We start from the raw sequence: 72,089 nt of genomic DNA on the forward strand, positions 1-72,089 counted from the left end.
GCATATCGATTTCAGTCCCAACAGATAGCAAAAGGCTCTAAAATTGTTTAAGTAATGATTTTCTGTTAAAAGCTTATTCTCAATAAAGGACTTCTTCTGAGATAAAAATGCATCACTACCCAATATTCCAAGGACAAATCCTTCCCTAACTATCAAGTAAATATAATAAGGGGGAGAGAGGTGAATGAAATATCTGCCACAGCTGTTGTAGAAAATCACAGGTTCTAACTGGTCAAAGCAGCACCTGTCTAGTTCAGTCTATTACAGCAATGTTCTTACAAAAGTCTGCAAAGAGTTACAATACAATGCCTAAATCACAAAATATATTTATGTGTGCCACTTCTGGACAGTGCTGCAAGCTATTCAATAAAATAGGTATTGGAAGAGAAGTCAACAGATGAGCTCTGGTGTGTCAGGAATTAGGTCTGAGCAGTCAAATAATCTAAAAGCACAGTATCCAACACAGGGTCGGATACCCTTCTTTGGAAATGGATTCATTATTGAATACACCTGGATAACCACAAGTAAGTGTTCCAATATCTAGTAACTGATACCCACGTGTTTAACTGCTAAATGCTCTTCTTAATATTTCAAAGTACTCTATTCCTCAGGACTACTATATTAAAAAGACAAAGCTTACTGCCCTTTTTTCCTATACACCCCTTCAAGACTCAGCTCAGCATCTTTATTATTCCTCTCTCAATTGAGCCATTTGATAGGTTGAAACAAGAAAGAGCTATTTCTTTGGAAAGATTCTTCTTTCAATAAAACCCCAAAACCAAACAAAAAAACCCAACAGTTCCCTGTCTCATCTATTTATTTTATTCTTTTCAGAAGAATTTTGTTTTTCAATAGAGCTTTACAGCCCCCCTGCCGGTCTGGCTGATTCAGCCAGACATTTGCATCACTAGGTAATCCATTCAGATCCTGATAGCTGTTTATCTAAAACAAAAGGCCACCCTCTGATCTCCTTGCTGTTAGGATACTCAGCTTCTTAACCTTATTCCCTGAGTTTAGTGGGCCTATTACCCTGTCCCTCTCCCATTGTAGGGGTTTATACTCCATACTTGAGGGTTTAGACAGTCACAAGTACAAGGCAGGTCTTAAAATATCAGTGGTCACCATGCCATCTGTGTCTTTTTTATTTTCTTTTCCAAGAGAAGGCAGGAGATTTTACACAAAAAAATTGGGCAAAAAATAGGGTTTCCATGGGTGGCAGCAGCTGCTCCAGAGCAGAAAATCATTAATATGAGGACTTGATTCAATCTCACTACTAATCCATGATTCTGAGGACAGTGTACACAAGTCCTTAGCAGCAATACTGAGGGAACTGAAATAAACTTACTGCTACCAGATGGGTTTAGAGAAAAAAAGGGAAAAAATGCCTGTTGGTCAATATTGCCATGAAGTTATTCCTAACTGAACAAAGCCCAACAAAAGACCCCTCCCTAAGACCCTGGTTCAAGCTGTACAAGTCACCATCTGATGTGAGGTGTTCATGAACTCTTCAGGATTCTTTGTCAGGGTTCTTATGCCAGGGCAAACCTCTGCTGCCAAATTAATTTGGTTTCTGAGTGCGTATCTTGCTACTGCTTGGGTGTCTAAGGAGCCTCTGAGGGTGGAAGGGGAGCCTTCTCACCAGTTCATGAGCACTTTGTGATTTTCCTGACAGTGCTAAACTTAGTTCTCCCTATAGACAAGCAGCAGCCAATAATCATTTTGCCAAGTAAACAAGCAAAGGAATAACAGGTTTTTATCTCTAAGTGGGAGAAAGGAAAAAATACAAACCCCTGACAACACTCATCTTTGATTATCCTTAGGATAACTGGTGTAGACTTTTCACAAGCTTCTTTTATATAGGGAAGTCAGGGTTTTTTGGCTGGTTTTGTTGTTTTGGTGGGGGTTTTTGTGTTTGTTTGGGGTTTTTTATGGTTTTCGTTGTGGTTTTTTTTTTTTTGGTTTTGTTTTTTTAAGACTTTCTTCTGAAGCAGAAATTAGCAGCAACTGTAATCTAATAAATCTTCCTCTCCTCCAGGTAGCAAGTCCTACCACATAGATCCTTCTTAGTCACTCTCTTATGTATTCTGTAAAATGAAAGATTTCCTGAAGCTATATTTAAAAGGCCTTCTAGAAGCAGGTGACCAGAAAGTCTCCTAAAACTACTATCTTTAGCAGCAAATCATGGGTAGAAGTTGGGCAGCTGTCAGAGGGGATTGATTGATTTCATGAGCATATCATTTCACCAGTAAGTTAGCAATAGAAATTAAAGCCACAGGGTTATTGGGGTTGTTTTTGTTGGAGGTTTTTTGTTGTTCTGTTCTTTGTTTCCCCCCTCCCCCCTTAGTTTGTGATTTTTTATTTAGCCCTTATTTTTGCTGGCTAAAGTTACTATGCCTTCCAAAAAGTCATAATAACATTGAATTTCTATTTTTTAAATTAATTTTCTAGTTGTAATAAGCTTGGGAGGGTTTTAACATAATTTTCTTTAATATTAATATCAGATCATTTTCTAAATTCAGCACAGTTGATGAAATGAAGACTTAAAAACATTCCATTTTCACATGCTACGGAAATGACATTTACTGAACTTAGCAGGAAAAAAAAACCACAACTTACTTTAAATCCTGTCAGATTTTGTATCTGTTCTATCCCAGATCTGTAGGATCTCAGCAGGACTACCTCTCAAATTAAAAGAGACTGATGCTGTCACTTCTGCAACACCTGCAATGGAACTTAACAAGAAAGCCAACTCTGTTATTCTTCACATGTGCCTTTCCCCTCATTGAACTGCAGTGAAAAAGGAATAATCACCATCACATCTTTTAGAAACAGTCCCCTCCACAGAAGGAAGATGCAGAGTGTGGGTCACAAGAGAACATTCCCAGAGCAAGTTGGAACAAAACCCAAATTCTTGCATTTTATCATCTTCTTGGCACAAATGTTTTGTCAATAGGTTTCAGAGGTTTATCTTTCACCCTTATTACAGCTGCTGGTCCTCGCAAAGGCCTGAGTACTGCTATCATCAGTCTGTTGGAACATACAGTAGGTGACAGAAATAAATATCATTGGTTTCCACAGTTACAAAATTGCTGTTGACTTGTATCAGTAGCAATACGGTTCCACATAATAGAATTTCTAGGAGGGATTAGTTTGCTTTCCTAAGCAATGAAATAACACATATTTGAGTGTACAAAGAAAGTCTTGCACTTGGAGCTCAAAGCTATTTTTTCTCCTATATGTGCACTTGTCTGTCAAGATGGATATTTTTCGCCTTCTTTTAGCCACTGTTAAGAAACTGGGAAAAACTACAGACAACTTACACAAAGTTTCAATACTACATAAGATTAGTAACATATTTTTCTATATTCCTACCTGTAAGAAATTCTGCTACAAGGGTTACTACTGGCCAACTCCATGTAATCAACAATACAAAGTCAAGATGAAATTTTACAAATCAATTTTTATTTCTAGACTGCAGTCTTATTTGCCATACTGCTCAGCTTGCCAACAGATGAACATGAAATGATAAAATATCATCAGGTTCCTTAGCTGTTCCCCAAAATAAAGAAGACAGACACTACCAAAGCACCATAAAGTAACCATCCATGCTACAGACAAATGTCAGCAACCAAGAGCTGATAATCAGCCCTGTGATTTCCACATGCAAATGAAAATGAGGATTCACTCAGCGGAACAAAAGCTCCTCTTCTATTTCTTTCACATTTGGAAGCCAGAATGGTGAAATGTAGTACTTAAAGTAAAACTATAAAGATCCCGAAGATCTGCCCAAGTCCAACAAATTAGTCTGACTGATAAATCAGGGAACTTGATAGGCACAATCAGCAGTGCAACCATGACAAATTTCCATATACTCTACCATCATAAGGTGTCAAAACATTTGGCCCTTTTCTCACAGAAATGTTTATATGGAAGCCAGTTAGACAAAATTCCATTTATTTAATCATTTATAATTGACAATACTTGAAGTTAAGTAGACAGAAATAGCTGGGTTGTACCTCTCACAAATGAAATGGTTAGACATTATGACCAGTTCTTGGGGAAAAAAAAAACAAAAACAAACCTCACCAAACTCCTGACACCATATGCCATACTTCTTCTGCCAAGAGGAAAAACAACATTTCAGTTGGACATCAAAACAACATACACTGCACTACTGTAGTAGGGATTTGCCCCCTCAACTTTTATAATCCAATTCTATCCTTTTCTCTCTTTCCATTATATTTGACCAAGTTTTCAGTGTATTTTTTTATATTTAGAGCAAGTGAACAAGCAAAGCCAGCCAGAGAGCCTGCCCTTTGAAATGGACAGTGCTGTGTGCTGATTTGGATTAGTCATGCATCCATTCCAAAATAAAAGCAATGTTTATGCTCTCTTTTTTTTTTCATTACGGTTTGGCTCTTCAGCAAGTTCCATATTCATTAACACAAGCTGGCAGACAGGAATTTAGGCTGGTGTGGGATTTATTCAGGAAACAGACGCCATATGAGCATGAGAGAACATTTCTTTCTTATAAGTGTTGTGCACACCTTCTCATGTGGATTTGTGAGACATTTTATTTGCATAAACAGCTGTCTTCTTGCCTCATTTCTGCAGCAACAAATAGTACCATGCAAGAAAGCTGCCATAAGAGATCCTGTTCTTATTCTTCAAAGTACTCCCTCCACTTCTCTTTGCAGTTGGCTCCTCAAACTTAAAAAAACCCAACAAAACAAACAACCAACCCCCAAAACCAAAACAACAAAGAAAACAAAGACCAAAAAAAGCCCCCCAGCATTACATTATTTTTCAATTCTATTACAACTTGTATTGCAAGAATGAATTATCAGGATGTAATTCCAGTAGACATTTTGAAGCCAGACATCAACCTATTTTTAACTTTTGGCCCTGGCAAAGATTACTTGAACTGTAATTGGGAAACTAGAATAACTTTCTAACAATCATCAGGGAAAGATTCTATCAGTTAACAGGAGAATCCTGAAAGATCAAAATACTACAGAAGCCTTACAGAATTCAAAGAACTATAAAAATAGGAAGTACAGTTTAGTACTCCATCTCTACAAAGAATATTTCAGAGGAAAATAAAACAGATTAATGGTAGTATATATCAGAGAGTGGAACAAAACAGAAAAATATTTTAGGCCAATAAAAGGAAACAATAGTGGATTTACTCTGTTTCACTAAGATATTTTGCTTAATTTAACTCGCCAAATTCACTTTCATTTCCAGAACTAAGGTAAACAATCTTCATGAGAAGTATTGTTATAAAACTCACTTCTATAGAGCACAGATGAAATATTACTGGAAAAAAAAATCCTCATTCTTGTAGTGAGTATCTCAGTGTTTGATGGGAAACAGCCAATGGCATCTGACATTTCAGCTGACATGAACCATGGAATCCCAGAGTGGTTTATGTTCAAAGGGACATGAAAAGTTATCTAGTTCCAATGTCCCTGCCACAAGCAGATTTTAAATATTTTTTTGCACCATTCACTGCTGAGAACCCTTAAAAAGATAAAATAGTCTGTTTTAAATAAAACTAAAAATTCATTAAGGAGGAGAAGAAAGAAGAGCTTATTAATGCATTGATGAACTAACCAGCAAAGCACACATGCATCATAGAATACTGAAGGTGCCTTAAATTGGGACCAAGTTGAAAGGAATTTTTGAAAATATAGAACTTATTTTCCCACTTATAAAGTAAACTTCAAGTATTTTTCACATGAACGCAAAAATAAGTTTGTTATCTTTCCTTAATATTTTCTCATGACAGTTAATACTTTTTTCTATTTCTGATGCTAAAAAGATTACAGGAGCACCAAAGTGACTAAGGTACATTAACTCAAATGAAACTATTGAAGTGTTTAAACTTATTCTTTCCTTTTACAAACAAGAAAAACAATATTTAAAAATTTCATCAAAATCTTCCCTGAATGCAGGATAATCACAAATAACTTGCTTAGGCAGAGGCAAAATCTCAGAAAACATATAAAAGCAGGTTTGGGTGCTAGCATTCTGATGGAAAAAAAACCTCACAAAACAGCCTCCAAGATAAGCATCTATGTCAAATTTCTAAAACAGATTTGTGAAAGCCCTTCACTTAAAAAAAAAAAAAAAAAGCCAAACAAAAAAACCACCATAGCTTCCTATGAATTCTCTTGTACTCCTGATTCTGTGTTCAATCTTACATTCTCTTGTCATTGGCTGGAACTAATGATGACATTTTAAGTATCATCTGTATTCAGGACAAGCTCCATAGGACAGTTGCAGGTGGCAAAGGTGCTATAGCCATTTGAACCATTCCCTTTTGAGGCAAGGAGCTTGGACTTAGCCAGTTACCCTGGAACTTCCAGACTGATACTACACAACAAAGTTGAGCTATTTTGATTTGCTTTCAGTCACAAAAAGTTCTACCCCACATCATTTGTTAATGTTATTTCTTTGCCCCCAAACCATCTCTTAAGACTTGTTCAATTTCAGAGGAGCACCATTTGAGAATTATGCAACCTTGAAAGTTTCTCTGCCTCAATTCAAATTCACATTTCCTCTCTTGCAGCCAGTCCAACTTGCTGTGAACATCTCAAAGAGCAGGTAGTTACTGCATTCATTTTTAGCTGTGTTGGAAACCATCACATAATAGGCATGGCCAAGAAATCCAGGCAAGCCTGTCTCAGCCTGAAAGTCTCTTTCAGAAGTGCTCTGGCATTCAAGACATTGCTGAGGGCAAGCCAGTTGAACGTGCCATCCAAACAAGGTAATAAACAGATAATAACACACATTCTGTAGCAAGGGGGAGCTGCCAGGAAGCCTGCTGAAACCTCAGAGTTGCAGATCAGCCCCTCCTGACAGACCTCCTTGACTCTTGCAAAAGTAACAAAAAAAATCCACAGAAGCATTTTTTTAAAGTACCAATAGCATAACATTCACATAAGATCTTGGGAAATAACCCAGTACCTTTGATTCCGTTAGATCTTCTTTTGCATCCTCCCCTCTCTTCCAAAGATAAAGGAAGAAGCTCAAAGAAACAGGACTTACAGATGACAACCTTCATGCCTCACCAAGAAAATCTCTTATGCTTTATTTCACTGACATTCAGATTTCTCTGCCACCTGCCATACACTCTAATGACATTTTCAACAAAGATGGATGAATGATCTTTCATATTCTGAACAAAATGAGCACAAATGCTCTAAAAGTTACTCCCTGTCAAACTTTCTCTGATTTTCATATAATCAGGTGTTGGAATTACAGTGCTTACTGTTCCAATATTTCTTACTGTTATCAGCAATTTTTTCCCTACTTAGGTTACTGTTTAAGAACAGAGATCTGGTTATGACTAACTTCCAGAAGTAAAGACCTAATGTCACTTAACTATGACACTCTTTCCATCATCTCCTGCATTGTGAATCTTCACACTGATGTAAAATTATGACATGTGGTTTCAGCTTCCACAACTTTTCCATTCTTTCCCCTCATTATTTCTTTCCTCTCTCATTCAACATTTGTACACTACACTTGGGAGATAGATTTGATCTGGCTTCTCCTTTCACATTAGTATTTTTGCTCATTACTGTATCTGAATTGTTTGATAAACACATCAGTGGCACAGAGGTAATTGTAAATCAAGTCACTTCTTTGATCCTCACATTTGCTACGGCTTTTCTAAGTGCAGTACCTAATTCTAATTGAAACTGCTGATAAATGTGAGCCTCTTGTGCCAACAGCTATCCTCTTATTAGCTTTTCTTTCAACATTCTATATTTGCAATGCTCAGCAAAGCTGAACTGCAGCAATAAAGCCTCAGCTGCTTCCCCTTGTTCCCAAGAGCTATGAAATCCACTCCAGATTTCTGGAACATTCATCTATATATCTAACTGCATACATACAGATCTGCATATACAATGTTTTGTCTATGCTTGAGTATTAGAACTCAGTTTCATTTAAATCTTTTGGGCTTTTTTCCTACACAGTGAGGGAGAAGGAACACATTTCAACCTTTCATTTCCTCAAGTTCCTCTATATAACTTCAACACAAATGGACAGTTAAGAACCACTCCCAGTTTTCACAAGATTCAAACAACATAAAAAGAACCTAAAGGGATATCCGGGTGTAGTTCCTTTGGGTGAATTAGGTGCAATTTGAAGATTTGGAAGTAATTACTTTCACATTGTGGCTATAAGAAAAGAATATTCTCATCTCCATATTAGAAAGGGTAGCCCAAACAATTTGAAGGATCTGTCTGTATGTATATATGAACAGAGAAAAAAAATATATATACATAGGATGGCAGCTCTGCTCTATCAATTTAGTGGACTCTTTTTTTTCATGTTCTGAGTGACTCCATCTAGCAACGCATGAGAGAACTCCGTTAATCAAGGAGTTTCTCTTTTCTCAGTATTTTTTCGTCCTTGGAGGGCTGCAGCACAGAGAGCAGCACCACACAATCAAGTTGTGAATTGTTCTAGTAAAAAGGAGCTTTCAGAGCTAAATGGCTATTTTGTTAACATTTTAGACCAACACATTGACCTTGCAATATAAAAAGACTAAAACAGACAAATATTTTAAAGCATTTTGTTTTATGAGGTTCAGCACAGAAATAACCACCCTTCATAAAGCCCACATCTGAATGAGAGAGTCAGTATTCCCACAGTGCTTTCAAATTTGCTAGAATGTTACATTTCATACTGCTTAGTTTTTAATGCCTCATTCTGCTCCCAAGTCCAATGACAGAAGTCACTTGGAACCATGTAATGATTTTATTACAGGCACTTCTGTTCTTGCATTTCTCATCATTCCTCTTATTTGTTGGTTACAGTCGATTGTTACGCATAGTTTCAAATTAAATTGTAAGCAATTTGGGGAAGTAGCACAGTGGATATTCACAGAGTACATTAGCATAAGGAAACTAAACCCTCTATCTTTCCCCTGTTGTCAGTGAAAAGGTAAAAATGGTTTCAATTCCCTTGCCACTCTGGAAGTGACACCAAACTTCACCAGAGCTGTAGCCTCTCCTTTCACTGGCAACAGGAGAAGCTGATAGAAACTACTTCTCTCAGAGTGAGGTTACTAAAACACAAATAAGAAAATAAATACACACCAGATTAGCCATGAGGGTCAGTTCTTGAGCAGACACCTGTCTTTTCAAACCAAAACAGTAGCCTAACATGCATGACAAAAGAGTGTAAATAAAACAATGCAAATACAAACCAGTAATTTTGGTATTACTACAGCATTTTATCATGCTTAGTGATGGAAAACAACAGTACTCAAATGCTCCTGAAACTAGAAAAAAAGAAACAAGTTCCAAACTGCTGGCAATATTTTCTGATGCTGGTATAAGAGAGAGGGAGTGGGACAAAGACTCTAAGGAGTGGTACACAAAGGTGATCTGGAAAAATAAAGAAAAGCAGGTGTTCTAAAAAACTAATTATTACCAGTTTTTACTTCGTCATTTCTATCAGTCATATGAAGAAGGTAGTTTTATACTCTTTGTTCCTGAAACAAATGAGCACATAGACTAATGCTCATGGAACACTAGAATAGTGCTCTTTATTTCCAGTTACCAACGTACAGACAGAGAAATCTTTCCCAACCCAATGAAAATGTCTTTAAAACCTGAAGGACATCTAAAATGACACCAGCATAACGTGACTCAACCTAACAATTTCCTAGGAAAACCCTTAAATTTATGCAATTTCTTCTGTAAGGTTTTTTTTTCTGATTATGAGTAATTAGAAAAGGTCTGACAAGTTATTTCAAGAAAAGTTGAAGGCTCCTGAGCCTCCAAGCACTGTACATGTGCCCAACATCAGCATATCACCAATATCATGGTTTAAATTACAGACTAGAAAGACATATCTGCAAAGCAGAGCCTAAGTCTCTAAAAACTTGCTTCCTTTATACAGGCTCAATTTCCCAACTAATAGAAGAGACAAGAAAATTGTTAGGAACAGTGAACAAAGTTCACTATGGGTTTTGTTGGTTTTTTTTTTTTCAAACAGCAGCATCATAAAAGGGTCAATGCTGTAGCAAGGCAGCTGATGTGGGACTGAGAATAAAATAAAAGAAACCCCCCCCCCCAACTAAAAAAGAAAAAAAATAAAAGAGGCAAAGAAATAAAAAGTCAGCTTAAAGGGAATTCACAGACCAGAAGAAACCTCATGACAAACTGCCTGAGGAGGAAGTGGAGATACTTAAAGAGATGCTGATGTTTTCAGAGACAGAAGTAGGAAGAAGAAAAGACTGAAAGTTGTGAATCTGAATCCCTGAAGGGAACATTAAGCTAAAGAATTCTATTCAAGCACATTAAGGCAGAGCTTATTTGTACATTCTGCAGCTGAAGCAAATATTCAGAACCAAGGAAGATTACTACTATTTAAAAAGTTATAAAGACAATCTCATATAGACTTGTCAAGTAAGACAAGAAAAGACAAGACCGAGAAAATGAGGATTTTACTGTTCAAGATTTCAAGCTAATGTGCTAATCACACCAACTCCCCCTTTAATTCCTTCCTCTTCAGTAGAGCAAATGGCTAAGTGATAGAATGAGCCAAGTTTCCTAAGCGGTCACACTTTTACCTGAAGGAACATTTCATTTACTGTATGTTTTATGTTAAGTACAAGTAGTTTTATGTTAAAAGGATCCTCTAGGGCTTCTGTGATGAAAGACTCCAAGATTAGCTGCTGCTTCTCTCCCTCACCCCCGAGCGCTTATCTAAAAGTACTCAGAGACATACAGGTACATGAACTCCTGCCATACAGTGCACAGGAGAAGCAAAAAGGCAGAGAAAAAAAGAAAGAAAAACACCACTACATCCAAGTACCAATATCAAGCCTGCCCCAAAGAAATGTACTATGAAATTGCAAATTCACTCCCACCCCTACTCCTTACCCCATAATCAAATAAGTAGATAAGGCCCATATGCACTGTACTAAAAAGTAGGACACCCTGTTGGCAAGGGAGAAAGATGGGGGCCCAGGTGGTAATTTCTCAATCCTGTTGTTGAGCAAAAGCAGTCATTCAGTGCTCCAGATAAACACCAGGCTGATAATCAAGAATGAGGGGCAGATAAAGCCTTCCTGAGGCAGCTGGGAAAAGTCTCACTGTCACAGGAGCTGGGTCTCATGAGCCTCTGGTATCTGCTCGTCAATACAGTGGGTCAAAAGAAATCCAGATGCTCAAGATACCAAAAGGAATGAATAGAATCAACAGTATTGCAGCCCTGGAATGCAAAGAGAAGGTTCCAGCCTCTGCAGGGACCTGCTTGGAAGGATCCCATGGGAAAATGCCTGCCAGGGCAAAGGGACCCAGTTGGCTAAAGCTCAAGGGCAGCCTTATCAGAGCATGAGAACAGTTCATTCCACTTTGCAGAAATCCAGCAAGGCCAACACAGATAAAGAGAGCTCTTGGCTGAGTTCGGGCACAAAAGGACACAGAAACCAAAAGCAGGGATAGCTGCCTGGGAGAAACAGAGACTCTGGCTGCATAGGTGGGAGTAGAATCAGCAATGCATAGCTGGAGTTCAAACTAGCAAAGGGAAGATGGGCAGGAAGAAGGGTTTCTGCATGCACAATGCCAGCAAAAGGAAGCCTGAGCAGAGTGATGGCCCTGCTCAGAGAGGCAGTAATCCCAGTAACAAGCAACAATAGCACAGAACTCAGTGCCTTTTCTACAGCAGTTTTGACAAGTCTCAACTACAAGACAAACACTAATACATGAACCAATTCATTCTGGAGTTCCTCATAATGGAAATATTTTCATCCATTTGCTGTCATTTACCACAGGCCATCACATAGCACAGAGCCTGGTCACCAACCAACTTAAAAAAATAACCCCTCCTCATTCATGTTTCCAAATAAAATTTGTTTGCAAAATCATGGCCTCTGACATAGCACATACCTTCTGGTCACATCAAAGCATGCCCAGGGTCCTTTTCCATATTCAAAAACTTGCAAATTTGTTAAAAGCATTTTACAGTTCTAATTAGGTGGTCTGTATCTGCCAACCTATTGCTCAAGAGACAGAAGTAATTTAATAATACGAATAATTTCCTAAGCTGGTCTCCCACCACATAACCAGCAGAAGAGCCATGCTTGGACTGGCAATTCACCAGTGCAGTGGCCTGACCAAGTCACCCAGAAAGGCCAGACAAGACTGATAACAAAGGCATCCAGGGATCAGTTTCATTCCATCTTTTGATCATGTGGTGATAACATCTGGAGTGCCACTGCCACCTTTGGTCAACAAGGGCAAGTTAGTCCCAAACCCGTCAGCAGCCATTTGAATAATTGGGTATTGAAATTTTGGAATCATGTTCAATCCTGTTCCTTTACTGTTTCTATACTGATTATTTAGTATCACTGTAATCATTTGTTAATATATATATAACAAATATATTACCTATATTAACAAATATATATCTATATTTGGTTTTTTAGAAAGCATGTTTAAACCCAAAAGGTCCAAATCCTTCTGATTTTAATACACACTTGCTTGTTTTGTGTTCCAAATCTCAGTCTTAGCATCTGAAAAGCACACTGGCTGTTGCACCATTGGGTGTGACAGGAAGCACTGACAAAGACTAGCAAGATTTTCCAAGTTCATCCCATGTTCAATATCCCAGCTCCTGACATTTGTTTTCAGAACTAATACAGCAGATAAGCTATACAGATAGCAGAGAGAACTCATGCCAATAGAGCCAGATATGCAAATCAAAATTTTGTACCAACACACATTTCTGACACAGGATCAAAGACTTTCAGACATGGGGAGAAAGACAAAGGTTTTAACTTTTTGCTGATTCAGAAGTTAAAAACTAGCCAAATATATTCTCTCCCACTCACCTGTAGATCTAAGTAGTTTTTTTTTCCTTTGGTTGGGGTTTTTTATTAGTGCATTGTGATACTAATTCAAGTTTAGAAGAATGCTATGGAAAAAAAAGAACTGTGAAAGTGTCTCACGATTGCTGCCCTTCTTTTCTGAGAATAAAGCATTATATCACAGAACACTTAAAATGACAGAAGTCGAAGTTGAAATGGAGGAAAAATTACACATTGGCCTTTTGAACATGGATGGATTTCAACTCTACAATTTCCTTTAAGTGTTTTCATTCACACTTATGACTGATCCTTAGAGTATCAGTTCTGTTCTATAACTGGATGTCTTTGACCCATAGGAAGAGCACAAAGTCATACTTCCTGAAAATTACTGACACTGATAATATTTTTGCTGTGAATATAACCTTTAATGGGTGAGAAAGGTGTAGTGTGTTACTAAATGTAAAAAAATCAAAACAACCATTTCCCAAGGAAAGCAGAAGAAACCTTCACCATCAAAATAATGGTAATCCCTAGAATATTAACAAAAGAAGTTCATAGCCATGAGACCTAAAATATCCTGCAGCTCAGTTCTTTCCTTCTTCCTGTAGAGAGAGATCTCTATCCCAGACTGAGGTCTCCAAAACATCTGACAGGTGAATTAAACAAATGTTTACTGTTTCCCTTTCAGAAATGTTTATCACTATTAAGAATTAAGGTAATACTAGGTACATTTACAATCTCTTTGAATCCAAAAGTATTCTTGAATCAAGTTTGCACAAATGTTACACCACTGATCATAGGTGTACAGCACAGTCTTGCAGGTACAAGAAGTCCAGCATCAGATGTAGTCTGACACATGTACTTGAAGTAACCGTGATTTCCTGATTTCAGTGTAATTAAAACCTGAGGGCTTTTTATTGCTGAGTACCTGACTGCAGTATGACTCCCCATTTTTCATTTCACCAACCTACTCAGTGTTCTCTGCTTCATTGTTTCAGCATGTCCTCTTAAGAAAGGATTTTTTTACTTCTCTCAGCTGACAACGCCAAGCAAACCATAAACAGGAGGGCTGCAATTATTAGGTACCTGCTTCTTACACTTACTTTCTACTCATAGACAGTCCTCTACTTAGCACAATCCTCTAATTTACCAAGAAAAGCTTGGTGAAGCACAGTTTGTGGCACCAGTACTTTATTTGGTTTCTATTTGACATGAAGTAGCTGATGTTTAAGATCCAGGCACTCAAGAGATGGAGTAATATCCAGCTAAGCTCTGTAAATCCCATACTTTTACATTGGTAAACCCCAATATCTTCCTAGTCAAAGAAAAGAAAAATTAAATGCCTAAATAAATGATAGTATGTCTCTTCTGTGGTTTTAAAATGGTAGGGGATAAAATGAGAGCAATAATATCCATTTAACTTTACAAATGAAATAACTATACAGCATTAAGTGTCATTATTTTAATTAACTAGCAGAGTGATTAATCTTCCTCTAGATACCAGGTCCTGTGAGACAGATATTCCCTCCTAAACAAATATGATGCTATCACTGTGGACATACAAAACACTAGGTCTGGCAAGAAACAATAATGGATTATTTTGTAATTAATATATACCCTTAGATTTGATGTGTAAGAGCCAGAACTACTCAGTTGTTCCTCAAGCATCTCTCACAGGACCATCCTTTTGTACCACCCAAGTACGTCTTATGGTAAGCATTAATTTATATTGGCAGGAAATGCTGGAAAAGAGCCATGTGTCAGCTTTTCAAATGCAGGCTTGCACCTCTGATATTATAGCAGCAGGTACAAAAAAAGAGCAACTTGGGTGTTGGAATGAAGGGATATTTCTGGAGTCTTTGTCTCCTCATTCTAACAGACACCCAATGGCAACAATCATGACTGCTTAGGGATCTCATCAGCATTTAACCTAAATTCCCTGATAATTTAAGTTGTAACTATTTAGCATTAAGTTATATATTTTCTGATTGTGGAATGTAATTCCATGTAAATTTCTTTCTTGTGAAAGAAGGAATAAATCCATATAGGAAATACTCAAGAGCTGCTATTAAATCCAAGGAGAGGCATGAATTACCTTGTTTAGCAGAGCTCTAAATTTTTATTCTACAGATTGGCCTAAAGGCAACAATAAGTGTTATGTCTTGTTATGGAAGTATATTCATTTGTTAGTGTATGTGTATTCAGAACTTAGGAGACAATTACTTTAGAAATACCTGGCATTCCACTGTTAGGCATAGTTGCCAAATTCCTATTTAATCACCTTTGAATAGTGAGGTTTTTCTCTTGGCTTGCTTTATTTATGTCTTCTAAGGGTTTTCCTAGCTTAGAAAACACTACATTTTTGCTCAACAACCAAGAAGCCCAGAGGGTCCCACATTAAGACCCTAGCTGTGCCACAAAAATGAAAGATTTACTTAAGCAACTAACAATCATTCGTCTTTGGGACCCACAGAAACAAAATTCATGAGAAGGAAACAAAATTAAAAACATGAATTAGATCAACTGAGATGGAAGCATCACAGGGGTAGATTTAAGGCAGCGATATGCAAGGTACTATAGTGATGAGGGACCTTGTTCAAGAGGTCCCTAAATACAGATCAACTCCAATTCAGTTTGCCAGTAATTCCCCTAATTTAATTAGGGACCAATAAGAATTTTAAGTTCATGAAGATTTAATTGAGTGAAGCTTTTGAATAATGCTGGGCTTTTCATTTATACATAATGAATGTGAAATATAATTAACCCATTTTAGCTGTTCATAATTTTCCACATTTCTAGCCAATTCTTATTTAAGAAATCATGCTATGTGTTAATACACAGACTTGTACTTTTATAAAATAGCTAGTAACATTCTGTCTTTTAGACAATTGTGCTGCCAGCCTCTAGCAGGGATAAACATGTGTTTTGTGACTTGGGACTTACTACCCAGTCAGGCAATGGCACAGATTCAGATTCCCAGGCAGAATCAATCTTGCAGCCTGAAAGTTATTAGCTTATATATAGAGTATGGCCACTTCCACCACCTCATAGAAGGAAAATAATACATAGCAGAAGGTGTGCAAAAGAAAATACTTTGCTGTCCCTTGCAGCAAGAAAGCAAAAGCATCAATAAATCCAAAGATAACAGATCAAGATGAGCATTTTAAAATTACTTGCAATTCCTGATTATAATAACACATTCCCCTCTTTTCCTTCTCTTCCTTGTCCACACCTATAGAAGCAAAAGCAGTGGAGGTCTTTGGAAATTTAGGCTAATAGTAATTCCAGTGTTAGCCTCAAGATTCAGAGCTGTAGCACTAGAATTAAAAGCTATCAATCTCAAATAGGAACAATTCTTTTTCAAAAGACTGCCATCTTCATACAGGCAATACTTAGATTGTGTCCTAGATAATAGTTTAACATTTCAAAAATGGGACTTTGAAATGAAATAAGGTTTTAGAGCACATTGAGGATGATTTAGCAGTACTCTGAGGAACAAACATAATACTTATGACTGTTTAAGTGCAAGATAATGAAATTAGAAATGGAAAATTCAAATGCGAATTATAAGACATCTATTAAAAATATCTACATCTGGATCTTGACACAATACAGGGAATGTGTTTCAACTTGAGACCTAAATGAGTTTATATTATTGTGGCAGAACCCCCCTACAGGCAGCTTATGTAATCAAGTATGGAAAAGTGGAAAGAAAGTGTTTAATAGTCCAATTCCCAAATTTGGAACGGAAATTCCCAAATTCCCATCCAGTATCATGGAAAATCTTCTGATCATACCCAGAGCAGTGAAGGATAAACCAAAGTTTTCTAGACTGATCGTTATCTTGCCTTTATTAATTGGTTAATGCAAGCAAACTTTTTCAGAATGCTACAGCAAGGGCTAAGAAGAGCTCAGTCTAAGAAAGGTTAAAAAAGAGAAAAGGAAAGAAAAAGCCAGATGTATGCATCCAAAACAACAGAAAAAAATCACAAAGTCAGCTCAGACAAAGCATCATGCTAGTTTGTAAGCTACATTATCATTGAAAAATAAGTGAAGTTTCACAGTAGGGTAAGGGTGTGACCAGGCAGCTCTGCTTGGGATGACAGAGAAAAACTCTTTTGTGCCCTTTCCAAAAGCCAGCACTGTGCTGTGAAAAGGAAGCCCAGGGCACCTGCTCATTCTCCAAGGGAGCTATCTTGTTCCAGTAATAATAAACATTAGGTTCAAACTAGAAGCAGCTGCTGGCCCAAGTGCTAAAGCATTAAATGGAAGCCTGCAAGTGGAACCTCAGAAATGTGCTGCTAACTTGATCTCAGTGCTACATTGTTCTAAACACATCAAACATAACAACATGACATTCTATCTCATGAAAAAATTGACCAGGCTCCTCCAGTTCTGCAGGTACTTTTTAAAAGTTACTCCATCTCTGGAATCATCTTTAAAGCTGTGGTGGAAAAAGTTTCCCTCTTCATTCTGTATTCATCCTTTTTTGTGCAACACCACTGGCTGTGCTATTAGGCATTGTTGGGAAGAAAGGATTAAAAAGCAGAAATCCAACCAGGAGGAATCTAAAAGGCTTAAGTGACCTTGCAGCTGGGAATAACCATGGATAAACCTGTGGGAACAGCAGGACAGTGACTTCTAGCATGGACTGAGCACAACAGTGTCTGTGTCTCTGCTGATGTGTCTCTCACCAGGTGCTGCCTCAGGGATGCCCCTGCTAGCAAGGTAATAGCAATAAATTGACTGTTTGTGCTCTTGCTATGGGGTTGTGGGTGTTCTGGGTGCCTGTGCTGGCTCAGAGACACTAGCAGAGAAACAGGCTAAAATCTTGTCCCAGTCTGAGTAATGAGGTTAAAAGGCTCAACACGGCATGACTCAAAGACCGAAAGAAAACCAAACCTGCAAACCAAACTGCCTGACCTAAACTGAAAGAAAACCGAACCCCAACACATAAAAAATATGGAAGCCCAGCTGGTTTGTCACAGTGTTAATTAATATTCAGTTTATCTATTGAAATGTATCAGCTAAAACAGGTCTACAGAGAAAAGACTACAGTATCCTAAGGCAGGGCAGGAATTTCTCATTCACGCTGTGATATGGGTCAGACCTATTAACCAGTTTGATGACAACTTTAGCAATTGCCAAGTGAACACACATAAGAACCCAGTATGCCAAACCAGTTCTTACTAGTTCAGCTAAGAGTTGGCCACTAGACATTCAATGTTATATTAAAATGAAATTTGTAAGCAACAAGCAATTTGTTTTTTTCAATATACATAGGAATACACTTGGTATTTTTTCCAGCTGGGGTTGTCAGAATGAAGTTTAGCTTCTGGGGAGGGCAAAATGTCAGTGGTATGTTTCAGAAGAGGCTTTTGAATTTTGTCTGCATTTCCTCCTATCAACTCAGGTATGCTGAACACCCTCTTGGAAATCCACTCCTCATATTGCCTTCTTCAGCAAACAGTTGGTAATAAGAGATGCCACACTTCCCTTTCATGCTACATCTGAAAGTGTTATAGGAGTACTGAGCAAACAGAGAGGAATAAACATTGATGGAAGGCTTTTCTCTCTGTTTAACCAGACTTACAATGTTTTGTCCCTTGCTTCATGAAAACAAATTCAGTCTACCCATCACAGAGCATTCTTTTGTTGAAGAAGGTGAACACTTTTTTCCAGTGTGATAATAATATGCACCACCAAAAAAAAAATTGTTTCTTTCATCTTAAACCGTTCAATTACTCAATTAATTACATTAACAGCTTTGGTGGATGAGTTTCAAGCCAATTACTATCTTACTACACTCAGAATATATCTGATCAAATTCCAATTCTGTTTCACAGTATTCTGCAAAACAAAATTGAATTTATTAAGCTTTCATCATTCCAGAACTTTGCTGCAGGGGCAGGAACATGCTCAGCTTTGCTGAAGGGTTTTCCCACACCCAGGTGCTGTCACCCCCAGCACAGAGACACTGTGGATTTTGTACAGGGTGTCCTGGAGAAGAGTGGGGCTGAAGGAGCCAGGAGGACGTGATGTACTGCAGGCTGTCAAGGGAGCCCATTCACTGGGAGCAGAGCACCAGGCAGCTGCTACTTTTTGTCTGCAGGCTTCAGAGCAAATACTGCAAAGCACACAGCAAAGCCAGGCTAAGGACACAGTGCTACTTCAGGACAGCCACTACAGCCACTTCTTACACTACAGGGTCATTCCCCTTTTTCCTTTTAAAATAGAAGGCGAAGGGAAAAAAAAAAAAAAGAATTAAGAAAGATATTTCCATGACTTCAGGTGCTTGGAAATGCAAGCATAGCAAATTTGTCATGGTCTTAATACAGAAATGCTTTTTCAAAGTGATGAGGTGAGTCTACAGGGCATAAAGTCATGTGAAACTCTGAACTGAAGAGCTTTAAAAGACTCTGAGAGATTGATTAAAAGATATAGCTATTTACAGAATAGACTCTGTTTAAGAAACTGTAATAAAATGTGAGAATTCAAATGAATATCAGGAATGCAAACACAAATCTACGAAACTTGAATCTGAATATATTTACCAATTATCAAGTAGGAGGCTAACAAATCATGGGGTTTTTGAATTGTTTTCTAGGGGTTTTTTGTTGTGTTGAGTTTTGGTTTTTATTCTTTAAACACTATTATCAGAATAAGGAGTCAAATTTGAAGTTTCAAAAGTTAGTAGAAAAAGCAGACAAAGTATTTTAGTCACATGATATAACCTCATCACAAAAAATAATTTAATCCTGACATCTAGAGCAAACCACTGTTTCAAGAAATAAGGAAAAAAGTTCAAAGTAGAAACAAGAAATTGAGACCATTCAGCCATACTAATGGCAGGAGGAGAAGGAAAAAAAGATTTTAAGTTTGGCAATATATAGTACAGAAATGAGCATGAACAAAAAAGAAATACATTGCACAGAGCAAGCAAAGAAAGTTAAAGCCGGACAATAAGGTATCATGATATCAAAGCAAAATATGTCAGATAGCATGTTGTTTCTTAAATTACCACCTTTTGCTCATCATTGTTATTCTTTTAAATAAATATTAAAATCTGTTGTGATCTTATTTCAAAACTCTCCTACCTTCTTGGTGATTTCTCATGGGCAGCTGCTTGCAGTACTGACTCCTTCTTCACTGCACAGCCAACAAACTCCAGCTCACTCCTCACCCAGCTAACCCACTCTTTTGTGGCACTCTTCTTCTTATTGGACACAGCTGTGGCCTGTTAAGGGCAGACCTGTTCCTAATCTTTGGTGATTAGTGCAGCTGCAACTCCTCAGGTGTGAGACTACCTTTTGCACTATTCTCTTACATTCCATCCCTCCACAAAAACCCATCTCCTCTTCCTTCTTTCTAACTGTTGTTAGTGTTAAGTTACAACTGAACAATTTTTATTTTTTAGATGATGAAATATTTTTTCCTCCACTTACACTTGTCTCAAATTTTAAAGGCTTTTAAGATATTTGTTTAGCCATCTAATCCTCTGGTCTGTTTAGCCATCTCCTGAGAAACAGCCTGCTAAGGCATCATGTAGTATGCCAACATTTAGGAACTTGCCATAACATTGTAGAGTCACAAGATTTGCTTGACTTCCAATTCTTTTGCTCTCTGTGCTGTGGTTATGTCACTGCCCACAGACATTCCCTTCTAACAGATGTATCTGATGGGAATGCAAAAGCAAAGGGAAAAAAATCCAGTTTAAAATGTACTGTGCCTCTCTGATTATAATTAGATTTGCACATGTAGAAATCTAAATATGATGCATATGTCTCTGCATCTCTACTCCCACATTTGTGCCCATGATAGTAGGCAACCTTCACAGAATGTGTGTGTGATGAGAATGTGTAGCATCTGTCAGATGCTCCAGAGTTTCTCTAAACGAATATTCCTAAGAGCAGGCCCAAAAAGAAGCTCTGCAGTATTTTCAGGATGCTTGCCTGATGTACCTAGATCTTCTCAGCTAAACATGGTTTGGTTTTCAGTTTTCTGTTGACTGAACAGTACGAAAACTGTTCAGGGAGGAGGAGCCATTTTTCAGTTCAGAACAAAGCAGATAGGAATTTGAAGCTCTATCAGTGAAAGATCAGATAGAACAATTACAAGTTCATTACATCAATCCCTTCAATTTCTGTTAGAAAGGTAGAAAGAAGATCATAGTCAGGCCTTTCTGACTTTCACCATCCACCTGTTGTGGTGCTTTTATTTTTACCTCCCATTTCAGATTATAAATCAGGCTACAAACACATATTTTGAAGCCAAAGAAGCACTAAAACACACACAAAAAAAAGATTAGTACAATGACTTCAGTACAATGATTCCTGTACCATTCCACAACTTTATCCTCAAAGTAGGCTATTCTTGAAGTCAACAATTTTTCCAGATAAACATCCCCCATTAAGGGCACCGAAATGATGTTCTTACAGCCAGAATCAGCTTTACAGGCACAGATATGCTTCCTACATATTTATACCCAAACTGAAGACAGGATCAAATACTTGAGGAAGGTGTTACTTCATTTCTCTTTTTTTTTTTTATCCTAAGGCTTAGTCACACCTTGCTATGGCAAGAGTTCACCTGGGTTTACTTGTGTGAATGGGGCCAGCAGCCCAATTGCATGCTACCAGAAAACCTGACATTCCAGTCCTGAAAAGGCTCCACATTGGCATCCCAGTGTAACCATCACATGAATTCAACTATGGACCTGAAAACAGCCCACAGCCATTCCTTCAAATTGAACCAAACAGTAATATTCTGGTATTCACAGGCAGTAAGATAAAAAAACCAACCAAACAAACAACAACAAACGCTTCAGAGGTTTAAAGTGAAAATTATGTTACACTAACAGTGGCATTTAAACTGTCAGGGAAAAAAAAAGCCCAAAATAATATCTATTAATATTAAATATTTTGTTGTTAAGCTCCTTGATTTTTTTTTTCTTTTTAAATGTGCATTCCATAACCCAACTGTGCAAATTCACACAAGGTAAAAAGAATTAGATTTTGTGGCTGCTGTTATTCAAGAGAGAGGCACCCTTGCAAACACAGGTAAAGTACTGATATTAATACTGTATTTTCCTGAGAGTAACACACCAAGTAGACAGTGGTCTGCAGAAGAAAACCCTGTCACTTTTAGCTAAGGCACAGCAGAAGTGAAAATAAAATTTTTTGAAGGTTACATATTAGAATAATGGTCTGGAAATTTTGATAACATTTTTCACTTTAATAGGATAATAGAGGTCTTAAGGGAATGCAAAATTCAATTAACATACACACTGGAATACCATTCTGGTGGGAAGAGCTGCAGATCCAAATAAATGTAGCCTCTCTATCCTCCACTTAACACTTTATCAGTCACCATGGCCAAAAATGCATCCTTTTTCTCCTTTGCGCTGCATTAATTGATTGACCCAATATGAATAATGACACAAAAAAAAACTTCCCTCCTCTTCCTCACATCTCTGACAAAGTTCATTTACCACTTAATCATTGTGATATTTGGACCTCAGTTGGCACAAAGTCTTTTCAGTGGGTTATACACTTAATTTTTGTTGTCATTTTGATTTCAACACATCCAATAGTCTTCAGATGATTTACTGATTGTACATACAAACAAGCACAGAAAAGTACACTCTTTTGGCTCCTTCCAGCAGCTGAGCTTAAAGTTGACAAAACCACTGGAAAACTGCAAGGGCACACAATGAATTACAACAGGATAGCATGGACTAAACTTGATGAGGTAATAGGATAAGAGAGGTTTGTTATGTTATTGCTTGTTGAAAACAACTCAAATATTATTAAATTCAGATACTATATTGCTACATTGCAGAGAAGTTTTGTATGAATTCGTTTGTTCCATTATATTTTTGGCTGTTGAAAAGAAGCTTATTTTTCTTCTTTGGTCTTCAGATAACTGAACATTGCACTAAAAATGCAGGCTCTTTTTTTTTTTTTTTCTGATTAATGAAAATAAACTACTATCCTGAATAGGGAAGCAGGAGAGAGAAGGGCAAGTCACAAGATAACAAGGATGTGTAACCCAAAAATGAACATTGGATAAGGGAGGGCATTCTTCTAGCCAGAGTGGGAAAATTAGTAGTTTCCACCAGCATCAGAAATGCTTGAAGATACTAAATGGCAGATTACTGAAGTACAAACAGAACACAGGGACAAATACAAGTCCCTCTTTGGTAGATTAAGAGCTCCTTTGAGCATCTATTTGTACTTCAGGCAACAGGGATATGCTGTTCATAGAAAAGGGTGGGAGGGAAGGCAGACAGACCAGTTCATTCAATCAGGCCAGAACACAGAACTCAAAAGACTTCTTGCCTGACACAGAGTATTTAGCCATAGAAGCTGGCCCTGCCTTTTAAAAGGACTCGATTTGATTAAAACACACTTCAATTTTAGAAGGAAATTCCCTCTGTTTTTTTACTACCTCAGTTACCAAAGAAGATGAGGGAAGAGTGGTATCTGAAACAATTCAAGGAAAATGGGGAAAAGTCTGAAGTCACATACAGAACCCATCCTATCTGACAAGCCAGACTTGGCCAATACACAGGGGTTTTCCACATCACCACTGAACTATTTATAGTGCAGCAACCACTGAAAGCTTTACCTATGGACCAGGTCATCACTAGGTAACACACTGGAGAACATCCCACAAGGAATTCCTGCTGCAAGTGTTTTCCATCTTGTTATAAAAGATGCAAAAGGCAAACACTAAGTTATGGAAGTAAGTATACCTGAGTAAGGTATTAAAAGCCATTCATAATTGAAACAGATGATCCTCTCCTCAAACCACAAAACTCCCCACAGTGAAAAGCACATTTTAGCCTAATAGAGCCATCAATATATAACAAAGCATCCTGCCTCCACTTCAGCCTTCAGCACAAAACCCCCAAGAACCACATTCACCTCCACCTGCTGGCTTGGGAGCAGAGTTCTATTTCACCTGCTAGTGTTAAAAAAGGATCAAAATTAATAAACTGCTCAATGGAGAATGATTTTTATCACCAAAAAGGAACAATTCAGTGCATGGGATGGGGAGTGGTGGTGGTGCAACAGTGGTTTATGCAATGCCTTTAGAACAATAGATTTCCTTGCTACTTTATACGTAAAAGACGATCCCCCTCAAAAGAGTTATTAATGACTTGCAGTTTGGTTGGCAAGAGGAGACAAAAACCTCACCTTTGCAAGTGCCTCCTCAAATTCAAAAATATGCTGCCATTACTGGCAAAGAATTTTCACTCTGTCTGTGTGTGGGTAGCAGCATGTGTGCACTATAACTTTGTCAAAATTTCAGCAAAGAAACATTTTAGGGTTTCAGACCATCTCAGAGGAATTGTACTACCAGCAGCCCCAACTACATTAATTAAAGCATCAAAACCAAATGCCAGACTAAATTTGTTCTCTCTTTTAATAAGAAAATTTAAATAAATACTATTTATTTTATTATTATGAATGCAAAAAAAGTTAGATGACGAATCTGTTTGGAGTCAGGTGAGTAGATTCACTAAGACCTTAAATCAAGGGAACATACAAATTACTACCTACTACTCTTAATTTATCTGCTCAGTCTCTCACCTTTCCCTACTACACCCTCTCACCCTCTACTCTCACAGGCCTTATAAACAGATCCCAACAGTCACATAAAAGTTCTTCCAGTTCAAAAATTTCTCCCAATTCATGGAAAGTGGTGGCAAAAAAAAAAAAAAGAAAAAAAGATCTGTCTTGCTCCATTACATTTTACTAATTCTCATAGTTAGTGTTACTGTTATGAAGGATGCTCATTTGGCATATTTGTTTTGTGGTGTTGTACTGAGGCTATGATAAAGCTTGGTTTATATTTTTTTTCACCCAAGTGAATGTTTAAATTCTCTTCAACGGTTTATTTGGTACTTGAGCTCATATAAGTATTTCATCAGAATAATGGATGAGAGGCATTCTGACAATCCTCTATAAAGTACCGCAATTGTAAGGGGATTGTCAGTGAGGAAGGGGAAATAAACCACCACCCTTGCAGAAGTCGCCAATGTTTCAGACTTCTACTTGGAAACACAACACATTTTATAAACCACTACTGCTGCTTCTTACTGTAAGTTTTTAGGATCACCCACTGTACTAAACAATTACTTGTCAAAAACCACCACTAATGTTTTTATGTTATGATGGCCTTTGAGCTTTCTACTACCAGGCAAAACCTTTTGGATTATTGTCTTGACTTTTTCAAGACAGATACCTTGCTTATTAAGGCCTGTTTTAAACCTGATTTATTTTTTTTTACTCATAGTAACTTCCCAGCAAGAGCTTTGTACTGACTTTGAAGCTTTGAAAAACATATCAAAAAGTTATTTTTTGGGTCAAAAACTTCCAGTACAGAGCTTTACACCTAATCATAACAATTTCTTAAGTCTAGATATTTTCCCTTTGAATTACCTCTATAGCTATCCCATAAGCAAAATAATGCAGGCTGCTCAGTCACTGTTGCCATATCACACTTTTCTGATGTTCCCATTTATTCCAGCATGGAGCTTGGTTAACTTACTTCTCCCTGAGTTCCAAGAGAAAGTAAAGATGTAGAAAGTCAACCCAAAACAGCCATAAGCTTGCATAATTTATGCAAATAAAACAGACATGTACTCATCTAAAGGCAGAAGAAAGATGAGAAACTAAAAAGTATCTCACTTCAATGTTTCAGAAAGTTACTTACTTTTTACTGTAAATGCATCACAGAAATATTTCCCACATTAATATAGCCCCCAGTCTTTTAAAAGACAAAATCAGGAGGTAAAGCAGACAAGACAAAAAATAATTGTTTCGTTATGAAACTGAAATTTACTTAAGGAGCAAGATTAAGTTTTCTAAAACACCCATTCCCTAATAGAAATGAAGTTTGAGGTAAGACCACTTTGTACAGATGAAATCATCACAGATATGCAGACAACCAAGGTCTCTGTCTCAAACTGGTAAAGAAATTGTACAAAATTTGTGTCCTAAGTAATGCAACCCAAGGTTACTGTCTCATTTGACTACTTTTCTCTTGTAATGATACAACTGAAGAAATGTTATTTCTTTAGTCTATTGCTATTGATGATTCCATGAAGAGCAACACCATCACATTAAAATAGGGGAAGACTGATAAACCTGAGAAGAGTTTTCTTCTGGGGCATTTTATCGTGAAGGTTTGAAAACTAGACCACAATTTCTAGGTAATATTTCAGGAAAAATGTCATTTCATGGTAAATAGCATTGGTAGATAGCATTTTAGGATTTCCATCCTTACAATCAACTTTCTATCATTTTGAAGCCATGTATTAGGACTTGAGTGTGGATTCTCCAGTCAGTCACAGGAGAGTTTAATTTCACATCACTACCTAAGCTGAAGGCAGCTCAGCATTGCCCAACAACAACCGAGTGCATTTCTGATCCTTCATTCCCAACTTTAAAGATCTGCTTGATATTAAAAGTATGTGTATAGTGTTGAGTGCACCTAAAGGGAGGCAAGAAACAAATATAGAAGTAATAGACCAAACTTGCTTAATCTGCTGAGAAGCAGCAGGTTCATGTCATAAGCTTAAAGATACCAGAAATTTGCTTTTAAGCTTATGATGTATGGTGGTATAATCCCCTCCCTTTTTTTCCTTCCTTTATTAAAAGTTTTGACAATTTAGTTTTGATCCTCACAAAGAATTCTACACCAAAATTTGCAAAGAAGCAAGCCTGTTTCAAACCCTGTAAAAAGGAAACTCTTTCACTTAACTTTTCTATGTAGCTTAACATAAAAATCACAAAAGCAGAAAAAAAAATATGACAGAACTCATGAAGATTTTATCTGCTCATGGAAAATGAACTTCCTCCATCAGTACTAACATAATTTTCCAGTTACAATAAATAATAGGTAGAAGTAGCCCATCCATTTACAAAATGAAACAAGAGCCTATTAATTGCAGTTTTTCAATTTAACATCCTCTCTTCTGAATACTTCTGTTACTCTAACACATCTTTTTTTCTTAAGTGACCTGAGGTAAGAGTCAAACTGCAAGACAAAACATTTCATCTGCTGACCAATTTTCCAGTTCTGTTGAATACATAAAGGAATCAAAGACAAAGTCCAAGAAGTCAAAATGTTCAACCATCAGGATGTATTGTGGTCAAAACTGTATCAGCTTGGGAATTTTTATATTATTTAATTTGCCCACCTCCTGTCCCTGAAGCCTCTCCACCCAGGATACTTGGCACAAACACCCCAAGCAAAATGTGGTCATTTCCCTTATTTAAGGCTGATGAGAGAGGAAGGAAAAAAAATAAAATAAAACAATCTTTCACTATCTAATTAAGAAAAGTAGTTTTAACTTTGTGAGCTGAATGAAGCATTGGGAGAGAGTATGAGCAGTAGCTTTTTGACTGCAGCCACAGTATAAATATTTCATTGCTGAAAGGAAAAGCCTGCTTGGTATTTTGTTAGTTTACCCTATAGTTCCTAACAGTTGAAATATCTCAAGTCTTGCTAGGTTGGATCCAAACCTTGCTTATTTTCTTATTGTTGTTATATCAGACCCAGCAAATACAGTGTATATGATAGTATTTCCTTTTGGAAATTGCTGTGTACCAGGAAGCCTGCAAGATATCTCTGCACATAGTGAGACAATTTTTAGAAGCCATTACCCATAGCCATTTCACTGCAGACATACCAGTAGATGATCTCTTTTTCTGGCATAGTTGAAACAGTTCTAGTGATTTCAGTATTTAAAGGAAAAGCTATATTTTTTGTGAGATAATAAGATATATAAAAATATTCACATATTCCTATGGATTTATATCAGTTTAATCAAAATTCATCTATGCAGGTAGACAGAAGTACAAGTTAAAAATAAATATTACTGTTACTTGTTCTTAAGAGAAATAGTATATAAGAAATAGGCTAATGTTATCACAGATAACATTGTCAAGGTATTAAATTTATCAATTTCAGGAAATCAGTTCATTTGTTTGGATAACAACAAGCACTCAAAGAAGAGTCCAAATCCTATTTCTCAATAACAAGAAAAAAAAAAATAAACTCGGTATGGAGTTTGAAAAACAAGGTTTTTGATCAACTTGCATTAAGACCCACAATACCATTTAGCACCCCATGACTTAAGATAAATTGCAATCTGTAAAGAGGATTATTATCCCACTGTTCCTGCCATGGGTCCTTAATGGCCACTTCACAGACTTCAAGACACATTCAAAATAAGATAATAACTTGACAAATACTACTCTCAGTTCAGCTGCAGCCTCATCTCTTCCATCTCCAGCTTTTATTTTCTAATGTGGCTGTAGACAATTTTGACCTCATCAGTACCTTAAAACTTCACTTTTCATGCTGGCCCCTCACAATATGCAAAAGTCTGACTGAACAACAGAGACAAGTGAGAGCAATCACAGTCCCATGGCTGCCTTTCGATCAAGGAAAAGGTCACACAAAGCCCAAGGATCCCAAGAGTGACATTACAGCATAACAGAGCAAATTTCTGCTCCTCCAGAGTCACTCTAGATCTTTGACAGCAAAAGACATGGCAGATTTGAGGGCCTGTGGAGCCACCTGTGAGTGTGACAGATGAAGCATCTGTCCTGGCACCACCTCCTGAACCTGCTGCAGGTGAGGAGCTGCAAGAGAGCCAACAGGGTGTGCTGCCAGCAGAGAGGCACAATTGCTGGGAACAGGGCTTTGGGAAAAAGAGATGAGCTGTACCAAGGCATGGGAGAGCCCTACACCCAGCAGGGACACTCCAGAAATCACAGGAGGATTCAAGGCCTTGGACTACATAAGAGAGCAGATAGTAATAAAATCAGGGTCAAAACTTTGCCTTCAGCCCTGCTTCAGCCTCTTGATCTAGCTGAAACTCACAGACCAGAACCAACAAGCCCCAAATGCCCCTGGGACACTGATGCAATGGGTAAGACAGCAGGGGTTGTTGTATGGGGCAAGGGAGGCAGGTAACCTAGAGCAGAATAGACCTGTATCTTTTATCTACCCATAAAATGGCATTAAATCAATCCCATTCAACGATTATTTTTTCTCCTCCAAGGCTATTATTGCCCCTGCATCCATTTGCTTAGACAAGTCATTTATAGGGAATCTTATAGCCAAGGTGTATAATTTGCTTTCAGCTGTTAAACCAAAATAAATATGGCTAAATATTTGAATGTGATATTTCCTTATGCTTTCTGAAATTAAGACATACTTTTTATTTGAAAAAAATATTTGCTTCCTTCCAATATTTGTTGATAGTTTTTACTTTTCTTGGACTGTTCAGTCTACTAGAGAAATATCACATTGGAGCAGGTGCTAGATTCGTCAGCTAAAAATAGGATCCTCATTTTGTTTTCCAGCAAACTTCTGAGAGCAAAAGAGGAACAAGCCTGCTGGTCAGCAACACTATCTCATTTGGACACTACTGGTAGTGACAAATACAGATTTTGAGCACAGCTTCATCAGGTAGGAAAGAAACACCTTTTCCCCTTATGAAATAGTCATGCCTATATGGCGGGTCAAAGTAAAAAAGGAAGGCTTTTAGTAAAGTTAGACCAACCTTAAAGTTTTTAGACTTGGTACATCATAAAAGGAAGGTAAGGAAAGCTTAAATTCAGAGGGTTATTAAAAGATCTAAGAAATCCTGCTGGCTCAACTTCTATAGCACTATTAATAAAGATGCTTTTGTAGGTAAAATAAAGAAAAAAAGATTAAAAGGTGCAGTGGGTGAGGGGATGATTTTAGATTCTATGAAATGTAAGAGGTGAAACTTATTATCTGAATACTATCATATTAAAGGACATTTTGCTAATATTAGTTGCGATGACATAAAATCTGATTTTCTGATTGTCAGAAAGTGACTTCTGGTACATATTTAATACATATTTAATTTTGTTCTTAAAGATGGATTTGCCTTACACTGTCAGATGCACAGTTAATCAAATATAAAATGTGAAAACTCTTTCCCCAGTTTCCCAGTTTCTTTACCAGGTCTGGATAAATTTGGTTTGCTAATGTTTTAAGCATACACAAGATAAATCCTGAGCTGTAATTTTCAAATTAATCTAAATGTCAAGGCTCTCTGCTTGTTAGGCAGTGAATGAAGTATTTTTAGTGTTGTTATATGTCCAATCTAAACTCTTCAGATGAGTATCTACAATTTATTTTTTTTAATATTAGATGGGTGAGTGATCAGAGCCCTATTTTAGTCCTATAGGCTCTTTGTCATCTGCCTTGGCTTGAAAGGCATCAGATGTCCCATGTTCTTTGAGTAGATAATTCTTGCTTCTCTGTCCATTTTCTTGCTCTCCTACCAAAGAGATTTACCGGGGTTTTCTTATACATGAAGACTAAATCACCCTCAGCTTACAAAAACACACTTCAGTTATGAGTTTTATTGTGCACTACTGCCAAGGAACTAGAGAGAGAATGGAAAGCAATAGGTTACATTTCTGCAGAGACTTCTCCCTGCCCCACTTTTTTATAACTTGCAAGAAATCTTCTGCAACAGAAAGGATAAGAGACATAAATAAGCCAATGCTGAGTAACAGAGAAAACATGACTCAGGGACAAGTTTCCACAAAACAATAAAATCAATAAAAAAATGTAGCTACAGAGTGAAACACCAAAGCCAAAAGTTTTGCACATTTAACCACAAGCCTCAATTTACTGCAGTCATCTCATATTTTCCTGCAAGCATCCAATTCCCCTAAAATTGACCTTTTACTGCAGAAAATGATGGTTTGCCTAACTCTGGCTGAGTTGCTAAGTGCCTCACTTAGGCCCTATAGCTTGTTGTAGCTCCTGGCTCACTCTCTCTGCTCTCAGTTGGCTCCATTGTGTGAAAGTGAATTTGAAGGACCAGGGCACACCAGCTCCTGCCTCAAGCACTCTACCAGAAGGGTGCCACCATCTTAGGGACAGAGAATAAAACCACTGAGCAAAGGAACATCCTCCAAACCATGACAGTGCTGCCGAAGTCAAACTTGGAAATGGAAAAACAAAACTAATAATAAATAGGCCATTTACTGATAGAATTAGGCCAAGAATATCAATGTGAAAATTAGGAAAGCACTGTGACATAAGTAATATGGATTTGCCTTGATTTGGGAAGCTGTTTTCAGCATCCAACATAATAAAAATCTGACTTGCTCTGTTATTGGGTTGACATCTGTTTTGCTGGTTTGGGCTGAGGCTGACTTAGTTCTCTTCAAGGTGTTTGCCATGGGGCTGTGTTTTGGATTTGTGCTGAACACAGGTTTGATAATATAGAGATGTTTGTGTTATTTCTGAGCAGGGCTTGCACAGAGCCAAGGCCTTTCCTGTTTTTCACACTGCCACACTGGGAGGGGTCCTGGGGGTGCTTGGGAGGAGACACAGCCAGGACAGGTGACCCAAAGTGACCAAAGGGATATTCCAGACCATGTGATATCATGCTCACTGTATAAACTGAGGGGAACGGGGAGGTTTGAGTGATGACATTTGCCTTCCAAAGCAACCATTGCATGTGATAGGGCCCTGCTCTCCTGGGGATGCCCATGGGAAGCAGAGAATTCATTCCCTGCTGTGCTCTTGTGCGTGACTTTTCCTTTCCCTATTAAACCACCTCAAATCACCAGTGTTCCAGTTTTTAGCCTTTCAATTTTCTCCCTGTTCCCATTGGTGTGGGAGTGAGAGAGCTGCTGCCTGGGGTTAAGCCACACCACCTGTCCAGGCTCTTGGTGTATCCCTAAATTACTTCCCCCTTTACTACCTGCAGTAAATCCGAGTGAGACATAAGGGAACGTAGGACAGACTGATATCATCTTGTAGAGAATTATCTGTTTTATAGCAATAGAGTTAAAAAAAAACCAAGCCCTGAAATGATCAATTTTTTCTCTTGGAAATGAGGTAAAGTACTGAGCTTCATCAGAGCAGATAAAAATAGGAAAGAATAAATAAGAATTATTTTTAATCAGATGGGTTGTTAATACTTATTTTAGAACACTAAAATTAAGCTAAGAACTCTACAAAGTAACTATAAGGGTATCGCAAAAAAAAAAATTCTCTCATTCAGTTCTAGAGGACTTTAGCTTAATAAAATTTTCATGTGTTCTGGTCTTCTTGGACGCACTGACTAAGCACTCACATAAATAAAATTCCAGAGGATTAGATTTCAGAGGTAGAATCTTTTCTCCAGTAAAGAATCTGAGACTAGAATATCCTATGCTACAAAGCAAAGGAGATTTATATAAATTTAAATAGCAGTGACTAGGAATTACAACTGCGTAAGCCTAAGAGGAGATGGGAGCACTTTATCCAAATTATCTTTTTCTTGCAAAATCCCATTGAATCTATCATGTAACTTTGTAGTGTCATATCTAACATATGTAGAAAGTGACTATCAAACTAGGCATTATTTTTATAAATTGCATGTACAAGAGAAGCTCTTACAAACCTTTTTAAGTCAGTAGTGTAGCTGTTCTGGCCATGGAGGGTCTTCTAAAGCAGAATGACAATCTTCATGGGTTAGTGAAGCAACAGAAGGATGATTTTTGCATGCTATTTTTGTAGTGTGTATGCAAAGGAAGTAAGTGGGAGGAAAACAAACGGACTTCAGCATATTGATTCGCCAAAGAAAAAAAACCAGACCAAATATGAAACAAGATTCCATTTTTAGAGTAACTAAACTGAAAACACAGGTTAGATGAAGATTTCTCTTACACTAAACCTGTGGAGAATAAACAGGAACAAGCATTCCTTCTCTGGCGTCTCCCATAATTTTTCTGCTGTTTCCCCTTCAAACATCATGTTATAGCTTTGGGCAAGTCCTCAGTCATTACAGAAAAATGTTGTATCCAAGGCCAGAACAAATGAAGTTCCTGTATTAGCAATTCTAGCCAAGTACTTTGAAGAAGCAGCTGGCAGAGAATGGGGGAGCAGGGAGCAGTAGAGCAGGGAAATTTAGGCAGAACCTCTTTGGCCATTGAGGTGCACAAGTCTTGCAGGCCCATTCTCTAAATTACAAGCTCCCTCTTGATTTATCTATAAACTGCAAAGAAGTAACACACAGACATTCACACATCCAGGCCAGGAACCAAAGAATCATCAATGTTGGAAAAGACCTATAATGTCATGGAGAACAACCATTAACCTAACAGTGCCATGCCCACCATTGAACTGTCTCTGAGCACAACATTTACAATTCTCTGAAGTTCTCACCAAGGAGATCCAACCCTGGCAGCTGCTAGAGCTCCATGCTTTCCATGCTTCAGCCTCATCCATGCAGTTCTCAGCCTGGCAAGGAGTTTTCCTCCTCTACCTGCTACTGCCACACTAAAGGCAGTGGAAGGCAGATTCCATTAACTCCCATAGTGTCCTGGCCAGTTCTGATATTCCTTAGCAGACTTGGTTAGGGAATTTTTCTTTGCATTAAATATTGTGCAGTAATTTTGAACGTCAATTCCATTTTTTTTTCAATAAATAATACAGCCATAGAGATTCACACCAAACAAGAATAGTATGGTACTCCTTTATGTTTCAAGACCTATGGAAGCCCCACTTGAAATTAAACATTCCCAAACCCAGCAACCTGAAATGGCTTCCACATTTGTCCTCTGCTTTATATTTAATGGTTTATTCCTCTGTTACTCTGCAGAATTATTCTGAAAGAACCAAGAGATTAATCAACATGTTATGAATATTGATTTTCAAAATATACTACCTCATGATTCTACAATAAGCTTAAAAGGTTCATTCCTTGCTTTTTTTTTTATGAACAATCATCCTTAACTTAGCTCTAAACAGAAGTTTCATACCTTTGAAATATTGTTAGAACTTTGATGTTCTTACCTGCCAGCTGCTTAATAGCCTGAGCCCCTCTGGAACCACAGCTCTGTCATTAAGTGCAAAATAAGTGTTTGATGTGTTTGGTTTGGTGTTTCCCTCCACTCCCTCTGTCCATGCTCTGACATTTGTCCTTTTCTTAATCCACAGAGTGAAAGCAAGTCTATTAAGCTGCAACTAAGAAAATACAGGGGAAAAAAAATCTGATACAGATTACAGAACAGGCCCTGAAAAGAGGAATAAAGATGTTTTTCTTCTCAGACCTGTGAATTTTTTTGGATTATATAAAGTCACTACTAAATATCTTTTGGGGGAGATGTTTATAAAAAGCATGCACAAATATACATCTCCTTTTTAATTAACCTAATGTTTTAAAAGATGTCCTGCAGATATAGGTAGGCAACATGATACATCACTATCATTTTATCAGCTAGATTCTTGAATCAAACTCCCATTCTGTAGCTTGTTGTAAAAGGGGCATGTGTGGCTATGTGCTGGCTGGATTTTAAAGACCAGAGTAAGAGCAAAAAGTAAATAAATATGCACAATATAAATGTAAGGAGGAACATGCATAAAAAAACCTAAGCTTACTTCCACTATGCTGAACTGCAAAATATGAATCATCTGGTTAGTCTTGAATAGAGAATGCAGTGTAGGACTAAGACTAACTGCAAATGTCAGAACACCACAGATGAAAACATTTTGATAGACCAATAAACACATTTAGGACCTTATGCTGTGGTTAATTTTAGCAATTTTGCCTCAGTCAGAAGCAGCACTTGGTTTACAAATATTTAGGAGGTCAACTATGAAGTGTCCATTGGAAAATTCTGTGTAGAACATTTTAATAATAAACTAAACATTTGTCCTAATCTTATTCTAAATAAACACACAAAGACAACATAATCCTTCAGAATTAACCTTCAGATCAAATACAAGTACTCAGTAAAAAAGCAGTAGCTCTTTCTCAGCTCATTTTCCTTACCTTAGGGTATTATTTAGCAGGTTTTTTAAAATTTAGTTTAGACCCAAAGACGCATCCTATTCCAAGCTCTTCTCAATAAAAACATACCAGGGAGTAGCCCCCATTCTTCAGCACAAAACCAGAAGCAGAGATGTGTACCCTAAAAACCTCAGGTGCCAAAAGTTGTCCCTAATATACCACCACAGATGGCTCCATGCCTGACTTTAGTCATCACAATGAATATTTCTGAATGGAAATAATCATGTTTAGAGGGAACAAGCTCTGAAGCCACTCAAATTAGGAGGCAAAAGGGATTAAGGTGGCACGGATTGGGTAGGGTGTTTTCAGAGTAGGCCAGAAACAAGGTTTCTTAAGCACAGAACAAAAGCCAAGCATCAAATAGTGGCACCACAAAGCTCTTCTAAGATGATTATGAATATCACCTTTCTTTCCAAATATTGATAGAATAAATTCAGATAAGCCTGAAAATTTCCTCTTTTCTCGACTTCCCATTTCCTTTGCTAATTTCCTTGTATTAAGAGAGCCATGGAGATCTACCTTTCCAAGAAACAGATAATAGAGGCTCAACCAAAACACCATCTCTCCTCCCACTGCTGCTGAAGCTGGGGGGTGTGTGTCCCTTATCTTATTACCTGAGCAGACAGGGAGGCTTAGTGCAGTTCTTGGAAGGCTGATTACATAGGTGGCATGCAAGGAAAGCTAATCAGAGGATCCTTTCTGCTAAGTGAATCCTGGCTTATGGCTGACAATAGAGTGAAATCAGCAGCACAAGAGATGGACTTCCAGGAGCTTGTTCTACTAATAATGACAATCTGTGGCTTGTAAAGCAGGACTGTACTGAAAATGCTCAAGAGATTAACTAAAAGAGAGGAAATATTAGCTGTGAACTCATGGCTTTTCTCAATAAGTGTCAAAACCTCAAAGCTATTGAAACATTGTTTTTTGCATTTAATATTTACAATGCTGTGATAGTAGCAATGAGATAATTATAGCACTTCTGCTACCAAGGCCATGATTCACCAAAGCCAAGCATCAAGTCATTATTTCTGTCATCCCACTAGAAGGGGTGAGGAGGGCTAAAGGGAAGAGGAGAGTAATGTAGGCTTTTACTCTGAGATACTGTTTACAGCAGCAGAATATTTGTTTCCAGCACAAAGAACTTTGCATCTTGTGCAAGTGAATTACTATGGAGTTTTTGCTCCTTCAATCCTATTGGGGTTTTTCTCCCTAGACCTTGTTAATGACCAACCCAAAAGACAAATGCAACAAGAAAGAAAGCACATGAAGGGCTCAGTCAAGATGTCAATTTGTGAAGTGCCCCAGTTTTTCAACCTGGAATACTGCAGGCTCTGTGGAATTATTTAGCTATTATTTAACTTATCATGTGGTGAAGCTAATCATCCCACATGACACTGCTTTGGGAATTTTTACAGGGCATCTGTGCTAGCAATGTAGGTATAGGGGAACCTGTTTTCCAAACATCATCCATGCCTTTCAGAGATATGACAATTTAAACTGACCTGAAAACCCCTTAAGGAAAAAAAAAATCTAAGGTTGTGGTCTGGGACCTCTTATAAAGTACTTTTGCTCAAGATTAATCAAGCAGCATACCAGCAGCATCATAAAATAAACAGATCCATTCCGTCCATCACAAGTGTCCAAAAATTTAGTATAAATTTAGCAACAATCTGGAAAAAACTATTTTTCACAAAGCATTGTCTCAAAGTAATTGGAAGTAAAATCTTCCCTCCAATATTGTCTGAATGATGTCACAGCAAACAGGAAATTTTACTACTTGGTAGTCCAAGGTAAGCAGGTCTCTTGCCTCTTTTCAATTGTTATGCTGCAAAATATAAAGTACAGTTATAGGCTGTAAGATACATGAAGAAATTTTTTTTAGTGGCATTACTTGCTGGTAAAGCTCCAAAGCAATCACCATTCCAGTTTTGGGGACTGTGATTCAAGGAAAATGCAAAACAGCTGGGATTAGAGGGAAAAAATTTTAAGAGAAGTAACAAGCATGATCAAGGTTGAAAAGAAATTATATCATTTAATCTAACAAGACTAAAGGAAGATGTGTGTAACAACTTTTTTAACTTTTACATTTTAAGTTATTAATTAGTGGGGAATAAACATTTCTTCACATCTTATGAAGATAAGGATAGCAGTATTGTGTTTAATAACAGCAAGAGACTTTCAGGTGAAGTGCGTAGCACTACAGATGGCTAAGTACTGGAAGAGAGTGCCTAGGGAGGCAGCCAAATTTCCATGATTATATTTAGAACATAGATAAATATGCATCAGGAATAACATAGGAAGACCCAATTCTACCTTGGGGCTGAAAGTGAAAAATGACCTGTTCAAAATTTCTTCCAAGTTTATTTCACAGGATTTCTGCTAAGATTCTTTGCTATCTGGCCTTCTCAGACCCCAGCAAGCTCCCTGCTTGAATGCACGACAGGTTTTTGCTGTTATCCAGATGAGAAACTAGCAATTGACTCAGGTCCTGCCATGCTGAGATGCCAGAAGTTTGCTGGCAAGTCAGCACTATTAGTGGAAAAATCCTTTGAGAGCTCTGTGGTAGTACAAGATTTAAAAGCTTGAATTTATGGACAGCATTGTCCAATTGTAGATGGGGACTTGCTGTGTTTACAGCACTTGAACGTGCTTTGTGTCAAAGCACACAAGGCCCACTTCAGGCCACTAATTCTCATTTATACAGCAATTTAATTCAAATCAACCTTATATTAGTAATATATATTCCATGTACTCAGCTGGATGGGATTTTGTTAATATTGAGTCGGTTTGTAATCATATAGATAGAAGTAATTGCATCACATAGGAAGGTAGCATTGTGCCACACTGGATCACAAACAGAACTTCATTAGGGCTTGCATAACATTCCTTACTACTTTTATTATCTTCTCATAGGTATTCTGCACAGAAAATGTAGAATTATTTCAAAACCTGTTTTTATTTTCATAGTTCTTCATTGCCTGAACTGGTAGACAGTTTTCTCAGGAGCAAATTTGAAAAAGCAATATAAACCTTCCTTAAGAAATCAGAACATCACAAAATCCCATTGTTCTTCAAGTGCAAACTTCATCTCCTCACTTTGTAATTAAGTACATAAATCAATATTAATACATTTTTAAAAGTAATAACCTAAAATATTACTGAAGAGACACTTTTCATGTTTTCCAGCTGTGAAGAGAATGGCCAAATTCTACAATTCCAAATACTTGTGCTGCTTAATGCATTGTTTGAAAAAGCAGTAATAGACAGCAGCTAATCAGGCTGGGGTATGTAAACAATTTTTTTAAATCCTGGCCATGATTTTGAATTCTATTGGATGCATTATAGAAAAGACTCAAAGGGGATTAATCCATCTGTATATACTCCAAATTCCTGAAAAAAAAACTTGAAGGAAATTGTACTAGTATTTTCCTAAAAAAAGGGCTAACTCTGAAAAGGAACCTCACTTCAAGAAAGCCAAACACATGAAAGCTTTGAGTGCTTTAACCTCTGGTTGAAAGAATGTCTGTCTGGAGCTTTAATCTCTAGCAGGAAAATAGGCAAAGAAGCAGCTCCCAGTATATTGAAAGTTGTTAATTAAGTCCAAGACAAAAGGTACCAAATGAGAACAAGTTACAAGAAGGTCTACTCAAAGATGTGCAGAGTATCTATAGATACAGACCAAGAAGGATCTCTTAAGATATGAACTGTTATGACTCATAAAGGTGGTTACATTAGCTGAAAGAAATTGTTACTCTGTGGGGTAATTCAGCTTGGATAGAACATTACAGTGTTGTGGCAAACAGTGCTTCCAATACTCCAAAATATCTCACAGCAATCAAACCTGGGCATTTCTACACAGTACAATTTTATGCCATAGAAATGTGTCTTAAATGAACATGAGTCATGTAGCCTAGCAACAGGAAACAAGAGAGGATACTTCTCTTTAGTGTGAAAGTTGTGGGAGGACTAATTACACAAAAAAAACCACCCAACACGGCCAACCTACAGAGGACAAAAGAAGAGGACCGACAAAAGAAGAAACTGAGAGCATATTTCCTGTGAAAAAGTCAGAAGTTCAACTGTATTTAGAAGACTGGAATGAGAATTAGAACAGCCTTTCGGTAAGAATGGAGGGGAACAGAAAAAAGTGTTAGCCATTTTAGAAGAGTACTCCAAATGTAGCTTTAATGCTGTCTACATGCCAGCTGACACCTTCACTTGGCTAGGCCAAGCAGTAATGGTTCCCCAAATTATATTATTATGCTTATTTTTTCTTGACTCTTCTTTGAATTCTTAGATGCAGTTTTGAGCTATCTTCCACCTACTTTATAGAAAACATAGGCTGAAAGCCCTGCAGGGTAATTGAAATTGGAGTGGCCACACTCCCTTAGTGCTTACCCTGTGTAAAACTTCAGTTAATTTAGTGTCAGAAAAATAAAGCAGATTGGCTTCAACAAATTATTTTTTATTCCAGTCTTACTGCTACCTCCCCTTCACTTTGAGAACCAGTGGTTTAACTCCTCCATCACAGAAAAATGTGGTGATCTTAAGAAAGTTTTGACAAATATCATCATTCCAGATAGAGAGAACACTGTCACCATGATATTTTCTGAAAAATCCCTTTGCCAGGATTTTTCTCCTGAGAAGCTGAGAAGCCTCAGAAAAGAAATGTAGACAATAATTATCTGATTGCTTGGAATGTGGTCTGGAGATTGTTTACCAACAGGTGCATCTTTGATTGGTTCCATGTGAATTATTTTAATTTAATGACCAATCACAGTCCAGCTGTGTTGGACTCTCTGGTCAGTCAGGTTTTTATTATCATTCTTGTCTAGCCTTCTGATGTCTCCTTTCTTTTTAGTATAGCACTTTTAATATAATATCATAAAATAATAAATCACCCTTTTGAGAACTTGGAGTCAAATTCTCATCTCTCACCTTGTCCTGGGACCCACAACAACACAAGACAACTCCACATTAAACTTGGAAGAAAAATAAGAATCTGCCTTCAATTAACATCCTCAGCTTCAGAAACACTGGTTCACACTAAGCAACATGAATAGATTCTAACTAAAAGGCCTGAAGTTACCAATGGCTTGTATCTATACTGTTTTCCCCAATTACTGGAAAATTTTTAGTTGAGTTCATAAGAAACACTACAAACCAGACACCTCTTAAAAATGGTTAGCTTGTCATCAACATAGAACACGTTAACTTTTTTTTTTCAGTGAAGCTTATAACTTGTCATTTTAAGATTCAACCATGGTATTTCTGTTATAAAAGTATAATTCCATAGCTTTTTTGTAACCAAAACAAACAAACAAAAACAACTACAACAAAACACATAAAGCAACAAGAAAAGTCACAAACAAGAATATAAGAGTTTTGATGCATTACTAAGTGCTGAACTTTATACTGGTAAAAAATTTTGTCTGCCATAGTGGTGAGTGCATTTTCAGGGCATCTACTTATTTTAATGGAAGTTCATGGTATTTCCTACACTGCACAATACAACCAAACTGAATGTAACTACTGAGTTTCTTCATCTTTATTTTCACTGTGTTAACTGGTAAATGTTTATGACAATTTTCACTTGAACATGGTCCATCAATAATTAAAGAAGAAATAACTTGCTGTTAAAATGGGCTCCTTTCTCAGAGAGTTTTCCCTTCATCTCCTGCATGTTAAAGCTGGCACATCACAAAGTGACAGATGAATTTTATGAGGATTGATTCATGCCAGTCTCTGAAGAGTAATTAAGTTCAATAAAGGCCTGTCAATATCATTTGGTATCAGTTGTCACTTTATATCATGTATAAAAGGTACAGATGCACACAGAGATGGACAAAAACTGCAAGGACAGAAAGTGCAATTCAGCTAGGACAGGGAAGTGATAAATATTAAACACTTACTAGGTGTGAAGTCACTGCCTCACCTGAAAAACTGTTGTGACCACCCCAAAAGGCCAGTCCTCAGTCAGAAGTCAAAAGCACAAATACTCCCAAAATGAAAGGTTAAAACTCATTACTTTCCTCTCCTCAAAAGACATCCATTCCATGCTTATCCACCTGCAGATCCAAACCCCATAGAGCCAAACCTCTTGCCTTCTCAAGGCATTGGAAGAGGATAAAATAAAACACATGAAAAGAATAATTGTCCTCTTTTCCCTCAAATGAGTGTATGGTTTTATGCTTAACACAAGCACCTACACAATGAGAGCCATAAACCCAAACTCACACTCCAAGCTTCAGGCTAGTTATCCCATCTCCTGGATGAAGTGTGTCACATAAGAAACATGCAAATAAAAAGAACCCACAGCAACAATCCTTTAAAAACTGTCTTGAAAGCAAGAAGATCCTCTTATTCTGTCAGCAAGCCAGGGACTCTATGCAATTAGAAAGGACATAAACACTTACATCAAGATGAAGCAGTGCTGCAAGCCACTGGTAGCAGAACTCCAAGTGCTTTAATCCCAGCAAGAGCACCAAGTGCAGGGAGATAAAACTCAACCTCCAGCCTTTGCTCTATAGCACTTGCCCATTAAGCAATCCCAGCGAGATGGAGTCAGAGACTTTTCTGGAGAAGGCTGCCTGTGAAAGTGCTCCACCCTTCCCCTGAGTTTTAATTCACACTCTGTTTAATACAGTTGTACCAGAAGCTGAGGACTACGTGGCCTAGTGGGGAGCAGCTGCCCTTTCAAGGTTAAATGAGTTAAAATTAATTGAACGTAAGAAACTCAAACTGCAAGCAGGAAGGTTCATGCAGGGATGTTAAGAAAAGAGAGGACATGCTAAGTTAAAAAAAAAAAAAAAAGGCTTTACATGTGGAAAGGTAGTAGAGCCTCTAGGATACATAGACCTGAACATTTAATAAAATAGTAGGTGCTCAAGGATGAATTTGGGGGGATTGTTACATTTGAAGTTTCAGAGCAGGAACAGTGGGTGCTGATAAAGAATAGCTGATAGCTATTGGTATGCAGCAGGTGATCCAAGTGAAAAAATGAGAGTAGGTTTCAGCTTTTGGAGAAAAGAGTGATGTCTCTGTGAAATAAAGTGGAAGTTGGGTTTTTTCATGGACTGCTAGATGGCTCAGTCATACTGTCATGACAGACAGAAGCTAAATACTCTTAAAATCCTGATGTTAAGTGCCTAACTCTCTTATGTCCTTTTTTTTCTTTCCTACCTCAGAACAGATCTTCTGGTCAAATTGTGATTGGGCCCAGATGAACAATCTGAATTGGAATTACTTTATTATGTCTGATATTCATCTCATAATGAACCATTACTCACCATTTTATATTCTCATATTCCTATCAATGATCTAGAAAAGAAAGGTTTATCTACATCCTGTCCATTTCCTTTAGGATGTAGTTTTCAAGCTTTCATTTGCAGATCACTGGAGGCACAGGGAGTAGTTCTTTGTTTTTTTAAGGAAATCATTGTTCTGTACATAGTGAGGTTTTTTTAGGAGTCATACTTCATAATGACTTTTAGAAGTTTTCAGGTGATTTCATGACCAATTAATCTGAAATCCCTGTACAGTTTCTTTTTTCCTGTGCTTGGAATATCAGCTCCACATCTGGGGCTGGTAACTTCAGAGTGATTAGTCAGCTTTGACCACAACTTAGAAAACATTAGGAAATAAAATAACAGAGGCCAAAGTGAAATGAAAAAGAGTGGTTTGGTCTGTGACACTTTCAGCTAACAGGAGAGACTTAATATCAGTAAATGCAAAACCTAGTGGACAGGAAAATGGAAGAATATGTCTAGGAAGAGGTGAGCATAATAATTAAAACATGGCAAGGAGATATTATCTTTTCTTTTTTTTCTTGTTTTTAATGGCAGGAAGGGTTTAAATCCAATACAGTTTTTCAGAACTTGTTGAGTCTTTCGAAGATTCTTCTGCCTGTTATAAAACCTGCAGGGAGGAATATCTACATGAAATCTTGATGTCTTCATTAAGGCATTTTTTTTTCCAATAACATTCTCAATTATCATGATCATCATTAGCATGTTTTATAGCCTGTTCATTTGTTTTTCCCCCTTCTGAAATGTTATTCAAATATTAAATTTACTGTAAATCAATCAAAAACATTTTCTTCATTTTAACTTCAATCACAAGTGTTGTAGTGTGTAATAAATGAAATATAAAAATACTGAGTCATTGTTGTCAGTTTTTTTAATAATAATAATGTGAAAAACCTTGAAGTTTATAGCACTACTAATTTGAACATAACCTGCAGTTACTTTTAAATTTTTTAACTAATATCTTTTATAAAAAACATACTTTCTTTAAAATTTATTTCTACCTCACTAACTTAATAATTTATCTGCAAACTTAGGAACTTGTATATTAGAAAGTTTTTCCTAACCACAAAAAATATACTAAAAGACCACTGAATTAAAATGAGCAGGCTAGTTCATGAATAGCTTCCCTTAAGAAAGAAACAGATTTAAAAATCAACTTTTAACAAAATTAATTTTAGTTACTCTTCTGGCTTGTTAGAAAAATTTGGTAACATATTGTAATCTTATTCTTACACTTGAAAAAAAGCTTCTACATAAATCAGGCATGAATTTTCTGATATCCAAGACACTCCTCAAAATCCAGTGTTGTCATGCATATAAACATTTAAACAAAGACTCAAATCCAACTTCAATAATAATGCCACAGTTTTGGAAAGTGAAGGTGTACTTTATAATGATTTCATGACAACATTTATGGCCTCAGAAGGAGAGAGCCGATTCTGAGGGACAGGAAATTTTAACTTTTAAAGAAAGTGTGGTGAGCTGACCTAGTCTGGCTGGCAGATGCCCACCCAGCCACTCTCTCACTCCCATTCCTCATCAGTGCAGGAAGAGAAAGTGTGGAAAAGCTCATAGGTGAAGATGTAAACAGGGAGATTGCTTATGAGTTATCACCATAAGCAAAACATTCTTCATTTGGAGGAAATTAATTTAATGTATCACTTATGGGATTACAAATGAAGTACAAGCAGAAGTAACTCAAAACCACATCACCTTACCGTGGGAGGGAGAATCCCTCCCTTCTTCCTTGGCTCACCGTCATTCCTTTGTGGAAGCTTCTGTCTCCTCCTCCTCTCCCTGAGTGCTGCAGGGAGATGGGACAAGGGGAGCTGTGCTTACTTCATAACAATTCGACTCCTCTGCTCCTGTTTACTCATACAGTCCCCATGCTCCAGCATGGGCTCCCTCCCACTGGAACCAGGCCTTCACAAACAGCTCCAAGGTGAGTCCTTCCCACAGGCTGCAGCTCTTCAGGAGCTGCTTCAGCATGGATCCTCTCCAAGGGGTAAATGGATCCTCTCCAAGGGGTAAAGTCCATCAAACAGAGACACCTGCAGCATGGTTCCTCCACAGGCTGCACTTTCTGCCAGAAAAGCAGCTCCTGTGGGGGCTCCTCTTCTGCCAGGAGCTTGCTGGTCCTCCCTGGGCTCCACTGTTTACAGGGAATAACTGCTCTGTCATGAGGCTCTCAAAGGCTGCATGGACACCTGCAGCACCTCCTGGCCCTGCTCACTCTGTCCCCACAGAGCTCAGAGAGCTGTTTGTCACATTTTCCCCTCAGTTCTCACTGACGGGCCGCACTTTGCCCCTCCCGGCCATTTGCCCCGTCTGCGTGACTTTGCCCCGCGGTTGTGGCTGCGGGACTCGGGGGCGCCCTGGAGTGGCGCTGGAGCCCCGTGTGTGTGGGGCGCGGGAAGCATTTCACTCTGCACTCCCTGAATACACAGCGCTCTCGGCCTGAACTTTCAGGAATTTAATAGAGTAGTTGAATGTCATCAAGTTAGACAGCTTCCCGGCCGTATGAAAAATTATAAAAGAGTTTTTCCACTCTATTTTTATCATATTGGTTTCTGTCCATGCTCATTTCAGCATAAAAGTACTTCCTTTGTGCTACACTTTGACTCCAATTACCATCCAGCTTCAGCTAAGGAATTGGAAATCAATTCCTAAAACATTATATTGATGACAAATAAATGATAGACAATTCACAACAAGCAAGCTGAAAACTTTGGATGGAAAATCAACATAAATATTTGTGTACATACCAATGGGAAATAAGCTACATTCTAGGCTCCCTGAATTATATGCAGGTTCTTGTTTCACAGTACAGAATTATTTGTACAGAGAATATTTCTTTTATTCCTACGATGTGGATCAAGTTGTATAAAAATGTGTGATAACCTTGATCCAGATACCTGATAAGTAGTTAGCACAAAATATAGATCTAAGGAAATCCTATGTGAATGTTTGTTATCTCTTATGGCTTGGGTCTGCTAATATGCTGAAATACAAAGTGTGTTGGAAGAGACTAAGCAAACAAAGAATTGTTTGTTGACCATGCTGATAGCATGATGAATGGATCAGTTACTAATACTAAAAAGCATCATGCATAGGATTTGCACAAAGCTCCTGAAAGGTAGAGGCAGAAGGAAAATAGTTTTCCTGTTGTGTCTGTATTAAACTTTTCTATTATTTGGATTTTTTTTTATTCAGAGTGTAAGAAAGACAATGGGAAATAACTCTATTAATGATCTGCTGAAAATACCAGAGTAAATGCTACCCCTAGGTTTTGCTTATTCCCAGATATCCAGGCTGCAGAGGACAAGTTAATGTACACAATAATATAATTGACTGGATCTTGAGAACTGAGAACTTTATCTAGAGACAGAATTGTAGGTCCCCAAAGTTTACATCTGAGGGTCCAAACAACCAAAGTACTGAGTGCTTAGTAAATTAAAATCTGGAAAAAGAATTTTGTATCAAAAATTATGTACCTGAAAAATTTCATAGCTATAATTCATTTTTTTCTTACCTGAAAAATAGATTTTGAAATAACAGAATGAGAAAAAAAAAAAAAAAGAAGTGTTTCCTTTTGTAAAAACTAATGGAAGTAAAAAAATCTTAGTCATAAATATGAAGTTTGACCCGCTCTGTATGAGCCCTTTTTTTTTCTCAGAAATGAAAAAACACTCAGAACACTCAGAATGAAAGGTTTCCACAGCCAATTGGCTAATTCAAGTGATCTGAAGAGCTCCTATAATGCAGTTTGCATTTCTTCATACTTCAGTGTCTCATCATTTGTCAGTGAGCACAATGAGGAGAGAGCAGAAGGCAGCCAAGGCAGCAGACGTGACAATGCGCTCTGGCAGAGGGGTACAATTAGGTGGGATCCAGAGGCTGTAAGTAGAGGCAGCAAGGCAAATTAGTAGTGTGAAAAGGTGATCTATTATTCCTTAGTGAACAGTGCTGCAATTATTTTCTCTCTCTCTATGGCATGTCTTCTCCCCCGCCCCTCCTGGCTTTTTAATTTTGCCATGGCATTAAGTGAGTGAAAGCTCTGTCAGGGTTGCACCTAATATGGCTGGTGAACTTCTGTCTTCTATTTCACAGACAGAAATTATTTGTGGAGACTTGGAGGTGTTTAGGATCAGTGGGTCTTGTTAGCAGAGCAGTAGGAGGTGCTGCCCCACCAGGTCACTGCAGTCAGAAAGATTCTATAGGTCACACAAAGTTTGCATGTATTGCTCTTTTCCTATGCAGACAAAGCTTGTGGGCAGAAAAAACATGCAAAATCGTTTTGGTCTGTTGGCCCTATGATTTAGAAATAGGGTGGAAATGAAGGGAGTACTCATCAGTACGTTATCCTTTTTATTTTGCCATAAAGTTCAGCACTTTGTGACTTTTCCTGTGACAATGTAAATCACTTAGGAAATGTGTGTTTCTAACACAACTGCATGTTGCAATAAAAATAGCAATATGCATTATGGGGTAGCAGGGAAAAAAAAGAAAGATGGGAAGTAAATTTTTAACTATCTTTAGATGGAAAATGCAAGTCACTGCAAGATGGCAAAATTAATGGGTTCCACTTAACTTGAGATAGCTGAGTGAGCCTGCTGCCTGACAGCCATTAGTGAGTCTGGGCTGGAAATTCCTAACTGGAGAAAACCATCTGGTAAGCACCACACAAACAAAACTGAATGCCTTGGAGCACTTGGAGCATGTAGGCAATAGCAAGCAAGAGGCAAAACTGGAGTTTGGGAAAGAGGTAGAATTTCAGCATTTCAAGCTGAGTTATTCAGACTGAGTGATTCATTGCCACACACGCTCCATCCTTGTAGAAACACCAGCACAGCCTTTCCTCAGGAACTTCTGGATAAAGAAAAAGTAAAGGAAGGTAGATCCCATGTTCTATAATCATACTGAGAAATGCAGTTCTCTGTGAATAACCTAGGGAATAAGACACTCAGTGGGAATCAGAGCAGTGAAGCTGAAACTGAATGCATCTCTTAAATCTATCAGAAGGAATATCAAAATATCAGATATGTTTATCAAACATTTCTAATCAAAAAATTTCTAATCAGAAAACTTCTCTACCTTGAGAGAATTTCTATAATCTTCAACGGGTTACCCATGATAATGATGATGAAAATAATAAAAAATATGGTTTATTTGGATTCATTTTCTCACTGATATATTGAAGGGATGGGGTAAGATCCCATTATCAAGCTGCACACTTATATGTGTATTATCTTTGTTCTGTATCTGTATTTCTTAAGGGATTGTCACATGTAGAGCTTGAGGATTATAAGCATAAATCCCCAAAAACTGAAGAAAAGAAAAAAGAGAGAACAATTTCGTATGATTAGATTATTTGTTTTATTTGTTTTGGGGATTTTGGTTGGCTTATTTTTTTTCTGTGATAAGACTTTTCCAGGAAATTGAGGTAATACTTTCAAAATCATGACAGACTAAAACTGACAAAGTCTTTCTGACAGGATTTAGACATGAAATAAATAGTTCTATATCTGTTATTTGGTTTCTAAATTTAAAAATTTGCCCAACCAATAATCAGTTATATAATGCTTTAAACATTCTTTCATAAGTGACATCATATAAATCAAATGTTGAGTAAAACATGATTTTTTTTTTTAATGCATGGATAAACTCCCTTTCATAACTGCCAAACATTGCAAAAAATGTTCTACTCAAAATCTTTTTTGGACAAAAGATACCATATACATGGCAATCATGATTTACTGTTATTTCAATTTACATTTTAACAGTCTAACGGTCCAAATAATTAACTAATATTTTTAAAAGCCCTCTTTGGTAATAAAACTGGCATGCAAAACTTCCTCATATTTACCTTTTTTTTTTTTTGTGCTAAACCTGTTTTCCTTTGGAAAAGCTTCCCTCTTGCTCAATGACATTGGGAAAGGCAGGGGCACAGAACAGTCCATCAGCAGCATCCAGAGCTCCTTACTGGAAGGAACACCATGTCCATACTGGCAGTTTCTCCAAAAGGGAAAGGAAATACATATAGGACCTACTTATTTCAAGACAGAAAACATGGAATCATTTAGGTCTTTAAAAGAAAATAACTGAGTTAGCCAATTTTCTAATACTTGATCAGCCAAAATACATTTACTGGGCTTTGTTTAGGATGTCACAGTAAACTGAAGACACATTGGGGCAAGAGGCAGACATCCCTATTGATCCACCCCATGCTCATTAAAATTGGCTTTCCAGCACACCATGATTTGCAAATTTTTTTAAATGTTATTTACTCCATCTTCCAGATCAGGCCATAATGCATTGAATAAATTGAATTTTAATGCATAGGGTTTGAGTACCCATCTACACTTCACCCTACATTAAATTTCACTTTGTCCATTGTCTTTCATCTAGATTTTCCTCCATGTAATAGCAATCACATCCAAGTGAATGTGGATTTTTTTTGTAAGATTTTCAAAGGCATGATCATACTTTACTAAAATGCAAATATATCTGCTTCATATCCTTCATCCACTAATTTTGTAAGTCTATCAAAAAAGCAATCAAATTTGAGTGGCATGACAAGTTTTTTTCTTTTCTTTTTGTTTATACTCATACTGATTTTTAAAAATTAATGGTTTTCATTATAGCACAAAGATAATTCAATATAATGAAATGAGTACCCTATAATTGTGAAATACAGAATAAATACTAAATGTAAGAATTGGAACTTCATTTTAAAGTTGTGGGTAGCATTCAAATATTTCATTACAATCTATATATTTTAGGAAAGCAAATTAAATAGTGCCATGTATAAAGATATTACCAAATAACAAAGAAGCAATGAGCTGGTGGATGCATTTTATTCTCATGGTAGGTTTCATCTCCCTCTCTAAGCCTGTGGGTCAAAATTCTTTTGAACAAAAATTATTCTGGCACTGCCATATGACACATGGAGGTGTTCAAGGCCAGACTGGATGGGGCTCTGAGCAACCTGGTTTAGTGCAAGGTGGAAAGGTGTCCCTGCCCATGGCAGAGAGGTTGGACTAAGCTGATATATAAGAACTCAGATGCATGAAATATTCTGAGTTGGACTCATCTGACCCAAAATCTTCCATGATTGTATGACAAATGAAAGCATTGTCCAGGCAAAATGAAGATGATTTATGCATTTTTTTAAGGTTTTTTAATATATATTTAGTTACCATTGGCTGCTTAGCACAACAATGATTTTAAAGTCAGGAGTAACCATAAAGCAGGCCACAGACTTTCAAAAGATCTTTCTGAGAATTAATGATTCTTCTCTCCATGTAACGATGACACAAAGTTCAGTAACTTGCAGGTAAACTAAGTGTGTCTTTTCAATGCATATGTGACTTTAATTGTAAGCCAACAGATTAATTGCTCCGTTAGTAAGCTGCTTCAGTAGAATATAACCCTTGTTTTATACAGCTAAATATTATCCCAGATTTGATTGCTTTCAAACTTCAGTTTTTCAACTATGTGTCTGTGTTTTTAGCTTATGTCAGTTTATGTAGCTTCCACTGGTCAAGATCTTATTCCATGGTGGATATCTTCAATCCACGATCAAATCCTCCCTTTACCTTTTCTGCCCTAAGCAAAAATTACTGAAGTCTTTCAGTATGAGGTAAATATTCCAAACCTTACCTGCAGTTCTTATGAGCATTTTCCTATAACTAGCAGTGTTTTTAACTTAATAATCTAATCATAGATAGAATATCTGCCATAGATATTCCTGACCAGGTGCTGAAGTCTGGGGAGGAGGTTAAAACAATTATAGGAATAGGTAATATCATTGTCTGAAACTGTGACTGCATGAACTGCTTCAGAGGGCTTCTAGCTGCTGTTACACATCCCAAACATGAATGGAAATGCTCTCAGAGTATTTCTTGTCCTTATGAGAACTCATGTGAGACCTCATAGGGGACCCCAAGCTGCAAAAAGATCTTTGGGTTTATCTTTTGATTGTCAGAAGAAGAAAAGAGTAGATGGAAGGCAGAACTGTGTAGGAGATGAAATGGAAAAAAAAGTATTAGTAATTTGCAATTGTCATCCATAGCAATGAGATGAGCTGACAGTGCCAGGGCTGCAGCTGATCTCTCCTTTCACTGATGAGGAGTAACAGAGCTGCTTAAATGCCAGGCATTAAACAAAGCATCAACACTACCTCAGTATCTTCTGCCTCAACTCTGCAGGCTCAGTGCAGCATCTCTCTGTTGGTTCCATTTCATGACTGTCAACAGACAGGAAATGAGTGACAGAACTGTTGCATACTCTGACCTTTCTGTAGTAATTCAATGTGTGGAATAATAATTCTCTTCATAACTCCTATATAATAATAATTCTCTAAAAACCTCTTCATAATGGAGTTTGACTGCAGTTTTCTACTTTGGATTGAATTCTGTTGTGGTAAAGGTCCTTAGTGGATCAGGCTGTGAGGAAAGTGTAGACAGAGCTGTTGTTGCTCCCAGCTTGCAAAGGACATCCCATGAAAGATTGAATACTGCAGTTTGATTTTTATTTATTTATTTTCTTGACAAGGAAAGCCACTTACCTGAATTGTTGAATACTGCATGTAATATTTACTAAGAATGTACCAGAAGAAAGAAATCAGACTGGAAAAAACAGAGAAGCCTAGCTGCAAAATCCAATGTAAGTTATTTAATGACCTCAGGAGTCTTAAGTAAATCCCTTTTATTTGAAAATATCTAAATAAGGCTTCTACATATACATCTTGGTTTAGATTTGATTTTGTTTTTTAACAGATTGTAGAATAGGACAAGTTCCAAATTGAGATAAAGCACTCCTTTTCTGGATTTTGGTTAGAAAATCTGTTCCAGCATGCATGGAGGACAACTATTCAATTGCTGCAGCTAACCATAAACTCAAGCATTAATCTAAAATTCTTCTGAGTCAAAACAAGAAGCTGGATTCATGTAATGCTGGAAGTTGAACAATTACATGACCTTGAGACCCCTTCCAACCTAAATTATTATTATTATTATTAAATAAGACATACTGCAGACATTAAATAAGACATTTACCACTAGCTAGTCTGGGAAAGTGTACTCATAGATAGAGACACTGAATATTACACAATTACTTGCTTTGCATTTTGAAATACTGAAAATTCAAATTACAATACAGAGGGTGATCTTAATTTCAAAAAAAATTCTGTATTTGAGACCCCAAATTTACACGTATAGAAAACTAGATTTACTCAAATATTATATGTGAGGGATTAAGTTTTCTTTTCCTATGTAAAATAAACTCAGAAAGCTCTGTAAGTTCCTATCAGACCACTGTGACAAAGAAAAAAGCCTTCAAGAAAACAGTGATGACATTTACATTTACTTAGCCCTATACATTCCTCACATGAGATTCAGTCTTACTTCTTCCTTTAAACCAAATCAAAGTAAAAAGTGAGCTGAAGTCTCAAAATCTCACTGATTTTTCACCAAAGTAAAGAAGATGGTAGAGAGTCATCTCTTAATTGTTATAAGTTTCTTAATTGACCAATTGAGCACAAGTGTTCCCTTGTTTAGAAGTGTTCATTAGCCAGGAACCTTCAAGGAATAAAGAGTTTTTGCATCAGCCTGGCTCTGCTCCAATAGATAGGATGTCCATGATTACCTAATCCAATGAGTCACCAAAAAATGAAACACCCTAAACTTCTTAAAGAATTTTGGATTTTGTTAATTGACAGCAGGTAGCTGCAAAAGTTTAGATGAGTAGGACAATAGAACACGAATAGAGGTGTAATGGAATTCATTGGACAGCTAAGGTTGTTTCTTTGTGTTGACATGATAATTGAAAACACAGCAGTGTTCACTGGACTACCAAAAATTCTCTCTGTTCTGCTGCTGAGCTCCCCTACCCTCTCTACCAGTGTGTTTTCTGTTCAGTTTGGACAGGACAGTCTGCTCCAATGGTTTACAGCACAGACCAATCCATGGGGTGCAGTGTCTGCACTAAAAGAAACCAACTTTGTTACAAAAGCAGTATGAAATCCCTTCTCTTCAGAGCAGAAAGAGAGTGAAGAAAAACAAAATGAAAACACACATTATTTTTCACAAGCTTGTCTCTCTCTTTACAGTATTTTTCTGTGGTAAGATAGCATTTTGGTCAATCTATCCTAAAGTTTTCAAATATTGACCATCGTCAAAGAATCCGAGCTGTGCTGCATTTTAATTTTGAAAAAAATAATCTTTTATAATTTTAAAGAACATGAAGTAACAGAGTATTATATATAAAAGAAACAGAGTATTATATATAAATACTATATATAAATACCAAGTAGAAAACATAGAAAGGAATACTGAAATTCTAACTCACTTTAAGTATTTTGCATCCCTGCTTTTAGCTGAAATCTTAAATTTAGCTTGAATTTTAAAGACTTTAATCTTTAAGATTAATGATAAATAGCCATTTGCAACCTATAAGTAGAGTATTTGTATTTCCTGAATACATAGTAGTGACAGGATCCAAAGAGAGAATCTGAATTTGTATGGAAAACCCAGTGGCAAGTGGAACTCAGTTCCCTAGGTATACAGTTAGGTAAAAAAAAAAAAAAAAAAAAAAAATTACATCACATTATTCTGTACTACAAAGCAATAATGAAGAACATGAAACTCAGATAGTCTTGTGTATACCTGAAAAGTTATAAATATGTTCAAATTTAACTCTCAGCTGGATATTAATTAGCAATGCTGTTTTTTTCTTTGTATTGACGGCAGTGTTTCTACACACTCCACCTTCAAGCAAGTACTTGTTCTGTATATTTCTCATCAAAGAAACAAGTTTATTTACAAGGTATTGACACACTGTATTTTGAGACCCTTGAAAATCCTTGCTATACTGAAGGTTGCTGAGCACAAACACAGAACCCTTGAAAATCCAGCTGTAATTTTGAGTGCTGAACCTTTGAAAAATCAATCAATGTTCCTTTCCAAAAATATAGGTCTAAATAATCTATACACTTAATAAAAAACAACCAACCAAAAAAAACAAACTCAAACACCAAAACCCACAGGAGAACAACCACCCTGCATATTAAATATGCATTCATTAGTTACTTCAAATGTGAAAAGCAGCAGTGACTCCTTTCTCATATTAAAACTGGGAAATTTTATCCTGGAAGAAGGACAGGTGGTAAAATATAATGGAGTAAAATAAATGCTAAAGCTATTCTAGTCATTAATTAACCTTGTCTCACTTGATAACAAGCTCAAGAACATTTCCTGCTTTCCTGTACACATACATATCAGAATTACCCTGCAGAGAGTCTGAATGGGTTTGGGCTAATTTTTCAAATTCATTATGTTCCAGACTTAAAGGTCTTTTCTTGCGAAATAGAAGGAAATAATGTCAAATTAGGGGTTATATTTCCTTCCTAACAGGAATGCCATGTGCCTTGGCTGGTCCCAAGATGTACCACATGAATGCCATGGTTTGAACATTTCCTTCAGTATATATAACTGCCTAGCAAACATGCAAAATAAAAATCCCTTTTCCAAAGCTGCTATTAAACTGCTTTGCTTCAAACACACCACAAAGAGATGATGATAAGACATGTCTTAGTAGTCCTGCCCATCTCCCCCTAAATTTAAATATATATGACAGTACAGAATTGACATGTGTTGAACTAAAAATTACCTTACTACAATTAAAATTTAGCTGTCATGTATACCCCAAAGTAACTGGAGGATTTGAGGCATTGAACAAAGTTATACAAAACCTTACTTCAAATTCTATTCTTAAACTTCTCAGGAGCAAGTTATAATTTGCCAAAATTATTTTTAATTAAAGAAATTTACAAATTAATTCCTGTAATTATTACTAGCTCTGTAAATTGTTTAGAAGCTTTAATTATGAACACTTAATATTAAAAATTCAAGCTGAATTGTGATTAAATGTAGTCCTATTTCTGCTTCTCTGCTGGATGAAAATAGCTCTTGGAATGAATGATCTCAGAGTATTAAAAATACACGTTTAACAGTTAAAAAGTGTGAAACTGCCTAATATTTACCTTAAGTTCAGTTTCTTCTTGTTTAACATCTCACAACTAAGAAATACTGCTGACAGATGGCAAAAGCTTTAGAAACTTGGAAAGAACTGAAAAGAGTTGCATAAGAAGTGCAGGTGAAAGTGAGGGATTTAAAGACCTAAAATCAAATACATGGAGGGGTGTGTGTGCACAAGTTTGCCTGCTTTACATTTTTGTGTTTCTTCAAATCTTTACATAAAACAGCTGCAGACACAAATTTGGTCAGGTTTTAGCTCTGCACTCTTCAAGCTATTTTTATTTTTACTGTTAAATAAGTGCTTTGAGGCCCTAAGCACTTTCATATTTTCATCATTTTCATTTGGTTTGACACAGATGTGTCAAACATTAGTGGCACATGGATTAGCTTCTTCTCTCTCACAGGTTCCTATGATGGAGTTTGTGCAGTGACAAAGTACCTGCTCAGTAATACCTCTTGAAAATGTATATAAATATCCCCTAAAATATAAATAAATATAAATATAAATATAAATATACACCACATAGAAAAGTCTATGATTTGTTGGCACACCTTCCTACTCAACAACTTTTCTGAAGTTCACCAAGGGAGCACAATGAGACTTTTCTCTTAAAAAAAACCCAAAACAACAAAACCCAGACTGCAGACTATTGAAGCCAGTAGTATTCTATAGGAAAATTAAATTCATTTATTTCCCTCCATGTGTATGAATCAAGACAGTACAGTTCACTAAGGAATGTCCAATTACACAGGCACCTTTACCCTCTTCGAGTGTCTATTCTAGAAAAAGACTGGGAGACAGGCAGAAAAAGGAAAACTTAATACTGTCTCATTCATGGTAGTTTTCTATACTCCATTTCCCAACTAATTAACCTTTTGCTGAAGAAAAGTTCTGTGTTAAGAAGCACAGCATAACAATCAAACAACTCATCATTATTGAAAGACTGGTTCTAATTTAAAATATTTCCACTCTTCAGAAAAATCACTAAATTCCATAAAAATCTTCTATTCTCTCATCCCCTATAAAATCATACAGGTACGGAGAATCTAAACTTAGATTTTTTTTCTTTTTCCTGTTTCCAGTTGTTAATGTCAAAAATGTTTGTCTCTCAGCAACACAGAAAAAACCAGCATTTTTCGTATCACAAATTGCAAATAATACATGTAGGATGTTTCTTATGTTCAGACTTGTCATATGTTTAACTGTGTGTGACCTGCACTTTAAAGAAATAGTACTCAAAATGTACAGAAAGCATATGTACACACATGGGGGTCTCCCTTTCTATAGGCACCCACACACCTTGTTTATTTATGAATGCACATATGGGTGTGTGTGTGTGTATATTTTTATTTTACAAGTATGCATCCCTTCTTTGTGCATGAGAGCAAACAACACATGCAAAATGTGATATGCAGTGTTTTTTACAGACTGAACAAAGTGAAGGAGGTGAAGTTCCTCCTCTCTCTCAGCCACAGAGTGCCCAGAAGTCTTTGTGCATGGCCATCATCTCTGCCTCAGTGGAACACCAGGACAGATGACTCCAAATATATTCTAATTTAAAGAACACATAAGACAAGACACTCTCAGAACTCACCCCTCCTCAATATACTTCAAAAGCAGCCACTCATAAAAGAGAAATATCTCCTCGGTGAGATGCTTTACTGCTGCTTTAATTTACCTGACAATCTATTTTGATGACTTCCTTAGTGACAGATATTCAAAAACTCCTCAATATGAATATACTTAATTTAAAATCAGTGAGCTAAAAACCTATAAAATGCATAATTTTAATAGTTTGAAAATCATAGTCACTATTATACAGGAAGTTGCTATAACCAGACATGATTACTAAATGGATAACACGTTATGGTTGAAAGATTCCAACAGGCCCATTATGCTGAAAACATTTCTGGAAATAGATCTTTTTTTTCTTCCCCCCCTACATTTCTGCATTTTTAGAAATGATATTTCTTTTCCACATTTCAAATGTTACCTCTAACAGACAAGTGTATTTATGTGCAAATTTCAAAATGATTGAAATTGCCACTTCATAGCCAGAGAACCCTCTTAGTGGAAAGCACTCTAACAGCTTGTTCCCAATATATTTTTTTGCTATACTCCCAAACCCTAACTCCTGGGTGCATCCCACTGCCCATTTCCCTGCCCTGAAGGGCACAACCTGTGCACCACCAGTTTGTATACAAAGGAAGTCAAAATAGAGTAGCTGACACTGTTGTTATGCAAAACATTTATCATCATCTGTAGATATTTCCTCAACTCCTGCTAAAGTCACAACAAGGACTTTCCTGGCTTTGAGAGCTGAATCAGGTTTGCAGTTGCCTCCAGGCTGTAGAGACATGAACAGTTTTTTAAGGAGGGACAGCTTTAAACTCATTTTTCTCTAGAAAATCCCTTCCCTTATGCAAGGGCTAGGACCTATCATGAGACATTACGAGGCAGAAAAGCTTGGGGATCAGAGCAGGCACACAAAAGATGCAGCAGCATCAAGGCTTTCAGACACAGAGTGAAGCTGGATTGACCATTCTATCCATGACAGATATGACACAATAAAAAAAATAAAAATAAAAAAAAAGGCAGGAATTCTCTAGTCCCTGTGCTGTACCAGGGTACTGGGACATTGACACTGTTGCAGTTCACTATGTTCCTTGTCTTTAGCCATATAAGAGGTCATCTATTCAGTAGAAACACCTTAATAATTCATTTTATTCCATGCCACTGCCAAGGAATCTGCTGTAAATTCTACTTTGTGATTTTTTGGGTTACATTCAGCATCCTGGAAGGTATGAACCCTGTAGTTTGAAGACAGGGTACATATATATTCCATCTTGCCAGCAGTGTAGCTCCCTGAGTATCTAATGAAACCAGCAGGGACTTAAGCATCCTTCAGGATATATCTCTGCCATTTCTGACTGAAAAAAAAGAGATATAGGATGACTGTAAGGAAATTATGCTATTCCTCTACAAATCTCTGTGAGGATACTGAGGGAATATACTGACCACAGAATTTGAGTTGGCTACACTGAAAATCCATAATGAAAGATTTTGCACCAGTACAGTCAATTGCCAAGTATTATTACCAAGCTATTTTTTTTAATAACATGCTTGCTATTTTTTTAATAACTCATGCTTAATGAATGTCAATGAGGAGAACATGTTTCTTCTTTTATTAGAGGCCTCTGAGATCTAGTTTGGAAAGACATCAAAAGGGTAAGTTTTACTTGAAAAAATACTAAAAAATGAGAGATTACCTTCTAAATTATTGTGTTCTACCTTGCTTTAATTGATTCTCTACTTCAGACTTGTTTGAAGTTTGACATGAGAGCCCCAGTGGAAACACAACCATGGATTTAGCACCAGTTTCACCTATGAGCTACTGCACAAAATCTTCACTTATCTTGAAGTACATATGTAAGGCCTAAAATTCTGATAATAAAGGTAAAAAAATAAATGTAGTGGGTGCCATGAAAATAGCAAATTAATTAGTGAACAATTTAAATTATAATTTGAAGTGCATGAGTGTATACAGACTAATGTTTCTCTTGGCAGGAAGGATTTGCCCAGATAAATGTGGTTGAATGCAGTTGGCTTTCTTGCTGCCCTTAGGACTAAACATGCTCAACAATATCAAAGGATTCCACATTAACTTTCAAAGTACAGTGGTCTTGCAAATATTATATTCAGTATTAACTGCAAACTTAACTTTTCTTTTGTTAGAATCTTTTGTGTGTTTGCCAAGACAGTTTGGAAAGCATATCCAAAATGGTATTTCTGAAAATATTAAACTTAAACAGAAAAGTTAGTTTATTCAACCTACAGTAAAATTGGGTCTATGTCTTACGTAAGTTTAAAGCAATGTTCACACAGTACCTAGCTGTTAATTAATAAAATACTTAGAAATTTCTTAGAAGTTTCTGAATAACTTTTTTGAGGGAATATATATACCAGTGCTCCTTGGCCTAAAAAATAAAAACAAAACAAAAAAAAACCCAAAACCAAAATAAACCCACAAAAAACAAACAAAAAACCCCCACAAAATAAAAACCAAACCTAAACCAAAGAAACAAAATCAAAAGTCAAACAAAAAAATATATCCACATAATCAATTAATTGTAAGCAAAGTACATAAAATTATTAGTTCTGTTATGGGTTAGGTCCAAGTGTGACCTAAATGTACATTTCTGGATAATATATTTGTCTTCTGCCTTCCTTAAAGGATGGAATACATCTCCTCTAAGAGGTGAATTTTCATATTATAACATGCCATGTGAACTTGTGGTTTCTCGAGATTCCTCAGAGGAAACACAAGGTCTGATTCAGCTTTCTGTCACATTTAGGTAAGCACTGAAAAGAATTCAAAAATCATAAACAGAAAATCTATTTTCCTTATTGTGTTTTTTTCCTCCCTGAATTGATGTTCTACATCATCTGCTGGGAGACAAATGACTTAAGTGGACTGATAGTAATGAGAAAAAGAACCAATTACTTCCATGAACTGGACTGAACCTTTAGCCATCACTAGAGAAAAACACTTGAGCTGTTCCTTAATGATGTCCAAAAGAACACTATCATAAGCACTGCTAAAACAAGTACACCCAGATAGTAAAATGTCTTTCTAATTAAGGCAGAATTGAAGAAAAACAATAAAAACAGAAGGGATGAAGAAAAAGAAACTGTGAGAAGGTCAGGAGTTAGTGAATCAAAGTCAGTTTTCCACAGAAGGGCTAAATAACATTAACACAGAAGAGAAGAGGCAGGCAAATGGAGAGGAGAAATCAAAAATAGATTCAATTCTTAAACAACATTTAGAAAATAGGTGTTTTTCTTCCCTACAGCTTCTGGGATTGTTTGCCTCTTCCAAATTCTATGGTAACTTAGAGCTCTGTATAAGTATTAATGTTTAGGAAGATTATAGCTCTCTCTCAGAGACTTGGTTATATAATTATATAAACTGCAAATATGCAGTGCTGCTTGTACTGTGTATTTGTGGAATTAAAATATCAGTCTCTGTTCAGTTCAGGCTTTCAGTGTAAGGCTCTAGAGACAAAATTCACCCTGTGCTGTATCTATATTTGAAGACAGCTCATGGAATCAGTCAGATTTGGCAGTGCCTTACAAACGCCTGGGTCTCTTTCCCCTGATGCCAGCTTGGGAATTTCCTTGGGAATCCCATTCCACAGAGACAGCAAGAGCAAGGAGTGTGGGGACACAGAGAAAAAAGGTGCAAAGAACAGCCCCTGGAAAGGCCTGCAAGCTCAAAACTCAGCAACCAAACTAAATCCTCTATCGTGCCCTTGGGCCTTTGATAGATGATTAATAATAGTGGAAAATTCTAAATAAATCTGACTCTATAAGACTTCATGAAAGTTACATACTTTGAAAGTTCACAATTTGCAGAAGGTCAGACCCTTCTAATTATATCTTGTCTCCAAATGTTCCTGAAATCTTCTGTCAAAATGCTTGCAACTTTTTTTTTCCTTGCTTGTTTGTTCATCTGTTTAGAATAGGTAATCATCTAGAAAGAATTTTTCATGTTGTGAATTTCAGACAACATCCTCCCAAGAAATTGCTTTGAGTCATAGAAAGGTCATCTATGGGAGTACAGAAATATAAATTAGTAAGGAAATTACTGGACTTTATATTTACTCTAATATTGACTTTTAACACATGCTTTAAGGTTGAAAGACTTTTGTGCATAGAGACGAACTAAAATCAAATATTCTGAAAGTTACTTTTAAACTCCAACATGCATCTTACTGATCAGGACTCCAAATTAAGTAATTGTAGATGGAGTAAGAGTTGTCCACAGGTCTAAGTGCAAATCCAATCCATATTTTACTACCTCAGTTTTGAAGGTCAATATAGGTCTTATTTCATTGAAAAGATGAGTAAAAATGAATGAAATAATTAGAAATATATTTAACTTTCAAGTCTAGCGTCCAATTTGCAATGACTTCATCAAATAATTTAGAATAATTTAGGACTTCATCAAATAATTTAGAATTCATTTATAAAAACAACAATAAAAAATTGCATTCAGATATGGCCCAATGTCTGTAATTATCCTATAGCTACTCCCTTTTCCAAACTGATGGGATATTTTGACACTTTCTTTTACAAATAGGTAGCTTGAATTATAAGGTCCTATGCCCAACAGTTCTGAATTAAATCTGGTTTAAAAATGGTTTAGAAAACTTCCACTCCAACAGAGCCATGGAGAGATTGAATTGTATATGTATATACTTAATTAGACTTTTCATCCATTAGGAATATGAAGAACATGTGTGTCAGATAACTGCAAATTCTCTAGCGAAGCCAGCAAATAATCTAGGACAAAGTCATGTCAGCTATTAATGAGAGAAACAGTCCTGTCAGGGCTCTTTTGCCTCCAGGGAAACAGAATGCTAACTTATTACCTATTCTTCTTCCAAATAGTTATCAAGTTTAAATTTCTCTTACCTCAATGAAATCACATTGAGTTCATTATAATCTAATTTCCTGATCCAGCACCACTTAACTTATTCTTAAATTAATGCTGGTACCATGCATATACTTAATCGTGTCTACATTTTTCTTTTATGGAAAAACCAAAGGATGATCTGGCATTGTAAGCTGCATATCAAATGCAAATCCTCCATGTGACATTGCTTTCTCTCTACTACATTTTTTTGAACAACAGGATTTTCATACCTACTTAAGTAGAATTTTGTTGTTGCTGAAACACAGGGGTTCATGCTTTTTTTCCCCATACCTTTCCTCCACGTGCATTATGCTATATATATATCTCTCAACAGTTTTTTCACAGAGTTCTTCAGGCTGCACAAAATCTCAACACCTAAATCTTTGATGAATGCATCACTAAATAGATTGAAAAGGAAATGATATGCTGATGTGGATTGCAAAGTCATATGGAATTCCTCAGAGAGGATTTTTCCTACATGGCAAACCTTAGTAAAAATACTGCAAGATATTAAATTTTAAGGAATGATTTTTCAAATATGAGCACTATGAAAACAGTTTCCTTTTTTGTAGCTTTTCCAGATATGCTTTTACCTCAGCAACCAACATCCCACCTTCAATCACTGCTGTGAAAGTTTTGCCTCTATTTTTCTGTTGAGCGTGTAGCTGAAAAAAGGGCTGGGTTCTGACCTGGTTTAAGATAGACATTTTTAGAGCAACCCCACTAAAATCAATGGAGCTTTTCATCATGTGTCTGGAAGTCAATCTGCTTCTTTCAAACCCTTCCTTAGGGGCTGATGGGAATGTCCTTATTTCTGGTGAGGTTTTATTTTTTTTTTTTTAATGCATATCACTTGGCTATGCCTGGTGTAATGAAAGACATCTGAATCAGATTATATAATTTGATATAATTTTTAAAAATACGGTTTCCTATGGAGTAGTAAGGATGTGTCTCTGCCTTAAAAATCATTGTAAAGTGCTTCATGCAAAATTTCATGCTGCTCTGTCCTAAACTGTTTCCTCTAAGGGTGAGTGGGGTTTAAATGTGACTCCTCACTGTATTCAGACACTGCTGTGTAGGTACAACTTGTGTCAGGTTCCCTGGCTTTGACTTTGTCACATACGGAGCTGCATGAGCTGCCAAAATCTTCCCAAGATTCCCAGAGCTCTGTGTAGGATATCTCTCATATATACCATCCTGTGGGTGTTTACTGAGCATGACATAGCTTCAAACCCTCAGTGCCTTTTATCCCCTACACAGTCTGAAGGCGTTTGACAATGCCTTCCTCTTGCAAATGTGAGAAAAGAGAGACTTCTCTGTGCTCTCCAAGTCTTTAGCCACAGGTTAATCACCCCACTACAGAAACAACTACAATATTCTCGTAAGTATGTTTTACTTTATCTAACAACAAAGCCAAAAGGAAATAATTTCAGCTATTCATATTAATCCAAGGAGTTTCTACAAAAGGCAGTTGGTATCAGAGTCTGGTCTCATTTTATCCCAAAGTAGTCAGATTGTTTGCTTTAAATGGCTTTTCCAAAACTAAATCCAAGACCAGCTAATAACTTTATCTTTGCTATGCTACAAATTAATACTTGCCTATCAAGTTAAGCAAGATTAGAACTCCATAACTTTATGTTGTCTCCCTCTCTTTATCTTTTGGGATCAGTGGTCAGTTGTGAACCACACTGTGAAGCATCCATTTGCACCTGTAATGCCCTGGTGTTTGAGGATCTCACTGTGGGGTGAGAACATCCTTAGCCCAATTTGCATACTCCTGCTCCCACACCAAGAGCTTTTATTCAGTCACAGACTTCCTGAAATCTTTTACACCAGCTTAAAATTTATAATAATTTGCACACTTTTTATCTTTGAACAAATGTCTATATATATATGTGTGTGTGTGTGTGTGTGTGTGTGTGTGCTTGTGTGTGTATGCCTGTAAAGTGTTGTATGATGTTCCAGCCCACAGAACATCTTTCTTACATAAAAGTTACATCCTGCTTGAAAGCTTCCTTGGAAATGCTGAGATTCATTGTATTATAAAAGTGCACAGTTTTGTTAGGATGCAAGGATTTCTGGCTGCATATTAATTTTGCTGTAAAAGTGCACAGAGATGATAAGCTTCCAGCAACTCAGTCCAACTCAATTATCTGCATCCTTCCAGGTGGAGACATCAGGACTTTATGCCATTTTTGTCATTTCACTATTTTACAGCTCAAACTTCTACATGAAGCCAGAGCAATCTAAAATTTTAAACGTCTATTAAACTTCCCACCCCTCTGGCAACCAATATGGCAGCTGCTCTACTGCATCAAGGAAAAAATTGCCCTCTTGCAGATGAACTTTTAGAAAATGGACTAATCCTTTTATACCATGACTTGCTTTAGACATGAGCCAGAATAACCTAAGTTTTGATCTCAGCACGTTTGGCCCAAGTCATGCAGCCCCATATCACTTCCACCTTTACTTAAAGACTACACAAATGAAGATGGAACTCCTTCCTCTGGAAAACACCTTTGTGCTTTTGCTGTGTTTCCCTTAAGGTGGCCTCCAGGAGGCAAAAATAATCTGAGGAGCAGACCCTCCTGCTCAAAATCAAATAAGTGGAGAATGAGACAGCATATTTTGTGAAGACAACTTTCTTCAAGTCTTTCCTCTGACGTTGATGATACCACAGCTCTGTGCCTTGGGATATACTAACAGAAGCTGACATATGAAAGAGCAGAATCAATAAATCCTAATGGCTCAAATTTCAGTTGCACTCACTACTTATTAAAAAAAAATTAAATTCTTCAGGATGGTGAGGTTTTAGCCACTGCATTAAAAACAGGCAGAAAAAGCTGTGAATATGTCATTATGTATATGGTAAGATATGTATATCTTACTGTATACATAATGACATATTTACGGGATTTTACACAGAGAAATGCTAACAAAGTTTCTGCATTGATTATGTTTTGTGATTTAAAATATCCTGATATTATCTTAAGAGACAGAGCTTAAACTTTAGAAGAGCAGTGACTCAGGTGATCCACCTCACATTTTGCACAGCTTGAGTACAAACTATGCCTTAGACATCTTGTGTTATGACAAATGCAATATACACTTTCTTCCTTGAGGCTGCCTTAAAAGAAAATTAGAGGTGGATATTTTTAGAAGTTTATTTCCCAGAAAGATCAGAATGTAATCTCTACTCCACTCTTCCTTTTCTTTATACATACTGTTCTCTAAAAGTAAGTGGTTCTTTAAGAACCACACATTTTTTAGTGTCAAATATAACTATTAACAGATATACTGAAAGAAAAATACACTGGTTGCATAAGAATAGTTTAAAACATTCTGAAAGATCCAGAAACTTTTACATACAAGTCCCAAAAGTGCCCCTGCTTCCAAAGATATAAAACCTAAGATTACTTTCCAAGCACACTCTCCAGTTTATCAACTAAGTAATAATTCTATTTCTGGTAAATGTAATTGGAGAATGAAGCAGAATCCACAATCAGTTGGCTGAGGCATTGACATAGGAAAGGTTTTCATCTAATTTTCACTTCTTTATATTAATATTTTCTTGAATTTATTGTTGGTTTTAAATATTACAGAAGCCTCTAATGGGAGAAATGCACTAGTACTATTCCTAGAAATTGGCTATCTAAGATCATGAGAAAAAAAAAATCAGCTTTCATCTATGATAAGTACCAGGTTTTATTCAAAATTAATTGTAATTCATGGAGTAATATCTAAGCTGGGTAATTAATTGATCAAAGATATTTTCCTAGAAAGGCAAAATAATCAATACACTTCAGCACCAAGGTGTTGCATTCACTACAGTACATTACAAATTAATTCTTCTGCATCCCGTTTGTCCCAAACTTCAATAATGCATAAACATGAGGCCAAACTTACAATGTGTCTGTAATAAACAAAGCTAATTTAGGAGGATAAATTCGAACCTGACTTTCAGCTGTTCATCCTGTCAAAATTCCTGGCCTCAACTAGCATTTGTTATGTCCTAATGCTCATTTTATTGCATTTATTCCTTTGACAAATAGTGAGGTTTCAGTGATAGCAACAGCACAGGAAACCACTCCCTGCAGCTGTTCTTGTCACACAGGGTCACAGCATTTACACATTGGTGCCTTTAGGCAAGTGCCTGAGTGCACTTATCAGCATTTCCTAAGGCACTTATGATTTTAAGACAAAGTAGGAACTTGAAGAATCTCTGTAAAGGGTGCTTCAAAGAGGTACAGGAAGCTCGATTGTCACTTTAGGAAATTATGATATCTTTAGAATACACAGTAAGAAATTCTTCAAGGCTAGCAAAAGTCCTTAAAAACCTGGCTATACTGCATTAATGCTAATCAATTAGTTCTTTACAAGCACAGTACAAAACCCAGCTCAGCTCTGGCAGGTGGCAAGGTGGTAGGAAAAGAGTTTTGCTGAAGGGCCCTTCTGACATACAGGGTCAGGCAGAAAAAACTTCTGGGAAAGGTAGTAGAGAAGATTTGGGCACCTTAGGCAAGATAGAAAGCAGATAAACTGTCAGAGATAAGGGTTAGAAAATGAGAATGTGCACAGGGGAACATCAGGAGGGCAAAAAACTCTCAGTGGTGGAAGGTCTCAGTAATGTAGTAGATTTGGCAGCTAACTTTCAGAAGTTTAGAAATAAAGTAGTACTGACTCAAGGGAGGAGAGCAAAAATTGTGTTTTTAATTGTTAGAAAAGATAATCATTATCTTGGAAAGATGTTTTGTGGGGTGGTCAGATACAGACCAAAAAATACAGGCAATGTCTCCCATGCAGGGTAGGACCAACAAGGTGACCCACCTAGTAGATGACAGAAAGGCTGTGCATGTCACCTCTCTGGACTTTAGTAAAGCCTTTGACACCATTCTCCACAGCATCCTCTAGAGAAATTGGCTTTTTATGACTTGGATAAGGGCACTGCTCCCTGTCCAACACACTGTCTGGGTGGCCAGGGCAGAGTTGTGGAAAATGAAGGTGCATCCAGCTGGCTGCCGGACATAAGTGATGCTCCCAGGGCTCAGCCTTGTTCAATATCTTTATCAATCAGTTTGTAGATAACACCGAGTAGGGTGGGAGTGCTGACCTGCTGGAGGGTGGGAAGGCTCTTCAGAGGGATGTGGACAGGCTGGATTGATGGATCAAGGTGAACTGTATGAGATTCAACAAGGTGAAAGGGCAGGTCCTGCACCTTAGTGACAACAACACCATTGTTTCCACCAGACTGGCTGGAAAGCTGCCCAGTGGCAAAAAGCCTGGGGATGCTGGTGGACAGCACCTGAACAAGAGCCAGAGGGTGCCCAGGTGGCCAAGAATGCCAGTGGCACCTGGCCTGGATCAGTGGGTTTATTTTTTAAATTTTTTTTTCCTCACCAAAATTAGGAACTAGTGTTTTGTTGCTTTTCCTCCTTTAAGCAAAGAGGAGTTAGGTAAGAACTGTGGGATTGATTTCAGCAACAGACCTGCAGATATTATTTTATTATTTTGTTCTGTTTAAAGGTTTGATGAAGTAAAGCATAATGACCAGAAAAACACTCTGTGGCCTTAATGTACATCATCTGCCTAATGCCCCCAAGAAAAAGTCATCATAGGCTATATATTTAAACCTGCTTCTCCAATGAGGTTGCTCTTTTGTCATTCTAAATTTTGAAAAATCACAGGAGGTATGTTCACAAACCCCATTAACAAATAAGATTTGTGCTCACACTTTCTGCACACTGTTTTGAAAATTGATCCCTGAGGGCCTAATTAGCCATTATGCGCTTTTCCTACTGGAAAAGGAGAAGGAACTTTTATTCTTAAAATAACTTAGCAACAAAAATCTTCCAGAAGATGTAATCTCTCTTAGTCAGTATCTCACCTCCAAATTAAGGGGATCCCACAGGGCTCCATCCCTGCATCCAGTGAAAGAACCACACAGAATTACCCAACTGGATATCAGCATTTGTCATCTGCATAAAAAGCAGGAAAATTGTCAGGTCTTCATCCTGACAGATGCTAAGTTCTCTTAACTTACATGGAAATTAGAGATGCAAAAGAAGAAGCTGTATCCCTCAAAAGAATGAGCTGGAAGTGTAGATGATTGCATGGAACACTGGGATACAAGAAGATGCCAAAGCAGAAAATGAGTGCAGAAAAGTGTGCTATGATTATAAGGACTCGGATGCTTCACTTTAAGACCTCCATGAACACAGCAATGGGAATCCTAATTATTTTCTTCTCTCAAGCATGCTACTAATTTGTCCACAGCATTTAGCAATCAAGTGGCATTTAGCAAACAAGTGCTCAGCTCTACACAAAACACACCATGTCCCTCACTGAAATGTTTACATGTGGGGAGATTGTTGTTAGAAAATTACTCAATATGCTTAGGACAGTATTTTTCCTGATCTTCAATATCCTTTTACTCCCACTGGCTTGCACTTTTGCTTTGCCCTGTTGAACCATGACCTGGACAACTGCTTTCCACAAATGGCAAAATGCTTGCCCTTCACAGATACCATCAATTTTACAGGCAGAGTCCTCCAATTTGGAATTGCTCTATCTTCATAAAAGTAAATTTTACCACACTGTCTTGGAATCCAATTATCTGTTTGACAAATGTTGGACTTTGGGACGTTTACTACCCACTCAGATGAAAAATAAAATTAAAACCATCTAATTTAAAAAGTAAGAAAAAGATTAGTTCAGTGCTTAATTCTGATATTATACTTTTCAGAAAACAAATAAACAGCAAAATTATATTGTGATACTGACTTCACAGATATTAGTAGAGCATTTTAAGAGTATTGCAGAATGAAAATAATTATAAACAAGTTGTTCTTCAAGGAAAAAAATTCCATTCTGAAAAAGTTCAAATTGACTGGTTTGGTCTTAGGGATGTTAAAAAATATATGAATAAAAAAACTCTGCCAAAATGTTTATATTTCTTAGAAATTTTTTACTTTCAACAAATCATCATTTTCCATAAGGACTGTTTTGGGGAAAATTTTAATGAACAAAATTGGATGAAACACATCTAGTGTGATATTTAGAAATATGAGCATCTACTTTTATCTGAAGGTGAGTGTTCCTAGAGGATGGATTCAAGAAAAAACTACATAAAGCAGTGTAGCCTTTTCTATTTTCAAGGCTAAACTTTTGTTTTGACCAAGAAGTCTGCCAGTGGAATTTTAGAGAAAGAGACAAATGAAAATAATTATTTTGAGTGGCTTAATTAGGAAGTCAACAGTAGCTGAAATGGTGGATGAATTATATGTTTTATAGAATGGTTCTAGTTAAACAGAAGGCTTGCCAAATACAGATGCTTAATGACATCTAAAGACACTAAATGATTAATTGCTGTTAACAGCAATGGAAATGTTCAAAGAATATTTTTTTTTTAATTTCCATAATCACACAGAAAAAAATTCTGAGAGTATCACTGAAGTAAGCATAACTACAAAATGCAAATGAGCTATGTGTGATCACCCAAATATGACTATCTTGCTCTCTGCATTTCACCACAATTTACTTTTTTGATTAAATCACATTAAAATAAAGAACAGCCATTCTGAGTGCAAGTATTCTTGAGTAAGGTTAAAAGACTATGACAAACAGAACTGAAGTATAATCCATTCCCAATTTATTTCTATTGTTGACTCATCCATAAGAGACATAAATATGGTACTTTGCAATAATGGTTGCAAAAGGCACCCTGTGTTAATTTGTTAAACATGTTGGAAAGAAATAACAGTGATAAAGACATTTTTCTCTTGGTTTCCTGATAATTAATGTTTCTTCTACATATCACCCAAGCTAAATTTATATCTTGGTATTTCCACCAATTTCAAGAGTTCAGGCATGTAGAGCTTCAGTATTTTCTTTTCTTTTTTTTTTTTTTTTAAATAAGGAATTTTGTTCTAATGCCAGTTCTGTATGACATTATTGCTATGAGAACAAGCAAAGCAGAGGGAGAGATTACCCCACTACAGTGTGGAATCATATGTCCTGTAAGCACTAGAGGAGAAAAGGGCAGTCTGGTTTTCCTAATAGAAATGCATATCACATAAAATACACAGAACAGCATTTTACTAGAGCTTACATAGTTTTCCATTTAATTTCAGATTAACTTCACATTTTATAGTTTATAACTAGCAAGGGTTTTAAATAACTTGCACTTATTTTGTGTTTTGCAATTATAATAAGGTTGGGTAATTATACAGAGAGCATTATTGCCATTTATTTCTAATTTGAAACTTTCCCAAAAGCATGGAATCCAAATAGAGTATTTGCAATTCTAAAAGAAGGGGAAAAAGCTATTTATAAATAGGCAAAATGATCAAAATCTCTTATCAACCTGCTATCATTTTAAGAAAGGACCATGCTGGCATAAAACAGTAAAAAACTCAGTATATGTCAGCAGTATTAAACAACAACAACAAAAAAACCTCAAAAAAAACCCAAAAAAAAAACCAACCCAAACAAACAAAAAAGTATTATATTATGTTAAATGTGTATAAAATATATGATTGGCAGCAAAAGTAGCTAAAGGGTTGACAACTTGAACCTCTTTTCTCTACTCCTTCCCTCATTCCTAAAGTAAATAGAATAATTATTTGACCAAAAATACTCAAAGAATGGAGAAGGGATATCAGTTGTTCAAAAAACTTTATATGTGTGATGGCACAAACAATAGATGGGCAGTTACCAAAGGACAGGCACAGTTAGTTTACTTTGGCATAGATTCTTAGTTTGAAAATTGGAAAGTGCAAGTCAGATAAATTATTTTATTAAAGCCTCAGCTCTTACACTAAAATGCTTGGATAGGTGGGAGACCTAATTTTAAAAGTGCTACAAAATTAATCACATATGACTGCTGGATTTTTGGATGTGGATAATTTTTTTTAGTTTTAACTATTTATAGGAGGAGTTGTCTTTAAGACTTCAATAGTTTTTTTCTGCCATGACCAAACAGTATTTTTATAGATTTATAGTATTTAAAAATACTATATTACTACCTAAAGCTTTGGATAGTTGCCTCATCTTTTTGCTGTAGCAATCAGGATAATTGAATAATGAACCTGCCCCATAATGATTAAACAAAATGTGTTTAGGAGGGAAAATTAATTATGAGGGTAATTTCCAAAATAAAAAAAATTAAAATCCAGCTGTTTGCAATACATCGCAGTAGTGCCAAGCTTCTGGCTGTGAGACATCCAGCAGGCTGTAACTTAGCTAAGAAAACTGCTGTCCATTCTCTTCTCTAATTTTTCCCACCATTTGACTTGCCTTTGGGAAATTCTTATGGCTAGAGCACAAAGCATAAAAGTGCACAGCATGTTTTTGGCTGACGGGATTTAGAAAATGGATATTCACCTTTCTGATTGAATAACTCAGACTCAGGAGAAAAATAAACCTCTAAAGGAAGCAGAGACAGTTTCTGGCTATGGCAAAACAGTATGAAAAATTTAACTGGAAAGACATCTGTTCTTGTGAGCTGTTGATCCAGGATAAGGGAGAGTTGTTTTTGTTTGGGGATGGTGGGTTTTTCGTGCATTTATCTGAGCATGTCACAAGTTTAGCCCAAATTGTGCAAAGAACTTGGGCACCATGAAGAAAGGTTACTCAGTTATGAATGTACCCTTACTTAACGTGTTATAGTTGTAAGGTTAATTATTAACAAATTGTATGGAACCCAGAACCTGAAATCTAGAGGAAATTTGTTTTATTTCTAGCAAAACTAGAAGCAATTCTTGCCTGTATTCAAATTATGTACTTACAAATGTGTACACCATCTCCAAGGACCCAGAAACTGATTCAGATACTTGTTAAACTTGACAAGTTTAGCCCAGATTGTGCAAAGAACTTGGGCACTGTGAAGAAAGGTTACTCAGTTATGAATGTACCCTTACTTAACTTGTTATGGTTGTAAGGTTAATTATTACAAATGATATGGAACCCAGAACCTGAAATCTAGAGGAAATTTGTTTTATTTCTAGGAAATCTAGAAGCAATTGTTACCTGTATTCAAATTTTGAACTTACAAATGTGTACACCATCTCCAAGGACTCAGAAACTGATTCAGATACTTGTTAAACTTCACAAGTTTAGCCCAGATTGTACAAAGAACTTGGGCACCGGGAAGAAAGTTTGCTCAGCTATGAATGTACCCTTACTTAACGTGTTATAGTTTTAAGGTTAATTATTACAAATTATATGGAACCCAGAACCTGAAATCTAGAGGAAATTTGTTTTATTTCTAGCAAATCTAGAAGCAATTCTTGCCTGTATTCAAATTTTATACTTACAAAGGTGTATATCATCTCCAAGGACTCAGAAACTGATTCATGTGCTTGTTAAACAACAGGAATAATTGGATAATTGATAACTTTTGCTGTTTCCTTTATAATTTTGAAATAAACCACTTAAAAAAAAAAAAAAAAAGAAAGCTGTGAACACCTTGACCTGCTCAGCATCCTCCCAAAAGTCAGGATGCAATATGAGCTACAGGAAGATCACACTGCTCTCCTCTTATCCTTTTAGTGATGCAAGGAGTGTGCTGAGCGCTGCGTTCCAGAGCTGCCATCCACAGTGAGACAAGGTCTTTAATATGTGACATCTGGCCTCCTGCCTCTTCTCCTATGCTCCCTGAATAGCAGATGGACCTCAATGCCACAAGTGTGACCAAGTCACTAGATCAAGCAACACCCCCTTAGAAATTATGCAGTGGTTAGCACATGCCCTCCAAAACTGAAGCTGAAGAAGCCTCCTGCGGAGCAGAGGGGAATATTATTTGTAGTTCTAGACCTGAGCATTAATCACAACAAGGTCAGACACATGAACAAACCCTATACATTTAAATTATTCAAAGCTATTAATCTGAGCTTGTAACACTACATTTTCGCCATGGCTATCCGTGCTTTCCCTCTCATAGTTTGTCACTCCTGTAGACTTGTTTTATCTTTGAGTACCAGTCCTTGCTAGCAGTAATAGGTTTTCCCTACATGAATCTACACCATGTCCCATGAGGAATTTCTAATGCTGACTGGGCAGGTGGGTCACTACCTATAAATTTGGTTTGCAGAGCACAAAAGGTTGAAGGAAATGAAAATAAAAGCAACAACCATTCTCAGTAAAGGTCATCTGAAAACTCATACAAGGAATTGAAAGTAAAACTTAAAAAAAAATAAAATCAGATTTTGATAGAAACCTTTTCTCACAAAATATTCGCTCAACTCAGGTGAAAGCAGAAGATTTTTTTTCCTCACCAAATTTCCATTAAAATAGCAATCACTGACTTAAAACAAGCTCAGATGGGATTGTTTGAGTAGCTGCCGCCAACCTTCTTTGCATTTCACCATGTACAAACAAAGTACATATCTCATGCACTTCAGAGTGGTACAAAAAGGGAGAATTGAACAATCTGGAAATTTGGAAACACAGAATCTCACAAACATGACCATCTATCAATTTTGTACACATTATTTGAATATGATGAATAAAAAATGCATTAATATGTCACAAGAATTAGTTCTCTCTCTGTAGGAAAAAAGGTCATTTTTGATG

The sequence above is a fragment of the Agelaius phoeniceus genome, chromosome 2 (assembly GCF_051311805.1).
Source record: "Agelaius phoeniceus isolate bAgePho1 chromosome 2, bAgePho1.hap1, whole genome shotgun sequence".
Taxonomy (NCBI): Eukaryota; Metazoa; Chordata; class Aves; order Passeriformes; family Icteridae; genus Agelaius; species Agelaius phoeniceus.